The sequence below is a fragment of the Apium graveolens genome, chromosome 9 (assembly GCF_009905375.1).
Source record: "Apium graveolens cultivar Ventura chromosome 9, ASM990537v1, whole genome shotgun sequence".
NCBI lineage: Eukaryota > Viridiplantae > Streptophyta > Magnoliopsida > Apiales > Apiaceae > Apium > Apium graveolens.
The window spans coordinates 225578767-225650855 of NC_133655.1; the positions used below are offsets into that span (position 1 = coordinate 225578767).

Genomic DNA, 72089 nt, shown 5'->3' on the forward strand with positions numbered 1-72089 from the left:
TACAACTCTCATGGTTGTAATCAGCTCATTACTCGCAGAATCATTGCTGCCTTACTATGGTCCACCACTGACCTACTGTCATCATTCACTTTCCATGAAATCTTAATATCTAACCATACGGAGTCCATATATGTCGTATCTAATTCTTCTAAGGAGTTAACATAATCACCATTCTTGATTCATGGAGTACACTCCTGATTCTGACATACATACATGACATGAAGCAGATAAAATTGCAGAAGAGTTTCGCTCAAAGCAACGATAGCTGGTTAATACCATTCTAAATCATATGCCTTAAATAGAAGACTTACTCAAAGGTTCGTCTAGTCCTTTTTGAAACATGGTCCTGGCTTATTCTCAAGATAGTATCTTCTAAGATAGATAGCCCGTTCATGGCGATTACACGAATTATACCTTTACCAACTACTATTACGGTTGGGTATTGCACAGTCATCAGAAGGAATGTCAATCATCCAAACCATAATTCAACCTTCACATTTTTAACCATCAGCACTGTTTTCTTTTGGCACACGCGCCTATAATTATCCACTTACCTTTAGAGTGTCGGCCACCTCTTTGGCCTTTCCTGATAGTAAAATTTCCTTACAGTCAATGTCATTTTAACCACCTCCAAATAAATTTTCTACCATATTTCCGATCACTGCTTGAGTGAAGATGTTTCCCTTAAAATCTGATGAGTAAAAAAAAAATATCACCATTTTTCCGTAAGTTATTGCCTTAGTCTTTAGAGGTTAATCACTGTCACGACTGACTCTCAATCATACTTAGAACATCTTTTATCTTAAGTCCTAATTGCCCTGAACAATTTCGACCATTACTGGTTCGATCCATCCTTTCTCGTGGTTTAACACGTGCCCCACTTGGCATCATTATAATTACGTCATATTTCTTTTATCAACATTTTTATTCCTGAGAATTTTGAATATTACCTTTCTCCTTGGAAACCTCTAAGGTTATCCTTCAATCGTTCCTCCTGTGTTCCCTAAATACAGGGCATATCAAAATACCATTTACTATTACTAGAACCATTGTCTATATATCTCTGAAAATTTCTCCACTAATTCTTAAAGGTTATTGTTACCTTAACCCTTTCCAAATCATACTGTCAAAACTCATACCATCCCTATTAAGGGTGAAATGCAAACCTTTATGCATTCCCCTAGGATTCATTTTAAGTTACCGATGTTCTAGCCTTAATTCCACCTTTAAAAGGTACCTGCATCCATCCATGGATAAATCAAGTCATATATCCTTGACAGATTATCTTATTCATCATTCCCACCTCGATAGTCGATACCTAATTTCATAATAGCATCCTTATTCAAATTGAGGTCAATCCATATGGCCTCCAAAAGATAACAATGGTCATCCGCTTATCTTGCCTAATTTGGTAACGATAACAAGGATGTTCTGGAAGATATTGGTCGTGTTCAACGTGAACTTCTTCTTAATAATTCCTTATTTACTTTTGTTGTTTCTCAACAGTCACCTCAATGTTGGGATATCTCTCATATCTGGCGTCTCCCTTTCTGGGTATCAAGCCACCGATCTTACACTTCACATTCTTGAAGGTTACTTCCTTCATCCAATTTTCCTAATTTCTTACTTCCTTGTCTCCTCTGTCTATCCGCGTCTCATATTTAACCTTCGAACTATCTCAAGTTTTCCTCAAATCCTCCCAACTTACAGGGGATAAAATATATGTATCTCTTATTCCTTCAACCATCAATTTAACTCATGGTGAATCACCCTCATCCTGACGAAGGCATACTTTTCTATTTCTATTGCTACGAGTCTTTAGGGTTTCCTCATATCCAACTCCCTTATCATTCCTCAAACTCTAATGCCTTTATATTCCTTTCCACTTCAATTCCTTTTTATTTTCCTTTCTATTATCATTAATTCATGAACCAACACAACATAAGCATTGATTCCAAACATTCCGTCATTCTGGATTCGTGTCTTCAGAACGAATCTTGACAACTTTTATAACTTAAATTCACAATTCATCATACTCGTCTGCCTTTGTTCTGGCTCTAAAGCTTTTACTCTATCTCTATAACCTTGGGAAGTACTTTCCTGAAAACAATTGACTGAACTTAAATCAGTTTATTATAATCTCTTGCTCCGTGCCTTCCTTGGTCTTTCACCAGCGGGTGGCCTCTCTCTTAGGAGGGTAAGTGATAAAAATAGTCTTTTGTGATTCGTCAATCATTTAGAATCTCAAATGATTCCTCTATTTCCTTTAGCCAGGCTCTTGCCTCGACTGGGTCAACCTGTTCCTTGGAACTCTGAGAGCTTAGCGACTTAAAGGTCATGAAAGAATTTCCTACCGCATTGTTTCCTCAAGGTGGTGGTTGGGGATAATAGTCTAAGTTCTTTTTAGACAGGTCCATGAATTTCCGTATAGGAGTACCGTCTCGGGTCTCCTTATCTCGCTCGACTTTCTGTTTCCTTAGTATGAAATGTTTCATCCTACTCCCCATAATTGGGGTCATCTTTTAATTTAAAATCCTCATTTTCCACTCCATTATGTCATGGGTTCCTTCTATCTTGATGGCGACCTCCCTGACTATCACGTTCAGGGTTTGCTCTAAATCTTATTCCTCAAACTATGGCTCTCATCTAAGTTCTCATCCTTAAGCTCTTGAACTTTCGGAACCCAAATTCTATAGGAATACCTCATTATTCCCTTATTATCTTTCTCGGTATTAATCTCATATTTATTTGTTGGCTCTCTGCCTTCATTCATAACTTTTTCTGGCACAATATGATCTTTTCCAATAATTCGGGCTGTATTGCAATCTCAAACAGCTTTTCGGTACCGGCTCCGGTTACCTTCACTACTATTTCCATTTTCTCAAAATCTCTTATAAACTCTCCAAAAGACATTATCATCTTGAGTCTCTCCTTTTTACTAAGGGCATCAGCCACCATATTGGCTTACCCCGAATGATAAAGAATCTGCCAATCATAATTCTTGATTAGCTCTAACCGCCTCCTCTGGCGTATGTTGAGCACTTTCTACGTAAGAATGTACTAGAGCACTTATGGCTTAGGTAATTCTCGCACTTCTCTCCATACAAGTAGTGCCTCCAATCTTTAGGGTAAAACTATTGCCACGAGCCTAAGCTCATGGGCGGTGATATCAAATTTCATATTACCTTAATTGTCTTGACGCAGACGCGATTATCTTGATGTGCTAAGAAGCACCCTAATTCCTTATGCGAAGCGTCACTTACAAATCACAAAATCTCCTTTTTCCTTCCGGCAATGCCAGCATAGGGGCCATCACCAACCTCTGCTTCAGTTCTTGAAAGCTGTTCTCGCATTTCTCTGTCCATTCGAACTTCTCAGTCTTACGAGTAAGCCGCGTTAAAGGGGCTACTATCTTTACAACTTGAACGAACCTCCGGTAGTGACCGGCCAATCCTACCTCTGGTAGTCGACCAAACCATGGTCATCAATTCATCAGTGGTCCTTTATCCAATCCTGTCAGGATCCTCCATGGGATCCTCCTCAACAACTATCCCTTCTAGGACAACATCCTCAACCGCTACATCCTCAATATCAACATCATCCGGTCCTGCATTAGGACACTCTATCGGATCCACAATCTGATTTCCAATAACTAATAAAACATCATCGCGTTGTTGCTCCTCAACCTCAGGGTTCGGAGTTCCGCTACCATATACGATAACGAACTACGCTCCTATCACGATATTTATAAGGGTTCCCATAAGGGTTTTAACTGTCAGTACTACGTTAGGTAGCCCGACTATGAACTTGGCAAGAGTTCTTATTATCTTAGTGAATCTTATTATCTTAACGTCCCATCATCTCTGAGGTTTATAACGCTTAGCTCTGATACCATTTCTGTAACACCCCCAGATCCGGGGTCGGGGATCCGGGTTGTCACGGTCTTTCTTTCCACAATATCACTTCACTTAATTAATAATAAATAACCTCATACTGTGACCCCACACTAACACACACCACAACCCGTTATAGTCTCAGAGATGAAATTGAAATAAGTACAAGTCTTTGAATCCACAATTTAAAATTATTACAACCCAAAACGATTACTTGATAATTTACAATTAATTGCCATTATCTGCCACAAGTTATAATTATACATAATTTGATTCTCAAAAATAGAATGCCTGATCTACCAATAGATCTACCTCTGCAGCTATAGCAGCCACAACATCATCGGGAAGACGCGGGACGCTTCCCACGCGCTTGCGCTGGGTCTGCTGGAGTCTGGTCATCTTTCCTAACTGTTGTTGTGTGATGAAGAAATAAAGCAAGAGTGAGCCTTACAGCTCGCAAGATAATATATAGTGATAACAATAATATAAGTATCTAAATGGATACTTACTAGAATCTTTTATCGTGTGTAAGATAATTACTAGTATATACTTAATAGTATATGAGCCTTCTCATAGTACTCATGAAAGTCTTGGTCAGAAGAAATGAACCAAGTTTGATATCTTAATGCGATGAAGTCGCAAAATATTCAGTATATATACATATATACTTTTCAAAATATTGGAAGTCCTCTTCCATGCATAATATACACAAAATCCCAGTGTATAACTGTATAAAAATATCATTGCAAGGTGATCTCATATATCTAACCTTGTCTCAACGTTTTTCTGAAAATCTTTGTCATTCATAAGACAATTATTAATTAGATATAAGTTTAAAAGATGAGGTTACCAAATACCCCAATATACTTATATCTTTCCCAATACTACTTGAACTACCACCATTCAAGTTATAATCAGTTTCAAAAGTTCATCCCACTGATGAGACCACAAGATAAGACTTGAATAGATTCAATCTTTGAAAGATTATTGAATGAAAAAGTTATGAGATGCTTTATTTAGTCCCGGTATATATATATCCTCATATATATACCCCTTTAAACATTTCCTGGAACCTCTGTTATGTAAAGTATGAACAGAGTTTGAAACATCCAATGAATTTTGGAAAGGAAAAGAATTTTGGCATAAACCCGATATCTCGCTGATCAGGCAAAGATACCAATAAGTAACCTTTTCTACTAGTAGATGGACGAATTCCCCACTGGTCATCACCCTGGTCATAATTAAGACCTATGCTGGACTGCCACTCAGCCACCTATGCATTTGATGGACTCCCACTGAGCCACTTACACAATAATAGACCGTACCTCGGCCTGTCGCTTATGCCGACTCAATGAGAGGGGCTTACTTCCCGAACTTTGGGCAAGTAATCAATTCATTTACCAAATCTGCAACCTTGTTGCGAATATAAAATACACCACAGAGCCGGATTTCCCAGGTTTTGAGCGGGTATTTAAATCCCCTTTAAAAAGGAAGATCTTAAATATAAAAATGAGTTTTGGGATCCGCTCTGACTTTTAAAAACCATTTTGAAGACTCGAAAACACTTTAAAGAGTGTTTGGAGTAAGGCTGATTTAATGAAGTAAATCAGTCCCCAGAATATTAGAAAATATCTGAATATTATTAATTAAATAATATTCCCATGAAGAATAGTCTTTATAAAAATAATTGAAGTAGAAGTATTAAAATTTATACTTGAAACGAGTATTAAATAACCAAAGATATACTTATATGAAAGTATTATCTTTATTTGAATAATCGAAAATAAGTTTGATTATTAACACCTTATTCTTTAATAAAATAAAGAATATATTTCAGCAAATAATCGGAGTCATAGATCCTCAAATGAATATTCAATTAATATTCAATAAATAATATAAACTGAGTCATAAGCCTTCGAATGAATATTCAAATAATATTCAATAAATAATATAAAAGAGTCATAAGCCCTCGAATGAATATTCAAATAATATTCAAATAAATAAATAAAAGGAGTCATACGCCTTCGAATAATATTCGAAATAATATTCAATAATAAAATAAAGTTAAAGTTATCGAATAAACCTTATTCGATTAATAGTTTGGAAAAACTATAACCATATATATATATAAATATATATATATATATATATCCATATCCATATAAACTCTACTCGGGATCCTCGACTCCCGGTTTTAGAAAATATTTTCACCTTTGGGTCCCTATACTAAGGGTGTATGCAAGATACCGCTATCCTCTAGCATAGGTATTATCAACTGAACCAACAGATATATATTTCAAAAATATGAAACAGGCATGCATATATACCATATCACATGCTACAATATATCGCAAGAATTTGCTAAATAACCAACATGCATCTATCGCAAGATAATGCATATACAAGTGTATTCATCACAACAACAGTATAACGGATAGAATACTTGCCTGAGCGACTTGGGTTACGAATGGCTCGGGACGAGTCTGGTAACCTATAAACAACAAGTAAGTTGGAATTAAACCAAAGTCACTTGTAAATCTATACTTTAACTAACTTAGACTCTAACGCTTGTTTTGCGCTCACTGATTCGCTTAAGTCACTCGGGTACCCTCGGCTCCACCATTTTTAATAATTTAACCTTTACGAGTTTTAAAGCGATTCCTTCGCGAATGACTTACCAACTGCCTAACACACTTACCATAAATGTTTCATACATTAATTCACCCTTTTTGGTCTTTAACCTACATTCCAAAGTAAGGCGAGGGAAAAAGTTTCGTCCGCGAAACGCCGTTACTTGAAACGGTCGTTTCTCCTAAACCGTAAATCGGAATCGGACGAACTACATATCAAAACGAAGCTCGTAACATGAGCTATCTAAACATGGCAGTGGTCACAATCTAGCAGGGGGTTCTCGGGTCCTAATGCTATGCACAAAAACAGTCCAAAGAAAATCGGACGTTACGACGGCTATGTTTACGTGATTTCCAAATTTTAACCCATTCACAAACAACCCAAATCAACCTCAAATCCAACATACAACCATCCTCCATCCTTATCACATCATCACAACCCCAACCAATTCAATTTAACCATTCATACTTATGCTTAAACTTTACTTTAATCATTCTTAAGTTCTTTTAAATCAAAACCACAATAATTACCATTCCATTTCACTACCATACCAAATCTCAAACTCTAAATCATAACAACAAGCTACAATAACATCCTACTCATCAAAATCACCTTATAATATATATGAACCTAGGGTTTGGAAATGGTATACCTTCCTTGAAGTGGTGGGTGGAGCTAGGAAGCCTTAAGAAGCTTGGAGAAGTTTTAAGAAAGCTTGGATCTTCAAGAAAACAAGACAAACTTCAAGTTAAAAATCTTGAAAACACTATTCATTGTCTTCTTCATTGATTAAATGAAGAAGTTAGAGAAAGAATTAATGGCTTAAACTCATGATATAGCCATAACTAAGCATGAAGATGATTAGGGAATTTTCTTACCAATTTAGGAAGCTTTGATCTTTGATTTTGAAAAATCTATGCTTTGAAAATGCTAAAAAGCCGTGAGCAAGATGAACTCATGCCTTGGTTGTTTTGATTTTTTGATGGAAATGATTTTTACTTGGCTTGGTTGACTTGATTTGTATTTGATTTAGCAAATTACTACCTTGCCCTTGAATTTGTGTGGTTCTTATTCAACCACACCTCCTTCCTTCCCATGTCATGCTTACCTCATCCTCATGATGTCATCCTTCCTTCCTTGTCTTCTTTCTATTGGTTGGATGACATCATTCCCATTAATCCCTTTGATTAACTTCCTAATCGTTGCCTAATGACCGCTGATCTGTTATACGGTTCGCTTAACTTTCGCTTTCATTTATCGTTTGAAGGATCATACCCGGGATCTTATTACTTAGGTCCCCTTAACCTTTCTCAATACATTGTATTCCTTTTATGATCCTCTCTTATAATCCTTTAATTTAAATCCTTTTTATCCTGTTACCTTATACTCAATTCTCTCCGTATATTGTGGATTTCCGGGAAAAATCAAAGTGTTCGGAATTGGATTCTGACGATCTTTACATACACTTATATACCACCTAGAGTACTAATAATATCCCATAAGATCAATAACAGAACCCCTACATAGCGTGGCATGAACAGTTTTCTCATTCAGCAAAAACACTATTCATAAGGGTTTCAAAAATTTCCAAAAATTGGGGTTATTACAGGCCTTCCCCTTTTTTGACTGGGTTTTTGTATTAGGCCCCTTACTTTTAACTGGGCTTCTTTGGTCCACCCTAAATTGGTCTTTAATTTGGGGCAACTTAATTTTCAGCTAATTGGGCCCTTTTCTGGGCTTACCTCTTATTGGGTTGATCTTTGCCCTAAACCTGGGCTAGATTTATGAAACCTTGTATTGGGTTTCAACTTGGGCCCTTCTGGGCTTTGATCTTTAATTGGGCACTTAGTATTGACCCTGGGCTTGATTTATTGATCACTATACTGGGTTTTTTTCTAATTCAAGTAGGATTAGGCCTTGTTTTTGGGCCTTCATTTATCCAAATCCTTTTTGGATTTGGGACTTATTTCTGGTTTTTGAAGATAATACTCATATATATTTTCTTCCAGTTTTTGGACCCCGGGTGCTGGGCTTTGAATATTTGGGGCCCTTATCTGGGCTTGACATACTTCCAGGCCCAACAAGATTTAACCTTCTTTTTTTTTGAATTGGGCCTTTTTATAGGGCTTTCATATCATGCATCTAATTTACTTGCCATGCCATAGAGATTCAAACATATTTCGAAAAATTCTCTGAGCTTCAAAAATTGTTTGGGATTCATCCCTTACACAAGTCTTAATAAACTTTATAATAAGACATATAAATCCTAAGCAAGCAAAGCTTCAAGGTGCTTTTCAACCTACTCTCCATCATGACAAGTGAGAATCGTATCCAACTGCCCTACACATAGTAAACCTTCAGGTTTTTGTGCATGCCAAGTTCTCGGGACTTCAAAACCATCCATAGTCTCCAGCTTGTAGGTTCCTCTACCCTGAACACTCTTAACTTTGTATGGCCCTTCCCAATTTGGGGCAGGCTTCCCTTTCTTCCCTACACCAGAAGCTTCCACCTTTCTAAGGACCAAATCTCCTTGCTTGAAGAACCTTTCCTTAACCCTTAGGTTGTAATAGAACGAGGCTTTCTTTTGATAGTCCACTATCTTTGCATGTGCTGCGCCCCGTACCTCATCAATTAAGTCCAAGGCTAATTTTTGCCCTTCCTCATTTTCTTCAGCATTAAAAGTCTGGATTCTTGGAGAGGAATGTGATATTTCCACTGGAACTACTGCTTCTGCCCCATATGCCAACATGAAGGGAGTTGCTCCTGTCGTGACTCTACAGGTGGTCCTATAGGCCCATAATATGGGAAGTATCTCATCCACCCAATTATTTCTTGACTTCTCGATCCTCTTCTTTAGTCCATCCAGGATTATTCGATTTGCTACTTCCGCTTGCCCATTGGCTTGTGGGTGAGCCACAGAGGTGAATCGTAACTCAATTTCATTTTCTTCGCAATACTTCTTGAATTCCTCGTTGTTGAATTGTGTTCCATTGTCAGTGACGAGGATACGGGGAATTCCATATCGGCACATAATGTTTTCCCACAAGAATTGTGCAACCTGCTTAGTTGTGATTTTGGCCAAAGGTTTGGCTTCGATCCACTTGGTGAAATAATCAATGGCTACAATCAGAAACTTCCTTTGTGCCATGGCCATAGGAAAAGGCCCTAGAATATCCATCCCCCACATAGCAAAGGGAATAGGCGAGTTGATAGAGGTCAGCATCTCGGGGGGTTGTCTAACAACTGGTGCATGCTTCTGACAGCGATCACACTTCTTCACATATTCTTTGGCATCAGCCATCATTCCTGGCCAATAGAAGCCTAAACGGGTTATTTTATGAGCCAAGGCCCTGCCCCCCAAGTGTTGTCCACAAATACCTTCATGCACTTCCTCGAGAGCCAAGCATGCCTCATCGGGCCTGAGACACCTTAAGTAAGGAACCATAAAAGATCTTTTATACAGAATCCCATCTATCAAAGAGTATCTTAGTGCTCGAACAGTTAACTTTCGTGCTTCAGTTGCATCGCTTGGCAACCATCCGGTTTGAATGTGAACCTTAATGGGATCGATCCATGACGTCCCCAAGCCTATGGGAGCCACAAGCTTAACATCTATGCTTCGCGTCTTTAAAACACGGAAGTACACACTTCCTGAACTTTCTTCTATCTCAGATGAAGCAAACTTTGATAGCGCATTTGCCTTAACATTTTCTTCCCTTGGAATGTGTTCAACATGGCATTCATTAAATTGGGTCATCACAGCCCTTACTAGGCGGACATACTTAGCCATCGTATCATCCCTTGCCTCAAATTCTCCCTTTACCTGGGATATGATCAGCTTCGAGTCTCCACGGACCTTTAAGTTTTTGACTCTAAGTGTCCCAGCTAGACCAAGGCCAGCTATCAGGGCTTCATACTCTGCCTCATTATTTGTGGTTGGGAAGTCTAGCTTCATAGCATACTCAATCAAGAACCCATCAGGGCTTTGCAAAACCAACCCTGCTCCACTGGAGTTTGTTTTTGATGCTCCATCAAAATAGAGAACCCAATATTCTTTCTAATCCTTCTCTTTACCCCCATTATCGACTCCCTTGTCTTGAGGTATGGCATCTTCCTGCCCCCCGACTTCTTGGTTGGGTATAGTACATTCCACCAGGAAGTCAGCTAGTGCCTGGGCTTTTATTGCCATACGTGGCTTATACTTGAGATAAAACTCTCCCAGCTCTATTGCCCACTTAATCAATCTCCCACTTGCCTTGGGACTGTGAATGATATTTCTCAGTGGCTGATTTGTCAGCACCTCAATCTGATGAGCCTGAAAGTATGGACGCAGTTTTCTCGAAGCCATTACCAAGGCTAGAGCAAACTTCTCAATAGTTGAATAATTCAATTCAGCACCATGCAAAATTTTGCTGACATAGTATACGGGTTTCTGGACTTTCAGTTCCTCCTTAACCAACACCGCGCTCAAGGCGCTTTCTGAAACAGCCAAGTACAAGAATAAAACTTCATTCAGAACTGGCTTGGCCAACAACGGGGCTTGGGCCATGTACTTCTTTAAATCTTCAAATGCCTTCTGATTTTCCTCACCCCATACAAAGTCTTTGATGTTCTTTAGTGACTTGAAGAATGACAAGCACTTGTCTCCTGACTTGGAGATGAATCGTCCTAGCGCAGCAACCCTTCCTATGAGCTTCTGAACATCCTTGACAGATTTTGGGGGTTCCATGTCCAGGATTGCCTTTATTTTATCGGGGTTAGCCTCAATTCCCCTCTTTGAGACCATCAATCCCAAGAATTTTCCAGATCCTATTCCGAAAGCACATTTCGTAGGATTCAACATCATCTTGTGGTACCTCAGGACCTCAAAAACTTCCCTCAAATGGGTTATGTGATCAGTCTTTACTAGACTCTTGACTAACATGTCATCAACATAGACTTCCATAGTCTTACCAATGAGATCCTTAAAAATTTTGTTTACCAGCCTTTGATAGGTGGCTCCTGCATTCTTGAGACCAAACGCCATAACAAGATAACAATAAACACCAAAGTCAGTGATGAATGATACCTTTGGAATGTCATCCTTATGCATTTTGATCTGGTTGTATCCGCTAAATCCATCCATGAAACTCAGCATCTCATGTCCAGCAGTGGCATCAATCAAAGTATCAATTCTTGGCAGTGGAAAACAGTCTTTGGGGCATGCATCATTCAGATCAGTGAAGTCTATACACATCCTCCACTTTCCATTAGCCTTCTTCACCATTACAGGGTTTGCTAACCACTCTGGAAATTGAATCTCCTCAATGAAACCAGCCTCTAAGAGCTTTTCTACTTCCTGTTTTATAGCCTCTTGCCTTTCCGGGGCAAAATTTCTTTTCTTTTGTTTCACTGTCTTCCGGCTTGGATCTACGTTTAGCTTGTGAGTAATTAACTCCGGGTCTATGCCTGGCATATCAGCTGCTGACCATGCAAACACATCACTATTTCCTTGCAAAAATTTCACTAATTTCCCTCTAAGGGGCTCCTCTAATGTGGCTCAAATGAAAGTCATCCTCTCTGGATTCTCGGGGTCTAAAGGAACCGAAACCAATTCTTCTGCTGGCCTTCCTCTATTCTCATCATTTTCTCGAACATCCATATCTTCAATAGGAAGAACCTGCCCCCCGACTCCATCTGCCCTCAAAGAGGCCACATAACAGCTTCTAGCCATTTTTTGATCTCCTCTCTCTTCTCCAATCCCGTTTCGGGTGGGAAACTTCATGACTGAATGGTAGGAAGAGGGGACTGCCTTGAAGACATGTATCCCTGTTCTCCCCATGATAGCATTATAAGTTGAACTAGCCTTTACCACCACGAAATCCAGCATCTACGTTGCTTGCCTTGGTTCCGTACCTATGGTGGTTGGCAACTTGATTATCCCTTCTACAGGACACTCTACTCCAGCAAATCCATATATCGGCATGTCGGTTGGTGTTAACTGGGAATCGTTATACCCCATCCTTAGAAAGGCGTCATGGAGCAGGATATCCACAGAAGCACCATTATCAACAAGGACCCTCTTGACCAGGCTATTTCCTATTATCGGTGTTATGACCAGCGGGTCGTCATGAGGAAACTTGACTCCCTCTAGGTCAGAATCATCAAAAGCCAATGTTACTTCTGTCCTGGCCCTCTTCGGGGCTTCTCCAACAATATGCATAACCTCCCTAGTATATGCCTTTCTGGAATTTTTGGACAATCCAGCAGCAGTTGGACCTCCAAAGATCGTGTTTATCACAGGTCCTCGAGGGCGTCGCGGTCCTCCAAAAATTGCATTTATAACCGGCCCTCTAGGTTGGGGATTCAGCCCCTGATCATCTTGGTCCCTCCTACGATCTTCAAAGTTCTTCCTTCCATTATTATTTCTGTCCCCTCCTTCTCCAGTATACTTGTTCAATCTTCCTTTTCGAATCAAAAACTCAATTTCGTCCTTCAATTGCCTGCACTCATCTGTGTCATGGCCAACATCTTTGTGGAATCTATAATATTTGCTCTTATCTAGCTTGGCTGGATCGGCCTTCAAGGGCTTAGGCCAACGAACATCTCGATCTTTCTCGATCTCCATCAAGATCTGGCTTCTGGGAGCATTCAGTTTAGCGTATTCGGTGAACTTTTGCCCAGGTCCTCCCTTCTTGGGGGTTGAATCAGGGTTTTGTTCGGTTCTAGGATACTTATCCTTAGCGATATACTCCAGATCAGTTTTCCGCTTCTTGCCTCCAGTGGGCTCATTACTTACTACGGTCTTCCTCATGCTTTCTTCAACCTTGATATACTTCCCTGCCCTCTCTTGGAGCTGCAACATATTTTCAGGGGGACGTTTGGCCAAGGACATCTTGAAAAACTCATCCCTAGTTCCTTGTTGCAGTGCTATCATAGCTACCTTATCATCAAGGTCTGGGACTTTTAAAGCCTCCTTTGTAAAACGATTCAGGTAATCTCTCAAGGATTCCTTAGCTTCCTGCACAATACTCATAAGAGATGCTGAACTTTTCTCATGGACTTTTCCACTGATGAACTGCTTAATAAAAGCCTGACTTAACTCTCTGAACGATCCAATAGAGTTTGGGGGCAAGCGACTGTACCATCTTTGAGCCATACCCGACAGGGTTTGAGGGAAGGCCCGACACTTTATAGCATCATTCACGGGTTGTAGCAGCAGTGCATTAGAGAACGTCCTAACATGATTAGCGGGGTCTCCCGTGCCATCATAGGCTTTGATAGTGGGCATCTTGAACTTCCTTGAGATATGGGCATTCATTATCTCTTCTGTGAAGGGTGGAGTTGGATCATCAGGATCTCCAAGGGGAAGGAGATTGCTTGGATCAGTTCTTGGAACAGCAGCCCTTCTTCTTACCGGACCATCCAGGTCTATGACAGGAGGAGGATTTCTCCCCCTAGGAGGTATCTGGGGTCTGGTGGCCTGGTGAGCCTCCAAATCACGCCTCAGCCTTTGGATTTCAGCCTCATGAGCCCTGATCCTTTCCTGCACATCTTGGGGATTCGCCCCTGGGGTGCTTTGGGGGCGTTGCCTTCCGTTGGCTATTGGCTCTTTTCCAGGACGCCTCCTTCTCGGGGCCACTTCATCATCCGAAGATTCGGAGTCTCTCTCAGTATAAGGACCAGAAAATTCCCGATCCTCAGGGATAGGACCCAAACCTCATATATAGGGGGGCGACTGCCCTCGTGCTTCGCTTCGCCCAGCATATCCGCTTCCTCCAACCTCAGGGTGAAGGGGCATCCCATAAGGGGGGTTAGTAGCAACAATAGTTGAATATTCATACCCGATAGGTCGAGAATTCATAGGTATATGTACTTGTTGAACTTGAGGATTCGTACCTTGAATAGTCGGGGGAGTTGTCCCTTGTGGTTGAGGTTGAGTTGCCCCTGTCTGGGCTTCCACTTGAGCAGATGTATAAGTAGAGTGGGGAGGAATCTCCACGGTTGACGAAATCACCTGAGTTGTCCCTGATGGTGTTCCTTCCTCCAGAGCTCTAATTGTTCTCCGTGTTCTCGCCATGGTTGTTGTTGTGCCTTCCCACAGACGGCGCCAAATGTTATGGATTAAAAACTAATATATATAATTGCTGTATTTATTGCTAAGATTCAGGAGCTCAAGGCCTTTAATGGCTGTTCTCGTGTTTCGTAGCTTAATTATGCCTTTACGAGATGCCTACGTATCTCTATGAATTAGAGAATCAAGCCAAAAAACGTAGTTCTGATTTGTGGGGTGAGACCCCTTATATAGATGTTGGGAGTCCTAGAATTAGACTTGGTATAGGAGACCTGGTGGGCAAGTCTCATAATTAGAATGGACTTTGGAGTCCTAGATAGTAGGAAACTGATTCCTTATCCTTTTAGGTCCCCTTGAGGCTAATCTATAAGGATTTATATCCTTATCAGGACTCTTCTCAATAGCTGATTTTTCCCTTATTAATCAATTACGAAATTAATTAATAATCAGGGCTTTTGGGCCTTCATTAGGCCTGATCTAGCCCATCAGGCTTAACCTTTCCGGTCTGAGTATCACATATCTTTTTATTGGGCCTAGCAGCCCATACCTTGCAGTATTTAATTATACTATCACAATTTATTTACCCCTATCACCAGGGTAACGCTGTCGGAACCCTCAACTGACTCTAAAGGTTTGCTCATCTATATGAGTTGCTGACTCACACTTAAAGACTCACGTTATCACCTACTCGACACAATCCCTAACCTGAATCAGGGACTTGAACCTGTAGCTCCGATACCAACTGTGACGGCCTCAACCCTGAGGTCAGGAGTTGACGTCACTAAACACAATTACAAAAAAAATATAAACAACGGAATTATTATTAAAATATACTAACTTGACCCCAAACCAAGATCCGATCCAGGTTCAAGTATAATTCAGGTTCTCAATACTACAAACTCTTTATTCAACATCTAACATATTCTAAATTTATTCAGCAACTCCTCAGACCTCATGGCCTGATAAAACTACCTCAGAGGAGCCGGGTCCAGTAGGGGCAGTAACATAGGTCGGTCTGACTGATCTTCTAGGCATCTGCGAAATATACATAACAGTTTGCAAGGGTGAGCATAATCGCTCAGCAGTACCAAAATATGAATAACAGAATAAAACAGTAATATAACAATAATAGGAACATAACTGTAATCATGATATCAACATTATGCAACAAAATCAGAGAAAAACTGGATATCACTAACTAGCATGCTTCATCAAAACAACATAGTCGTGTGCTGTAAAAACACCAGAGTCCAATTTTAGCATGCTAGTCACACTTGTAAAATTACTGTATCAACTATTCGTACCCTTATGGGAATCACAAAACCAAATCAGATACGTAACGGATATGTGAAGACAGCTGATCAGGCTATCAACACCATACGGCTCCAACTGCCATCTCATTTATGGCTCCAACTGCCATCTCATTTACCTGTTCCAGATTCAGAGACTAGCTAGGTCTCTGACCTGCTGTACTAATCGGTTATACAGTGCGCGCAACCGAATTAGCCTCTTACGCCACCTCAATAGACCAACTCTGGCCCCAACGTATCCCATATCTGATCCTTTTAATCCAATTTTCAAAATCATCGCTTTTACCTATCTCTTTTCAAAATCAATTATGTCACAGCACACTATTCAAATCCTCTTTTCATTTAAATCACATTTAGAGATAGGTGTTTTCAGAAGTTACTTTTCCCCAAAACATAATTTTAAACAACATTTTCAAATACGGGGGATACGTAACTGAAAACATTTATGTTCCATTACGAAAGTACAACATTTAGTTATTCACATATACTGGACCATAAAAGAATGGTCAGGGTACTTGCCTTGCAACGCTTTACAAAACCCTAAGTAGCTTTCACGCTGACTTTAATCCTGGGAAAACTCGATCGGAATCTACAAATACAGAATACCCTAATCAGTTACACCGACATGCTTGATATCCTCAAATTCTATAACTCAATCCGATAACCCGACTCGTATTATTATTATACACATAAACCCGTAATCACATAGTCATGTAGTTGGAAATATTGTTAGGGGTAACACGTATAAATACATATATTTTCGAACATATTTTTAGGAAATTTTGTCAGCATCTTATTTATTTATAAGACAGCCCGTCGATTAAAATCGACGTCATCAATCACACAATCCACAATATTACTTCATCATTTTATACAACTTACATCCCAACACCAATCATAATTAATTATTTAAGTCCGAAAATATTTTACATAATCATTTTATTTATTTAAAAATTTAGGACTCAGAACATCGTCATCACCGTCCACCGTCCGCTCATAACGAGTCATCGTGGTACAGCGGCAAAATTTACTGGTGCCTGAAATATTCGGGTATCCAAATAAATTCTACCTATTATTTGAAAGTATTTCCTCCACGAATTATTAATAATATCACAGATATTAATCAAACAATTCCTGCATAAAAAGGGATTAAAATTAATTAGTAATATAATAACAAAATTTCACAAAGACTGCGCACAAACACACCCAACCGCGCATGTAAACCACGCGCCACCAGAACCACCAGAGCGGAACAGAGCAACACAACAGGAAACAAGGTAACCACTACACACAACTCAAACATACGCATACAACTTGTATGTATATATATAAGCATCCACAGAGATGAAACTAGGAAACTCGCCGGAATAACCGGCTGGAAGCTCACCGGAAAGCGGCGGAAAATGGAAGAACAGGGGCGGCGAAAGAACAGGAGGGAGGAGAGAAGAGAGACTGTGAGTGGAGAAGAGAGGATGAGAGACGAAGATGAGAGATAATGAGAGAGAGAGAGAGAGAGAGAGAGAGAGAGAGAGAGAGAATCGAGATATGGTGGAGTGAAGCCGGGGAGAACAGGGGGTGTTTTGTTTTTATTATTTTTTTTCTCCTTTACTCCAATTGCAACACGTAGCACTAATTTTATTGAATGCTGACACGTAGAGTTTGGGATGAATATGAAGGTTTGATAGTCTATTTCGCCCCAAAACTCGAATTTAAACGAAATAAGGTGCGAATAAAACAACCTCCGAAAATTACGAAAATAGCTTTAAAATATTATAAATATCCCGAAGTAACTAAAAACGTAAATTTTGAAATTTTAAACTAATTTTTAAAATACAATTTATACCCGCTTTTAATAAATAAACGAATCAACGTGCGGGTAAAATAAATCCTAAAAATTCCCGAAATAATTTTAAAATTTTCAGAATAATACGAACTTAATAAAATGTAATTTTCATGATTTTTTAAGATTTCCATAATTAAATATTGATTTTAGCATTAAACACACTCAAAAAATCATTTAAAATTAAATAATTATCAAAATATTGATTTCTCAATTTTATAAAGTCCTAAAAATAATTATTGAAATTATAAAATTAGAAATCCAATTTTAAAGACAACCCAAATATTTATGGAATTAAAACTACAATAAAATCACTTTTACAAACGAAATAAAATCATATAACTCACCAATAAATCACACAATTCCAATCCCACATATCAACAATCATAAATAATTAAATAACATCAATAACCGCTGCCAAACTCAATAGACACATTTTATTTATTTACTTAAACCTTTATTACACTTCCAAATATTAGAAATAAAATGAAAATACACGAGTCGTTATATGCAGGCTATTATTTATAATATTTAAATTCTTATTAACAAAATTATTAAAATTCATCGATAGCGATTTTCTTAACCTCGTTTAAATCATCACTAATCGCATAATTGGCTTTCTCCAACTTATCACCATTTCTTTTTCTCGAGTTCACATGCAGATTTCGTTAGTCTCTGTCTTACATCGGATAATTATATTTGGGAGTTTCCCAGTACTTCACAGCAACTTTTATTCAATCGTAATTCGATAAAGATGTACATTTACGTTCTTCATGGAGTATTATTATAGAAGGTAATATTTCTTTACTCTATCTTGGATCTTCAGTTCTTACAAATGTTCTCTCCACTAATTTACAGTAGCTTCCATGAACTCGTCATTCGATATGGGCATACACCCAAGTCCTTCTTGGAACGTGATTACAGATGATAAAATCTCTTTGCTTTATCTTGAACCTTCAGTTCTTGAAAAATATTCTTCTAACTAGCATGAACCAATAACTTTCTATTTCTTTTGTCTATTGCAAGGGGCCTATTCGTCTAGGTAAAATCTTGCACATGTCTGCAGTAATATCACGCTAATTTTACTAAACTTTCAATTTCTGCTAATGTCGTCACTTCCTCCAAATTGCTAATCGCCTTGATTTCGGATCTGAAAATCATGTCAGAGTTTGACTTAATCTAATTGGAATCGACCTCCATTTAACTAACCATTAGTTGGTACAGTTGATCAATTAACTCCTTTAACTGATCCCTTAAACCATGTGCTGACTAGCTAACTGGAATCAAAGACCAATTATATAAAGTCGGTTTGGTCATAACAACTTTTTCAAGAACCGAGATCGCAATCATTTAGAGTACTGAAGAGAACGACAATATACTTCTTTATCCTTAAATATAGGGTAATTTCTGAAAATTTGGGCAGCACTTCCCCTACATCATTGACTACATGTCGGACTCAAGCCGACACCGTCAATCAACCAAATCATCCACAATCATATCCATCCACTTCCATCAACCAAAATCATCAATTTTCCACACTTCAAATTATATCATTTTGATCAGCGTCTGACTGTGATAGCACATATCTTTTGAATTGGACTTAAGGTTTTAAATCAACAATGATTAATATAACCACACCTTTCCCAGTTCTTTCAAAATATTGCAAAATATTATTGGTGAACTTAAAATTTATCTTGTTGTTCCTCAAAATTTTATTTCGCGAGTATTTTAGCTTATTTCTTGTCATTACTAATTGTGTACAGTTATTTTTTAAAAATTGTACTACATCCTTCCACCATTCTCATTAATTCTCGGTTGTTGACGATACACCCTCACTTTAATTAACTAATTTGTTTATCTTTTAATAACCACACATGGTTTCCGTTATTATCGTCACAATCCAGTGGATACTCAATCGTTAGATCATTTTTCCTTAAAAGGTTCCACAGTCGAGTCACCATTGCTTCATCTCCACCTATGGTCCCGCATCAAACTTTCGTCACTGACCCAGGTATGAGCATTAAATTCACCATCACTTATTTACACAAGTTAGAAAACTTCAAAATTTCATGAAGAACATGTTCGAAGTTCGATTACATTTAAGATTCTTCCATCTTGAATTTTCACGACAAATATCTTCCCGCGACGAAGGGATGTTTCACGTAGTAATTGCGTGTCTGAATCATTATTCAGAATTTCCTTGATCTTTGATCGTCATCCCGATACTCATTTGTTCCGTCTAACGCACACAACTTTACTTCCTTATTTTGTAATTAATCTATTTATTACGGTTCACTAACGATTCATTTCACATCAAAATCCTCTGATTTGAAGTGTATCACGTTAACGTAATCTACCATACTGATGAGATCCTCATAACACGAACAACTGTCATATTTGATGTCTTTGCCACAACCGCGTTGTCGGTGTGTCCATTCTTCCTTGCTTGCAAATGTCCATCAGTTATCGGCTTGCAATCATATCCTCCTTCGACACGTAATTCTACCTGTCGCATGGGACTATTCTATTTCTTTGGTAATCGTCAGAGAACAGACTTGATACAAGAGGAGAGAGTGTGAATAGGATTTTGAATGAAAAGAAGGATAAGGAATAACAATGCAACAAACAGTTGGAAGAATCTATCAGTCAATAAATTGAAGGAAGAAAAATGAGTGATGTTATTCCCAGTGAACTAACAATGAGATTTACAGAAGCGGGGTTGAATGTAAATCTCAAAACTTTTTCAAGTTTTGAGTAGTTTCTAGGCTATGTGTTTTAATGAACAAGTGTGTGTGAATTCCTTTCAGCTAATACAGACAGATATATATTCAAACACAAATGTAAAGAACACAACAGACTTAAAAACTTTTCTGGTGGATTTGTTGTTCCACCAGAGATGTGTTATTTCAGAAAATCTGTGATTCAAAGAATTAAATCACAGCTGCGTCCTAGTACAAACTAGATGATTTTCTCTCTGGATTTTTCTAAACAGCTCTGGAAAATTCACCATCTAATTACTAGCTGCTACTTGGTTTATATATCATTACAAGTGAAGACAAAACTGTAAAATACAATTAAAAGATTCTTCACATGTTTCTTCTTCATTTCTCTATCCAATGCAATTTAGGTTTAGCTGTGAATCTTTGAATACTTCCTTGTTTGCACCAGAATGGAAATGCTGCATTTTCTTGATTCCTCCTAGAGGCTGCCACATTCCAGTTTGTCTCTGTCAACCTATGTGCCTCTGTCAACTTATGAATTGTCACTATCAACTGCTATTTGAACTAAGCATCCGTTGAAGCTTTCATCCGTTGATGCTTTATCCATTGAAGCTTTATCCGATGAAGCTTTATCCGTTGATGAATTAGCAGTTGAAGCTTTATCCGTTGAAGCACTCATCCATTGATGGATGTTATCCGTTGAAGCTTTAGAGACATACGTTGAAGCTTTGTTTCTCATCCGTTGAAGGCCTTTAATATCTGTTGATACTACTTCACTTATACAAAATTACAAGGCATGAAATATTTACAATTAGCCCTCCTATTTGCATATCCACTAGTAGTCAACATGACTGATAATTTCCACAACATCTAAGAATTACAACTTAAATACAGAGAATGAAATGTGCTACAATACTAAACTTATTTCTAAGTAAAGCTACTTCTTCAACGGATAGCCAAAATGGTCTTATCCGTTGAGGCTACAAATACTAGATTTCTACTTAAGTGTTTTGTTTAACTTATCATCAAACTAATACACATATTCCTAACAATCTCCCCCTATTTATGTCTACTAGAACTGTAGGCATAAACTTGGGTTTAACTTGATGATAACAAAACACTTGACAAACATATGAACTGAAATAAAGTAGAAATTCAAAAGTGCTGCAAAAGTGTGTATACTGAGATAGAATTGAAGAATTACATTGTTTCCAAGGGTGCTCCTTTAGCCTGAGCAGATTAATTTCTTTTCCTTTGATCCCTTGTTTTCTTCCCTAGCCTTCTGTCATTCTCCTCTATTTGAAGTTGGAGTTGTCTGTAGAACTCAGCTTCATCTTCTTCATTGATGTCCAACTTAGATTGCATATCCTTGAGAGTTTCATTACTGGCAATCTTGAGTTGATCTTCAAGTATGAAAAATCTTCTGACTCCTTTATTGTCTTTGAACTCCATCAACCAATGAGGTGATTTATGAATTGTAATTCCTCTCTCTTGGATGAGTAATGTTCTAGGAAAGGGCATTGGGCTCCCACCAAGTTTTCCTTATGCTGGTAATCTTGTTGAGAATCTCAGTTTTGGCAGTCCTGGTAAAGCCAGAATCCCTTTTTATGGCTGAGTAGACTCTAACCAAGGTTGAATAGCCTTAATTCAGAATGATGTAGAGAGGCCAAGTCATTTCCCCATTTCCTTTATATTTGAACACTAACCTTTCTGGAAGCTGTCTGTAGGCATATATTCCCTATACTTCCTCCAGCTCATCCAAATAGAGTTCAATGTCTGAAAATTCCTTTATGTCACAAATGTGAACATAATCATCCTTTGAGGCATGTGGCTTAGGCTTAGGCTTCTAAGTGAATTTGATTGAGGTTAGAGGAGGTGTTGATTTGATTTTCCTTTTCTGTTTCTTTGATGGTGGAGAAGAGGTTAAGAAGGTGGCCAATTTGATGGTGTCCCAATCAATTGATTCCTCCTTAGGAGTGATTGTTTCACCATGGATGTTTATGAAGGGGTCAGGCACAATGGGTTCAGGAATAGAAGGTAGTGGTTTGGATTTTGATTGGGTTTCTTCAGTCTCATCTATCATCTTTCTTTTTGCATTGGCCTTCTTTCTGTTCCCTTTCTGCCATTCCTTTCTTTCCTTACTTCTTTCTTCCACATCATCACTAATCATGTCCCCCATACCTACATCTTCACTCTTGTCTTCAATTTCTTTCTTTTCTTCAGCTTGACTTGACTTTAGCTATTTTTCAAGCTTTGCTTGTGCTCTTTTGTCAGCTTTTAGCTTTTTAGCTTCTTCCTTCAACCTTCTGGCTTCGTCCCTCTTGGCTATTGAGAAATTGGGATGTCCTTGTATTACACAAATAATCTTTCCCTCTCTAAAAATAATAGCCATGTTCATCCTTTCAACCACATCCTTGGTCTCCTTGTGCTTCATAATATTACCACCCAAAACCTTATCTTCATCAGGCTTTGGAAGAGGAAAGTCCACTTCTTTCAACTGAGCAAGGCTTAGAGGATTCTTTGTAGAGTCCTTATTGGATCTGTTGTTGGGCTTGAGAACCATAGGTTTCAGATTCTTGGAAGAAGTCTCTCCAACCTTATTCCTCCTTACTGGCTTGAGTTCCATAATGATTGGCTCCGCCTTTGTGCTATGCTTCACAGATTGTGATTTAGAAGTTGTAGAACCAAAGATTTGTTGCATCATTTCATCAATTTTCTTCCTTTGCTCTTTGACTTTCATCTCAGCTGCTGCTATCTGGATTAGATCAATTCCATCAAGATTTCCTTTGATTTGAAGAGTTGGAGAAGTGGTGATGGCAGGAACTAGCACTTTAGATATTTGAACTGTTGTTGATGGCTCTCCTTCCCCTTCCCTTTTATTCTCCCCCTTTTTGTTATCATCAAGGACAGGGGTCAAGCCTTGTGCTTTTTCCAGCTGCAATAGTATATTTGTCTAAGATTGTTGATTTTGAAGAATGGTGACCACAGAGTCTTCAATGATTTGTACTCTGTTTTCCAACTTGGCCAGCCTCTTGTCAGCATCAGATTCTCTCCTCAATCTCAGCAACAAATCTTGCATAGTACCATAAGGCATAACTGAATCCAACTTCTCAGAATTTTAGGATTTCAGATCAGCAATATCCTTTTTGAGTTCATCTACACTTAAATTATGTCTGATATGCTGCAACTGCAAGAGTTGCAGAGAGTCTAGATAGCTTGAAGAATAGCCTTTGTACCAGCATATGTAGTCTCCTGAGGCCTTTTGAATAGCCATTACTTGCTTGACCAAAGCTACACCAAACTGTCCTGGTGTAGATTTCTTTGTCCATGCCCATTCAGGTAAATCTGGAACAGAACTTGGGCCTGCATCTCCCCCTAAGTTCATGCTCCCATCCAAAGAATTAGAGTCATCATCATTAGAATTTACATCAAATTCTTCAGATGGCTCACCAGCTTGAGAAGGCAACTTATTAACAGCAGCTTTATCTCTTTGAAGAGATTCTGAAGTGTGCACTATGTTCAAAGTCTGCTCTGCCTCCACATTGCCCTGAGCAGCCAACAGTTGATAGGCTGAAACAGGATGAGTAAAAGTGTCAGCATCCAAGGAAATGTTATCAATTTCAGCTTTGTAATGTTGCTGAAATTGTCTTCCCTTTTCAGCATCATCCACAATCATTGACTCACTAGCAATGGCTGGATCCACCCTTATAGCTTCTGTACCTGCTTTTCTCTCATTTTCTCTATATTCTTGCATCAGGGGCTCCCCCTGGCTCACACACACCCTCACACCCTCACCCTCACCTACTAAGGTGGCACTCCCCTCACTTACTTTTGCCATGCTGGAAGAAATAGCATGCATATTTTGACTCTCAACCTCTCCTTTTGCCTGGGAGCAACCCAGCCTCTCACTCAAATTATCATTCCCTTCCCTCAATCCTAGAAGTGATTGTACAGTAACCATGTCTTCTACACTTGGAATTGAATCAGTTATATGTGTAGAGACCATCAACGGATAGGGAGTATCCGTTGAAGTGGAAACCCATGATATCAACGGATAACTGCTGTTAAGCTTATCCGTCGAAGAACAACCACTTGTCAACGGATGAGAGATATCCGTTGAAGAAGGAAAAGATGTAGATACTGAAAGTGACATAATTGTTGAATCTGTGTGAATTGATTTTAAGTGAGGTGACACAGATTCTTCAACTAAGTCTGAAAGAATTGGCTGATGATCCAACAAGTCATCTAACATATGATGATCACCAGGATTTGAGTGGGGTTCCTCCCTGAGTTTTAAAGAGGGAGAATCAGGAATTGATGTGAATATCATATCCACATCCAGAGATGGTGATGGAGAATTTGGTGATTGTTGTGTGTCTATTATGAGAGAATGAGGTTGTGACTCCACATTTGCTGGAGCCACATCAAGCTGAATTTGAGAAGGCAAAGATACAGGTGGATGTATATGTGCAGTGTGTGCCCCCTGTCTGGAAATTAGGGTTTTAGCCTTCTTTTTTCTTGAAAAAGCTTTGACAGGTGAATGTGTGGATTCAGTGTCCCTCCCTCTTTTGTTATATGTCCCTGGTTGGGGACTATTTTCAATAGTTGCATCCTTTTGGGAGGATGCAACTAGGGATGTGTTTGACTCCTTTTGAACCACCACAGTCTTTTGAGAAACTGTGGCTTGGCTGGCTAGGGTACCACTCACCTCTCCCACCTTATCCTGGGGGTTTCTTGATGTTCACCCCTCCCCTCACCACTCACACCCTGTTCACTCCCTTCAGGGTTTTTGGTAGTTGTTCCAACTGTTGTCTTTTGAGAAACAACAGAGGTGGTTTTCTTTGACTTGTGTTTTGGAATTTTAGGTTTGGTGGCTTTGGTAGGAATCTGTTGGGACAAAGACACAGATTCCATTGCCACACTAGAAGATAAAGAAACAATGGGGGTGGAAGATGTAGGAGTTGCAGAAGTGTTTACCTCACTTACCTGAGGTGCATTCATTATTGGTAAATATACCAATGGCACCTGGCTGTTGAGGTTAATTCTCAAAAGGTCTGCAAGGACCCTTTTTTCTTGTGCCCAGCATTTGAGTTTATTGCTCTCATTAGTTATGACCAAACCTTCAGCAACATGGTTAGCCCATAACATAAAGAATCTAGCATAGTAGATGTTATGAGGTCTATTAGCTTTGTTACCTAACCTGGAACCTAACTCTAGCATGACATAGTTGCTAAAATTAAAGTGCCTATCAGAAACTAGTATATAGAGCATATTAATAAGAGATGAAGTTATGGCATCAAAATTGTTAATCTTCCCAAAGAAAACCTTGATAAAGGCATCTCCAAGAAAACTCCATTCTTTCCTAAGGCCCTTTCTTCTAATGCTCCCTAAACTAGCAGAATCAAAAGAATAGCCTATGGAATCTAACATAGCAGATACATCATTATCTGTGTGTGGTGTCATGGCATTATTCTCAGGTAACTTAAAACATGACTGTATATCATCACAGTTAATACAGTAATCCTTACCTTTGAGAGAGAAAGCAATGGTCATATCTGTGGAGTTGAACTCTGCAGTTGTCCAAATCTCCTCAATTACCTCATAATAGATAGTTGGGGCTTCCAGCATTGCGTAGCTTAGTTTGCAGTTCTTAATGAAGTCCATCATCTTGTGATAATCTGAATGGGCTTCATTCTTTTCCACTAAGGCTACGAAATTGTTCTTTTCATAAACAAAGCCAGACTGAGACATAATCTTGACTACTGGTGCCATTGTTGTGAGTAGAGGTTGCAGAGAAAAGATTGAGAGTTTTGGGAGAGAAATAGAGTAAAAATTGCAAGAAAGCGTAAAGTGAAAATAGGAATTCAATGGGCTTTTATACTTTCTCGAATTAAAACATAAATAAAATGGTTAAATGATACTTTTAAATAAATTACAACCGTTTGAGAATAAAGAAAACTGTAGAATTCTGAAAACTGCCTTTAATACAAATACATACAACAGTGTATATCTGTATCAACGGTTAAGTAAACAAATCAATGGCTGTGACTCACTTAAAGTAACTGATGTGACACTTCAACGGATGAGGTAAATAGTTATCCGTTGAAGATTAACACAGTTTTTATCCGTTGAAGGATAAAATTACCATAAATATATTTGTCTTTCAACGGATAATGAACATCCGTTGATAGAGCAATTTTGGCTTTCAATGGATAGGGAATATCCATTGATAGAATAGTCTTTACTTAAAGCCAACTTTCTTCTTGCCACAAATTCATTTCAGGCTTCAATGCAGATTATAATGAGGACAATAATTTATGAATAATTAAGCATACCTAGCTCACTTACTAATCTTGTGAATGTTGATTCATCAAGTGGCTTGGTAAATATGTCTGCAATCTGCTTTTCACTTGGAACAAAATGAAGTTCCACTGTACCTTTCATCACATGTTCCCTTATGAAGTGGTACTTGATGTCAATGTGCTTGGTTCTTGAGTGCTGCACTGGATTTTCAGTAATGGCAATGGCACTTGTGTTGTCACAGAATATAGGAATTTTGTCAACAGTTAGTCCATAATCAAATAGTTGATTCCTCATCCACAGTATCTGTGCACAGCAACTACCAGCAGCAATGTACTCAGCTTCAGCTGTTGATGTTGAAACAGAATTTTGCTTCTTGCTGAACCATGACACAATCTTATTCCCTAGAAATTGACAGGCGCCAGTTGTGCTTTTCCTGTCTATTTTGCAACCTGCATAATCTGCATCTGAGTATCCAATTAGATCAAAACCAGACTCTCTAGGGTACCAAATTCCTAGATTTGGAGTCCCTTTGAGATAACTGAAAATCCTTTTAATAGTCACTAAGTGAGACTCTTTAGGGTAAGCTTGAAATCTAGCACAGAGACATGTAGAAAATATTATATCAGGTCTACTAGCAGTTAAATATAAAAGTGAACCAACCATGCCTCTATAACTTGAAATGTCTACAGACTTTTCAGCCTTATTTAATTCAAGCTTGGTGGCAGTGGTCATGGGAGTTTTTGTAGATGAACAATCCATTAAGTCAAACTTCTTTAAAAGATCATAAATATATTTAGTTTGACTAATGAAAATTCCACCACTAACTTGTTTAACTTGTAAATCAAGAAAATAAGTTAGTTCTCCCATCATGCTCATTTCATATTTACTTTGCATTAACTTAGCAAACTTTTTACAAAACTTATCATCTGTAGATCCAAATATAATATCATCTACATAAATTTGAAGAAGTATTGTAGAGCCATTAACATTTCTAAAGAAAAGAGTTTTATCAACAGTACCTCTTGTGAAGTGATTATCTAGAAGAAATTTTGACAAAGTCTCATACCAGGCTCTTGGTGCTTGCTTTATTTCATAGAGTGCTTTCAACAGATAATACACATAGTCTGGAAAATTTGGATCTTCAAATCCTGGAGGTTGGCTTACATAAACTTCTTCCACCAATTCCCCATTCAGAAATGCACTCTTGGCATCCATTTGATAGACCTTGAAATTGGCATGGGCTGCATAGGCTAGAAAGATTCTGATGGCTTCAAGTCTGGCAACTGGAGCAAATGTCTCATCAAAATCTATTCCCTCTTGTTGAGAATAGCCTTTAGCAACCAATCTGGCTTTATTCCTTATGACAATGCCATTTTCATCCATCTTGTTTCTGAATACCCATTTTGTGTCAATAGAACTCTTGTTCTTTGGCTTGGGTACCAGCTTCCATACTTTGTTCCTTTCAAATTGGTTTAGCTCCTCTTGCATTGCTAAAATCCAATCTGGATCCAATAGAGCTTCTTCCACTCTCTTAGGTTCCTCCTGTGATAGAAAGCTACTATACAGACATTCATCTTGAGTAGCCCTTCTAGTTTGCACTTTAGATGTAACATCACCAATGATTAGTTCAAAAGGGTGATTCTTGGTCCATTTCCTTTGAGGTGGTAGATTAGCTCTAGATGAGGTTGCCTCAGTATTGTCATGATGTGAGATAGAATGTTGATTGGTTGAAACTCCCCCTGAGTTGCTGGTCCTTTGAAAGGAATTGGGAGTTCTATCAACTGATGAAGTGAAATGAGTATCCGTTGATAGACTGTGATCAACGGATGCTTCATTATGAACTTCAACGGATGATGCACTTTGTCTTTCAACGGATGCTGCATTGCTTCTATCAACGAAAGCTGAATTATGACTTTCAAACGGATGCAGCATTCTGTGCATTATCCAAAGGCAGATTTTGAATTCTTTTCAAAGTTCCTTCTCCATCATTCTCATCTTCACTATCATCACAATATATCTCAATGTTGTCAAATTTGAGTCCTTCATGATGTCCCTCATCTGTTAGTCCATCAATCTTTTTATCATCAAACACAACATGCACAGATTCCATGACAATGTTGTTTCTTAGATTGTAGACTCTATATGATTTTCCAGCAGAGTAACCAACAAAAATTCCTTCATCATCCTTTGCATCAAACTTCCCTTTGTGATCAGGTTGATTCCTTAGAATGTAACATTTGCAACCAAAGACATGCAGAAAGTTTAGAGTTGGTTTTCTACTCTTGAACAATTGATAGGGAGTCATGCCTTTTGCCTGATTAATTAGAGAAATATTCTGAGTGTAACATGCACAGTTAACAGCCTCAGCCCAAAAGTATGTTGGGAGTTTTGACTCTTCAAGCATTGTTCTTGCAGCTTCAATTAGTGATTTATTCTTCCTTTCCACCACACCATTTTGTTATGGGGTCCTTGGAGCTGAGAACTCATGCATTATCCCATATTCTTCACAGAACAACTTCATGGTTATATTCTTGAACTCAGTTCCATTGTCACTCCTGATATTCCTTACATTGAAATCTGGATGATTGTTGACTTGCTTGATATGGTTGATGATGATTTCACTAGCTTCATCCTTTGATCCAAGGAAATAAACCCATAAAAACTTTGAGAAATCATCTACAATCACTAGGCAGTATCTTTTCCTTGAAATTGACAATACATTGACTGGTCCAAAAAGATCCATGTGTAGCAGTTGTAATGGTTCATCAATTGCAGATTCAAGCTTCTTACTGAATGATGCTTTCTTTTGCTTTCCTTTCTGACAAGAATCACACTGTCCATCCCTTGTGAATTCCACTAGAGTGATTCATCTAACTAAGTCCTTTTTGACTAGATCATTCATTGTCTTGAAATTCAAATGGGACAGCTTGTTGTGCCATAGCCAACTTTCATCTGGACTTGCTTTGCTGAGAAGACAAGTAATTGATTCTGAATCTGTAGAGTTGAAGTCGGCTAGATACACATTCCCTTTTCTAACTCCAGTTAGAACCACTTTTTTGTCCTTCTTACTTGTGACAACACAGGCTTCTGAATTGAAGGAAACAGTATTCCCTCTGTCACATAGTTGACTGATGCTCAATAGATTGTGTTTGAGACCATCAACTAATGCAACTTCATCAGTGATGACATTTTCTTTTGAAATCAAGCCATATCCCATAGTGAACCCTTTGTTGTCTTCTCCAAAGGTTATGCTAGGGCCAGCTCTCTCCTTGAACTCTGTGAGCAGGGTGAAATCTCCTGTCATGTGTCTTGAACAGCCACTGTCCAAGTACCATAGATTCCTTCTTTTTCCCTGCACACAACAAAATCAATTAAGTTGATTTTGGTACCCAAGTTTCCTTGGGTCCATCCTTGTTAGTCTTTTTCCTAGACTTCATTCCTCCTGCATCTTTTGACTTAGGCAACTTTGGGTCAACCTTGGTCTCAGATGTGGTTGGTTGAAGTGTAGGGTTATTCATAGAATCATTTAGCATATTTGATTGAATTTGATAAGGCATGGATTGTGCAAACATATTATTCCACATAGGCATGTTGTATGGCATCTGAGGCATACTGAATGCAGTAAAATAAGGATTATTAACATATGGCATGTTTGCAAAATGTGCATGAGGATTCTGGTGAGACATAACAGGCATAGCATGCAGAGGTGACATAGACATGTTAGGCATGGAGGGAGTTAAAGGCATGGGAGCATTCTTAACAGATTTGCAGTTATCAGATAGATGATTAACACTTTTACAATGCACACAGCTTTTTCTAGGAGCATATTTATCAGGTGTGTAATTGTTGTGTTTATTAATCCCTACCTTCCCATTTCTATTAGATTTTCTTTTAGTTTCCTTTTTATCCTCAACCAATTTAAGCCTATTTTTCAACTGATCTAGAGTCATGTGTCCTATATTCACCTTACTGGCATCTTTGGATGTGCTAGCTCCTTCTTTGACAAAATTTTTGAAAGTTGAACCATCCTTTTTATTGAGATTTTTCTTTTTAGAATCACTAGCCTGTTTTAATTGATGAGCCTTCAACGGATGCTCTTTTTCTTCCTTCAACGGATAACTTTCATCATCCGTTGATTCCACATCCATTGACAATCCATCAATTAATTCTAACTCCTTTTTGTTTTTCTTCCAGGCATTCTCACAGAATGATTCAATTCCCTGAACCTTGACAATCTGAGCACTAACATCCCTAGATGTTTTCCAGGCCTTGATTACCTCTTGCTCACTTTCTAACTGTTTAGAAAGAATTTATACTTTCTTAACAGCTTCTTCTAGTTCACTCTCAACAGTCAAGCATTTAATTTTAATCTTTTCAAGCTCAATAACCTGATTCTCTAACACAGCATTCCTATCACTTAAAAACAAATTATTCTCTTTGATTCTTGTGTTTTCTTTAGCTAGTGATTTAAGGGAAACACGCAAATTATATAATTCATTGGACATATCATTTATGGCTTCATTGTATTCAATCTTAGAAAGCTGAGAGAGATCAGTAGTAATTACCTGGTTGCTCGATGAACTAGTTTCATTTTCATCAGAATTAGCCATCAGGGCTAGGTTGACATATTCCATATCATCATCTTCATTGGCTCCATCTGCTGCCCAATCATCTTGAGTGAGAAAAGCTCTTTCCTTTTATTTGAGCAAATCAAAATACTTATTTTTGTATTCAACTTGCTCAAATTTCTTCTTATCAGAGGTTGGTTTCCTACACTCATTTGCAAAGTGTCCACTAATGCCACAGTTATAACATTTGAACTTGGATTTGTCCACCATGTTTTTGTTTGACTTAGTGAATTTTGTATTTTTCCTGAATTTCATCTTTGCAAACCTCCTGGACAGAAAAGCCAGATGTTCATCAACATCATCAGAGTCATCTTGACTGGAATTGTCTTCATCCTCAGCTACTTGCTCCTTTCCCTTGCTTGATTCTGATTTGCTTGTGCCAATTTTGAGACTTGGCATTGTCTTTTCCTCATTCCTGGATTCAATCTTCTCATTATCAGCTACAAGTGCAACTGATCCTCCTTTTCTCTTTCCCTTTTCCAACAGCTCATCTTGCTCCATCTCAAGTTCATATGTCTTCAAAATTCCATATAATCTTTCAAGTGTGAAGTCCTTATAATCTTGAGAATTTCTTAGAGAAACAGTCATAGGCTTCCATTCCTTTGGTAGAGACCTCAGAAATTTTAAATTGGAGTCCTTAACTTGGTACACTCTGCCATACAGCTTCAATCCATTCAACAGTTTCTGAAATCTGTTGAAGGTGTCATTCAATGATTCTCCTTCTTCAAAATGAAAATATTCATACTGTTGAATGAGAAGCTGCATTTTGTTTTCTCTAACTTGCTCAGTACCTTCACAGATAAGTTGCACAATATCCCAAATTTCCTTAGCAGTTTGGCTGTTAATGACATTGTCAAACATATCTTGATCTAGGCCATTAAACAGAATGTTCATGGCTTTCTTGTCCTTGTGCACCTCTTCAATATCTTCAACAGTCCATTCTGCTTTTGGCTTGGGAATAGACTGTCCAACAGCAACTATTGCAATAGCAGCTGTGGCCACCTTGTGAGGGATGTGAGCACCATTTTCAATGCAGTTGATGTAGCTTTCATCTTGAGAGAGAAGATGTAAATGCATCTTCACTTTCCAGTGATGATAGTTATCTCTTTCCAGGATTGGAATCTTTACACCAATATCTTTCTTACTCATGATGTTAGCAGAATAGATCTTTAAACTCTTTGTATGTTAAGAGCTTGCTCTGATACCAATTGTTATTCCCAGTGAACTAACAATGAGATTTACAGAAGGGGGGTTGAATGTAAATCTCAAAACTTTTTCAAGTTTTGAGCAGTTTCTAGGCTATGTATTTTAATGAACAAGTGTGTGTGAATTGCTTTCAGCTAATGCAGACAGATATATATATTCAAACACAAATGTAAAGAACACAACAGACTTAAAAACTTTTCTGGTGGATTTGTTGTTCCACTAGAGATGTGTTATTTCAGAATATCTGTGATTCAAATAATTAAATCACAGTTGCGTCCTAGTACAAACTAGATGATTTTCTCTCTGGATTTTTCTAAACTGCTCTGGAAAATTCACCATCTAATTACTAGCTGCTATTTGGTTTATATATCACCAAGTTTACAAGTGAAGACAAAACTGCAAAATACAATTAAAAGATTCTTCACATGTTTCTTCTTCATTTCTCTGTCCAATGCAATTTAGGTTTAGCTGTGAATCTTTGAATACTTCCTTGTTTGCACCAGAATGGAAATGTTATATTTTTTTGATTCCTCCTAGAGGCTGCCACATTCCAGTTTGTCTCTATCAACCCATGTGCCTCTGTAACCTTATGAATTGTCACTATCAACTGCTATTTGAACTAAGCATCCGTTGAAGCTTTCATCCGTTGATGCTTTATCCGTTGAAGCTTTATCCGTTGAAGCTTTATCCGTTGATACATTAGCAGTTGAAGCTTTATCCGTTGAAGCACTCATCCGTTGATGGATGTTATCCGTTGAAGCTTTAGAGACATCCGTTGAAGCTTTGTTTCTCATCCGTTGAAGGCCTTTAATATCAGTTGATACTACTTCACTTATACAAAATTACAAGGCATGAAATATTTACAATTAGCCCTCCTATTTGCATATTCACTAGTAGTCAACATGACTGATAATTTCCCACAACATCTAAGAATTACAACTTAAATACAGAGAATGAAATGTGCTACAATACTAAACTTATTTCTAAGTAAAGCTACTCCTTCAACGGATAGCCAAAATGGTCTTATCCGTTGAGGCTACAAACACTAGATTTCTACTTAAGTGTTTTGTTTAACTTATCATCAAACTAATACACATATTCCTAACAAGTGAAGATTTAAATATGAATGAGACAACCATATTCGTACTTAAGATGGCCAGTCTTTCATACTATATGGCATACAGCACATGATTAGGTGGCGTCCCACCCGACTCTTTGTCACTTCTACAAAGTGTCATATCACAACACTGTTGTCTCAATCAGGAATTAAGAATTTGAGAAAATAAATAGTTCAGAAGAAATACAATAAATTTTCTTTCGTTTCCGCCTCATATGATTTATTAACAGAAGAAGCTCATACGTATTCAAGAATCAAGAAAAATGTATATTATCGTATTAGAAGAAAGGATGTCAGTGTTGATCACCTTCCATGCTTCGCCTACATCTGCCTTCAGAATCGTGCGAATACAGGTTCACGATTCAAGTCACATCATTGCTTCGAAATGCTGTCTGGAAATGTCTTCACATCAAATACTTCAATAATTTGGTCTTAATCGCGTCCTTCCAAAATTTATAATCACTGCTTCAGATTTCATCTATGTCGCGTAGAGTAACCATCGATCACGCAATGCCTCAATTTCGTCGATAAAAATACAATTCTTCTCCAACCATCTAGACGATTCTTTCATTTTCTTCAATCACCCTCTAACCGCTCGAATCAAGAATTTCATTAAATTTTTAATAATTTCTATGAATTGAGTAAATAATATTTTAACATGTTGATTCAATTATTGATATTATTCAACAAAGTTCACTTTCATTTTTCACGGAAAACTTTAAACCTTCTCCCTGCTGGTGGGTCTACTTGGCCCTTCGAAGTAACAACACTGAGTCTAATTCCATTCTTCTTTTTAGGTCATTTTCTATTTATAATAACAAGAACATAAATAGTAATTCGACAACCAATTGTAAAACTCATTTCATGCCAAAAATCTTCTGAAAGTTGATTAAGAAAATCTCTTCCGAAATCTCATTTTAAAATTTTGGAAATCAAATATTTGGTCGTCATTACTATATAAGTAACTTGCTATTTTCCTGATTTACCAATGAAATGTCTAATTAAAAGAATGCCCATATAAGGGTCTCTCCACTTTGGTACCTCTTTCATATTTCCTAGGATTCAGCTCGCACTTATTAGTCGACGAAACTTCATTTATCGTTGTATATCATTTTATTCTCAATTCCACCGCAACGCTGACATCTAGTATTGTCTTTGACATTCTTGTCGTCGTCCTTGACGTTATGCTTGCAATCACGCATGCGATTCGACGTTCGGTCTATAGATAGGGTCGCATCTTCTTGCTAGTCTTACCTACACCTATTAAGGTAGATATCATTCCTCGCGCAGCTCCCAATAAGTGATAAGAATCTTCTCGCAACGGTGGTGCCTTCAAAATGTGCAACGTTGGTTCTTTATCAGCTTCCATCAATTAGTTGCCTCCGGCGTGGAACTCGTCCTAATATCTAAGTTAAATTGTACTAATATTCACCTAGCTTCCCTTATAGAAGTCATCACTAGAATCAATCGCATTTTCTTCAAAACCACATGAAAAGTGGGGTATCATATCCAGTCTCCATTGATCTATCAATTCCGCATTACTGAAGGATCTGAGAACTCAATATACCTATAGCGTTGCGACATTCGCCTTACACTTTCTCAGCAATCCTATCTTACCAACTTCATATCGGATCTGCTAACCCTAATTCGCACTCAACTCAACTTAACCTGAGTATGCCTAGGGTCTTTCCTATCATGTACGACCTACCATTCCTATCTTACTCTCACCTATTCTTATTTCAGTGACCAATAACCTGCAGCTCTGATGCCAACTTGTAACAACCCAAATCCGGGGTCAAGATTTGGTGTCACTAAACAATCATTACATAAAATAAAGAAATAAATAAATAACCCCTTGAATCCGTATCGTTTACAGGTTATGGTATGAAACAAGAATCTAACCTTCTACAACTCGCCACAACTAGAATACAAGTATAAATACCTTTGTACTAATGCTCTTGTCATATTCTTCTAACTTCTTCAACCTCTCGCAACGGAGATTTCTCTAACTTCTGCTGTCTATCAAAGCTATTCACTTTTATCCTTATCTGTTTCTGGCAGAAATAAGAATTTACAAAGCAAGAGTGAGCCAAAAATTCCCAACAAGTATATAATTTGAGTTTCAAGCATTAATACCAAAGGAAAAACTTCTGGACAAAATCTTAAAACAATTTTAAACTATTGTATTTATTTGGGTGAGTTGAGCGAATAAACGTTGGCTGTCACCAGCCTTCAACTATAAGTCCAAAAGTGACAAGCGATTCCCAAATTCTTTTCCAGAATCAGGGTTTTGTCGGTTTTGGAATCATAAAACTTTTTGAGAGAGAATGCCGTTAATGGAGGTCAACAATAAATTAGACTGGACATTAGTTCGCATCTATATCCTGCTGATCAGTCAGGATACAATGCAGATCTATACCTACCTGTATAGATCCAGTCAGGTCCCCAGGCACTACGGCCCATCTCAAGGCACCGGTCATGTCCCGGTCCTTAGGATTAAGTAAAACTCAATCCCCAAAATATCACTATCCAGCCCGTGGAGTATTTTGATATCAAATCATTTTGAATTCAAAACATCCCAATTCAGGGTTCGCAAATGACCCGAAAGAATGGGTATTTGCTCAAGAGAGCAATCGATAATATAGGAACAATAATGAAAGGAACATGCATAATAAGAGTAATTGCAACGAAATGTAAAACATTTAACTACTCTGAACTAAGAATAGGAACGAAGAAATATTAGCAGTATTTTAGAAGAAAGTTCAGGAATACTTGCCTCAATAAGCTTTAACCGCTATTACTGATTGACTTTGGTTCGACTTGAACGTTCGGCTTTACCGTCAAACTACTATCCCATTTTGGATATGATCCAAACACTCAGGCCCTTCAATTTGGAACTTCGTTGACCTCGACGTCTAATCACTAGATCGTTACTAGTCCAATGTCGATACTCGGGTTTTCCGTCTAGGACCTACAGGGTTGAAATACCCTAATTCAGATAATCGCTTAAGCTTAACATCAAATCGCTATCTTATTCTACCCATACGATTTCATAACCGAACTCATATTTATATGTATTATTGAAATACACATAGCAATTATGGTTCACATCTTCGAAACTCGGTTCGGTATTTATTTTCGGAAAATACATATATTCATCGTCTTGAAAAACAGGGCAATCGATTATTTGTAAATTATTTTGTCTCAGTTCACACTTAAGTTCATATAATATAACTATATATATGGTTATTCGACGTCTCCGATAATTATAGGTTACGTTCCCGTAATTTCGGAATTAATTTCCCGAAAATCGGGCAGCGTCTCCCTTGTTTATCGGCCTACCTGTCGAAATCAAATCGACGTCAAATCACAACAACCACCAGAACACAATCCAATCCACAATCTGATTACCAATCCCAACCACCGACATGAATTCAATTATTAATTACTGTTATTCTTATCTTATTTTTCATTTCATTTCGAAATTAATTTCTCAGCTAATTTTATTTATTTATAATTTAGGACTCAGAATTAATTCATCACGGTTCACTGTTGACTCGTTAAAAGTCATCATCAACAGCGGTAAAATTTATTAGTGCCCGATAAAATTCGGGTTTCTAAATAAATTTCACCGATTAATTACAATCATTTCCCACACGATTTTTATTTATTTCACGAAAATCAATCAAATAATCTGCAAAAATCAAAAATTCAGTAAATAATTAAATTAAGCAGTTAAACAACCACAGCACACGCGCCTACGCGCAACCGGAGCAAGAACAGGGCACGACTCGGGAAAACAACAGAAAGAAAATCCAGGCGGCAAGAACACATACACAACTGCACATACACACATGATAACACACACATATATATACAGGTTCGTATGTATATATTACCAAGAACCAAAACGAAGTTGGAGAAATCACCGGAAACTGACCGGAAAAAGGGACAGAACCACGGAGATGGAATTAACAGGAGGCAAGAGAGAATAGAGCAGAGGAATCGTGAGAGACGAAGTTGGAGAAATCACCGGAAACTGACCGGAAAAAGGGACAGAACCACGGAGATGGAATTAACAGGAGGCAAGAGAGAATAGAGCAGAAGAATCGTGAGAGAGGAGATACAACAGAGCGATCGAGAGAAAGGAATTGGGGGCGCGTGAGAGGAACAGGAGGGGGGTTTTAAGGGTGAACGCGTGTATTTGTGTGTTTTTATTTTTTTTCCTTTTTATTGTTTTCTTGCTATTCTGTAACTACCGCGTATCGATTAGTTTCGCGTTTGAACGAGTGACTTGCGAGTAACAATAACTCGAAATATCGTTTAAAACAATTTTTAAATTTTACAAATATTTCGAATCATATAAAACATCAATTTCATAATTTTTTTTTAAAATGTTTTTGGGGTACGTAATATGTTCGCAATTACGGATTTAACAAATTAGCGAATAAATGCGCGGGTAAATAAAAGCCAGAAAATTTCCAAAACAATTTTAAAAATTCTCGAAGTATTTAAAAGTTAATAAAATAAAATTTTCATGATTTTTGAAACATCTTGAAATTAAATATTGACTTTACACTTAAATGGAGTCAGAAAATTATTTAAAGATAATTAATAAATAAAATATTGATTTCTAAATTTTATAAACTCCTAAAAATAATAAATAAAAATATAAAACAACCAAAATAATTTTAGGAGCAATTTTAGCATTTATGAGAATAAATATTCCTTAAAATCATTTTAAAATAAATTAAATTCATACAACTCAATAATTAATAATAAAATTAATCTTCGCGACCAACAATTCACAAACAATTGATAATACAGCAACACATAGCCGACAGATCCATCACATATTTTATTTATTGAATAATTAAATAATTGCACTTACATACCGGATCCGAAAATAGGTTACTTAGCCGCTAAGTAACTAAAAAGACGATACGATTTTAATACCAAATTTGGATGATTATCAAAACAGAGCTTCTTATAAAATATTTTTTACGAAATTAAGGTAATAATATCTCGCCTTCTTGATAATATGGATTTTTATCGATATATAAAATGATTTGCGTATCGAAAATTTTACACCGGGACTCATACAGGTCAAACCGTACCCCGGATCGAGAAAGTCAAAACATGAAAAGTGTTCAGAATTATCAGATTAGGTTAGGAAAGCGTTTTCGGAGGAGTTTCGGGTTGTAAAAACGCAAAAATGATTGAAGTGGGACGATTTCTGATTCTAAAAAGTAATTTTATAATTATGTAAAAATAATCATTAATAATTCTATAAATTCTTATAAGATCATATAATAATCCAAAAATTACCAGAAAAATACCAAAATTATCTATATTTAATTCTGGATAATTAAAAATTAAAATGTCCTAAATTTATCAGAAATAAACATCGAAATATTAATATCAACCATCAAATAATTCACCAAAATTCACGTAAAATCATATAATAATTATTTATTTATAAAAATAATTACATAATATTTTCCAGACGTTATAAACAATATTAATAATTAATTGTTATTATTGATACCAATTCTTGTATCCGTGTTGACATTCCCTTTTCAGCATAGCTTTGTCCCGCAATAAAAACCTTTGTTGTCATCTCAAAAGATTATCAACAGAACAACTTTGTCAACCACATTTGATAGTGAGGCTCCTTCTTCAATCATATGTCCTGAATAATAATTACCAAGAACACATATGAATCGATTAACTTGTTATATTTGCACTCACAAATGGATTAAAAGTTATTAGAACCTAAATTAATTGTTTAGGTCCTGATGGATTATAGATTTTACTTTTAACAGTGATAAAAACAGCTTCAACCTTAACATGCTTCTTCTTATCTTTGATTGACCATTTATCCATTTTAATACCCTTGATAAATTTGTCTCCAGGCTTGGAGAAAATGGTTCTTACCTTACATAAGGAGGATTAGCAGTCTTTGCCCTATTCTAATTCTTTAACATGTTTTTTACAATTATTGCAAGTACTAAGATATGCATTCATGGCATTGAAATTAGCAAGCATTGAATTAAGAATACATGACATTCAATCAGAAATATTACACATAAGAATTAAGTAAGACATGCATGATATAGAACAAAAATAATTAACAAATAAATCACTAATTCTATATAATCCAATCCTGTTATTATATGTCATCTAACTGTCTTTATTACCTAAGTCAATTATAAATACAACTTAGTATAGTATAACTCTATTGACAGAAAAGGTAATGAATCCATCAATTAAACTTATATACCTTAACAAATAATTTAGATAAAGTGAGTAAATAGAATTGTAATAGGGATACAGAAAATAAGCTTAAACAAAGTAGTTGTATGCCAGAAATATAACCCCTAAAAATTAAGAGATATTTCCTTGGAAAGCGTCTATCTCACTAATGTAATAAATCATGTCCAACAAATCTTCAAATATATATTTAAGAACATCTAAAGTAGCATGCACAAGTTAATCATGTTTCCTAGTTACTGGAAAATCATTCTAGAGAACTAGTTCAACATTATCTATATGTGATGCTATCATGCTTGTAAGTGTGTAAATATTTAAACACTAAGATCTTAACATGGATTAAATATTGAAAATTTTATACTGTAATGGTTCAAAAAATTAAAACCTGATATATGTGAGTTGGATCCATTTCAGAGATTGCTATGAAAGCAAGATATTCACGATATTTCTTTTCATTGTCTGATCCATCCCAACTCTTTATATAAGCACTATAAGTTATGTCTGAATATCTCCTTGAGAAAATATTCCACCTTTATTTCAGCTCATCAACTGAGTCCCCACTCATCCTTGTTTGTCAATCTTTAAGTTCTATTATAATTTGACACATATTTCTTGTCACAACTGTAGCTATTAAATCTTGTTTATGTCACCTTCTCAGTCTTGTAACCACCTCTTGAACTAAATCATGAAGAATCTCTGCTTGGAAGTAGATAGACCCGATCCTTGGATATAGCTTATGTACTCCTTCTAAATCTGATATGACTAAAACTTCCCTTACATGTAAAACACTGCCCTATAGTTCAGTCCCTCAAGGTTTTCTGAAGTGTACAAATCACTTTCATCTACCCAAGCTTCCTCTGATTCAGCAATCAATAACTCTTCTATTTTGTAATGAGGTTCCAACTTTAATGCCTGCAACTGGGATGTTAAAATGTCCGGTCTATTCTCTTTATCCTCCTCAATTCCTTCCTTTATGATCTCTTTTGATTTCCGGACTAATGTAACATTTGTACAAACTATTATGTGATTGTATAATCTGGAATCAGTAAAATTGAATTAAAATCTTCAAAAAAATTGTATTCTTAGAAAATTCTTCCTTTTCCACATCTGAAAATCCATTGATATCCCATGGAGTGAGCCTTTGAGGAAATTCTATAATTTTCTACAATAGGTCTTAAAATAAGCTTCATTGGAATAAAAAACTATTATCTTCAATTTATGTGTTTAAGAAATTTATGTCCGAGTAGCACATGGTCTTCGTTTTATTTAAAAGATTAAGAACATCTTAAACGTCCAGATGAATCTTAAATCTACCAATTCTTTGAGAACTTTTAGCTTGGGTCAGTTCAAATTATTTAAAATTCAAAAATCTCAAGGACTAATAATTTTTGAAAATTAAAAAATCTTAAAATAAATTTAAATCATTTAAAGTTTAAAATTTTCAAAAATTAAAAATTTTGAAAATTAAAAAATATGAGAACTTGACTGTTTGGTCTAAAACATTGGTTCCGGTCTGTATATCGATCAACAAGTTCTGATACCAACTGTTATGTCCCGAAGTATCGTAGAAGGGGGGTTGAATACGATACTCACTAAATTAAAAAAAATGAATCTTTTACGGATAAATAATTTAGTATTCGGTTAGTGGTTCCGTGTTCTTGAGGTGAATAATGTTTAGGACATTAAAATGAAGAACACGAGATTTTGTGGAAATATATACAGTAAAACCTCTATATAGTAATATCATTGGGACTGAGAAAAAATATTATTATACAGAGGTTATTCTTTAGTAGAGGCTGACATAGAAATTTTGAATTTTAAAAATTAATTAAAAAATATTTTATATATATCTTGAGTATATGAATTTAAAAGATCATAACTTTTTAAAATAAATTATGTAACATAATATCAAATGCATGAATTTTAAACAAATTAATAAGAAAGTGATCAAGTTGATTAGTGATTATGGACGCGCAAACTAAATAATGTAAGGACATTATATATTATTGGATATATATTTATCGTATATACAAATATCTGTGTGTGTATAAATATGTACATACCTATATATATTATATAATTTATGCATTTTTATAATTATATAGAGGAAAATTAATAAAGGATGGACTTGAAAAAAGTGTAGAATATTACAATATAGAGGTTATTCTTAATTATAACTAGCCCAAGTTGGGACCGTAATATTTTATTACGATAGGGAGGTTATTACTATATAGAGTATTACTATACAGAGGTTCTACTGTATTCATATACAAATCCTCGAAGGGTTGCTACACTCCGGTAAATAAATTAATCGGCTACAATATATGAACAAAAATGTTCTTACTTATATAAAAATTAATAAATTAAATCCTATAAAACATCGATAATTATTTGTCCAAAAATTAATTATTGGATAACAATTATACTACCCCTTATGAATATACAAGAATTAAACTAGGCATTATAACATTTCTCCGATGAGAAGTTAAACGGGTATATATGTGTGTATCTTCTTCTTTGTCTCTCTATGTATTTTTCTTCAGCTCCAGTGGAGAATATGAAGAACAGAATCACTGAATTGTTTTAACGGATATATATATATATATATATGTATGTATCTTCTTCTCTATCTCTCTCTGTATTTTTCTTCAGCTCCGTTGGAGAAGATGAACAACTGAATCACTGAACTGAATCTGCTTCGTGTAGACTTAGTACATAAAAATAATTTACGTGGGTGATTGTAAGCCTTATAAATTAATTTATGTTTCCTATAAAGTTTGTTGCTCATTGCGTGGTGTTGTTGGCCCCCAGAATGATATCTTGGCACTTAAAATCTTCACAAAAGTCCCTTGGTGGCATCTACTAGGTATAAGGAAAGTTTGGTGGCACCTATAGCCTTCTTAGGTGATTTTATAGTTGGTTTCTTGCACCAACACACTAAGTGGTGCCCATAGTCTATTTTGGACTTAGTTTCTTCACCAAACCATCTTGGTGACTCCTACAAGGTATAAAGAACATCAAGTGGCCTAGAAGCTTCCTTGTGGAGTTTTTGACTTAGTTTCTAGAGCCAACAAGTCATGTGGCGCTCAAAGGGTGTTCTCGACTTAGTTTCTTCACTAGAAACATCTAGGTGGCTTCCTCAAGGTAAGGGGAACCAAGGTTGCACCTAGAGTACACTTGGAGGAGCCATTACCTTATTATTTCTTGTTGTGGCGCCTACTGGGAGCTAAGAAAGGAGTGGTGGCGCCTAGAGTATTGATAATACTTGGATTCTTTTCACGAGCCTCTAACGCCTAGTGCAACTGATCTGGTTCACAGACGACTAAATTCGATTCAAGTTTTCTTATTATAGCTTTAATTACATTATTAAGCTTGTAGCAACTTCACTGCTTCGAATATTGACTGTCAATAAACATTGTACTTTCACCGAAATCTCTTCTGGTACTTAAACAATATCTTCATTGCTACTGCAATCTTGAATACTTCATTCAACGTTCTTCACTGATACCTGAACGTACAAATGAACTCCTTTCAGTATATAACTTTAAAACCGCAATTGTCATCTTTAACCTTTTTCTATACCTTGTCTTCAATTCTTCAGATTCCTCTACTTCGAACACTGTCTATCTTTAATCAGTGGTGTAATATACTGAAATCTTCTTGTAGCACTTTTACGCTGAATCTTCAATACTTTAAAAACCTTGAAAGTCTTCAAACGTTATTCTTCACTGAGGCATGAACATGTTATTGAACTTCTTTCAGTGACATGCAAGCATACTTCAAAATTTCTTCTAATGTTTTGATCTTTGTATTTGCCTTATCTTCATTTTTTCATGATTTTTTGTATAGACGTAGTATTATTTACCCGTCCTGCCCTAGTGTTCAGTTATCACGTATACTATTCATAAAACTTCGCAGTCTCACCAACAGCCCCTTTTCAATAGTGTCTCGCGGCCTCACAAGCTCGAAAAAAGGTCAACATTGGCTCTCACGAATGGTCTCCACGATTATTGTGCATGGACCTTAATGCACATATTCTCTCAAGGCACTCTACGAATTGTCAAATAAGATCAGTCACAACATCCATCAAAATTCATCTTATTTTCTTCGCGTTCTTTGTTAAAATAGCTTTATATATATATATATATATATATATATATATATATATATATTGCTCCATGATTACAGCAAACCTTCAAAAATGTTGTTATACCAGATTCTCCCTATAACATTTATTATATTTATTCAAAATTTCAGAATGATCAATAAATTAAAGAAAAATTATAATGAAAGAAAAAAAAATCTTTTAGAAGGCTGTTTCAAAACACGCCTTATAAGTAAACTAGTTACATAAAAGTGACGAGATAGTCTTTTTCCCATCATTATGGATATTCTCACTTATTTGGATTTTTTTTAATATAAGTTATATACCCTTCACTGAATACTTTTTTTAAAAAATTAATAAGAAAACTTACCTCCTTATGTTATTATATGGGTTCATGTAAGCCATTAATTAACCGTGTAAGTTGGTAATCTTATTGAGTCTCGAGACTAAGCCACTAATATGAAATAAAATATAACTCTCTCACTCTGTATTTTCGCAAAGTGTTTTTTTTCTAAAGTATTTTCACAGAAAAGTTGCATAGGAGAATTATACATTTTTGGGGGATGTTGTTTGCATTATGTTAATATATATATAATATTCTTATTATTTATAATTTCATTATTGTAATAGTTTGCTTGTTAGGATATTTTTCTTCATTATTGTTTGGTAGTAATTGAGAACAAGTTATATTCTAATAAAATCTTACATTTCTCTCTTCTCTCCATACTTTATCATGGTATCAGAGCTATGATTCGATCTGGGATAGGTTGACATAAAGTCTATCATGGTTACCACGTGTTGGGTTTAAAACATGTGTTTCATTTTTTTTCTTCTCATCTTCTCCTCCAAATCGGTTCTGTTTTTGTTCTTGGATGATTTCAAGTTCTAATATACACTCTCGATCTCTCTTTGATGATATTCGCTCCTTGATAATATTGTTTTTTCTTTCTTTATCTCTCATCTTCCTTTCTTTTTTCTCGTGTTGATGATGAAGGTAGTCATATGCATATCTAAATACTTCTCCACCTTTTGTTTTTTATTTGGTGCACTAGGCACACTTACCCTTCTAGGGATTGGTTTTAGTTTATTTAGTGCTTTAGGCACATTAGCCTTTTGTGGGATTGGTTTAGTTTATTTGAAGCTCTAGGAACATTGGTCATTCACGGGATTGGTTTAGTTTATTTGTTACTTTGGGCACATTGATTTAGTTTATCTGGTACTCTATGCACACTGGCCCTTCGCGAGATTTGATTAGATTTGGATACATTTTTATTTGGTTTAGGATTAGATACAGTTTGTTGACTTGGATTCATTTATTTGAAATTTGTTTGAATTGGTTATTGGGATTGATTTTATGTTTGGATTTGGTTTCGATGGTTGCAGATTTGTTTTTTGGATCTAGTTTTGATGGTTACAGATTTCTATTAGTTACAAAGTTGTTTTGGTTATTGGATAACGTGGATAGTTCTTCTCTTGATGATTGGATTTCTTATTAACTCTGATTTTGAATTGGATACACTTGAATTGCACCGTTTTCTCCTTTGTTACTGCATAGTTGGACGATTTCTCTTATTGGATTGCTCTATTTTCTCTTTTGTTGCTGCGTGTTTGGAAAATTTCGCTTATGTTGTCGCACTATGGATTTTGTTGGAAGTTTTAGTTTGTTTTGGATTTTTGACTATATCTGGATTCAGTTGGTTACTCGTGTTTTCTCGGTTGCAGTTTTGGATCGTTTGGTTATATGTCTCCGTTTCTCATTTGGCAAACTCACGATTCACCATCGTGAATTTGGCAGGAATGTTAACATATATAATATTTTTATTATTAGATAATTTCATTATTGTAATAATTTGCTTGTTAAAATGTTTTTCTTATTTATTATTTGATTGTTGATTATATAAACTCCTTTTCTGTTATAATTGAGAACACGTTATATTTTTTTTATTATTTGATTGTTGATTACATAAATTCTTTTTCTATTATAATTGAAAACACGTTATATTATAATAAAATCTTACTTTTTTTTTCTTATGTTCATGCTTCATCACATTCAAGCGGACTTTAAAAGGCCTTTCCTTTATTTGATATAGAGCCTGGGTTCAAATTTGGAGGACCAGCCGACCAGGTGAGGGCCAGAAATGGGCCTGAATTTTTTTCATGAGAAACTGAACGTAGAAAAGTACAAATAAAGGTCAATAATTGAATATAGTAAAGGATTTTAACATTTTGTGGAGTAAAGCTTGTCCAACAATGTGTGATTGTAAGATTATTTACAAGAATTTTACCTCTAAAAAGGATGGATAAAATAAGAGTGAATGAGTTCCTTTTCTTTACAAGAAATGGCCTTACATGAACTGCAAATTCGTATATATATTTTTATAAATTTCGAGTTGAGATAAAATCGAGAATAATACGATATAAATTTACCAATAAAAAGATTGGTATAATGATTGAGAGTAGGGTGTAATCTAGCTGAGTTAAGTCGAAGTTGAACCCTATTTGGCTCGGCTGGAACTTAATTAAAAAGTTCGGATTCGAATTCGAAAGCTTAAATCGGTTTTACCAAATATTGAAAAACTTGAATTATGATCAGTTCGGCTCGAGTTCAACTCGATTAAATATATAAAATTAAATAAAATAGTAGTATTTATATAAAAAAATATATTTAGGTTAAAAATATTAAAAATAGTAGAGAATAAGGCTCGCGAAATTTACGAGCAGAGTAATTTAAAGTTCGGACTTAACTCGGTAAAAAATCGAATAATTCGAGTTCGGCTTTTTTGACACTCTAAGTTTTTTTATCTACAAATTTAAGTATGTTCCGAACCCTTAAACACGGATCTCACACACTAGCTTTTTCTAATTTTCTTAAAATTGTGGACCGTAAAAATTTAAATACTCGTGCATGTACGCTTGAACTTCTTTGACCATGAAAACAATCAAGCGAAAGCGCACACTGACCAAGTGGGATAGATAATGTTGGAGTACAGCCGACTGACTGGTTTGGTCATAGGATATTCTATCCCTTTCATTTTGAATACCATGTCCTCAGCCTGGTCCCCTGGACTCCTGGACAAAACTTGATGATGATGACCAGAGAATTGCTGGTTTGTGCATCAACTCACATCTTCAAATAATTGTGAGCAAGTTTGCTACTTCATGACTTCAACATTCTTTTTAATTTTTTTTATTAAAGTTGTCTAGTAATAGAGATTCATATACTCCACACTCTCCATGTCCATATTTTGACATAGACTTGATCTTAGAAAGTCTATTACCACTGTTCATGAGTAAACTGTCGCCTATCGGGAACTCGTAAAGAGAGGAGTGTTAGGTGGGATGAAATAAGTATCTGCTAGGATAAACCAATGTTTCTTTAACTTTGATCTAAGAAAAATGTTGTCTGCAATATTTGCATATCATTGCATGAATATGAGCATGAGAAGTTGATCTTTATAAGAGCTGTTACTTTAACAGCCTTTCTTTAAAATTCTTTAGCTCTTAAATAACAGAGTAAATTCATATACTTGGAACAATAAATGGATCTATAGAAGTTCAAGAAATGTGCACAAGTGGCCTCTTATTGGGAGATGAGAATATACAAGTAAAAATTATGTATTCGACAATGAAACAGAAAGCACGCACACCAAGTAAGTTGATAACTTGATTGGTTGGATTGTAGCAGCCAACTGACTGGTTTGGTCATTGTGCTCTTACAGGATATACCAGTAGTCCAGTACCACCCCATTCTTTTCATTCATACCTCAATCCCTGGAATACTATTATCTCTTAGCTTGGTCCCTTCCCTTGGACAAAACTTAATCATAGTAAACATACTACTCAGTTCTGCAGATCAATAATGAACTAGTACTTAGATGCTAACCATCAACATTTCATGATGGTAACTGATAAGGTCACTGGGAATAATGTAATTCATAATTGTGATTTGACTCGTAATTCGCCTGTCAGTACTTAACACGATAAGATATGGCTCATGTGACCACATGCTTAAGACATTAATCCCATGTTATTATGATAAGAGTCTTGTATGTGATAAAAGAAGTAGAACACACTAAATTATCATCAATTTTTACAAATTTAATGTAAACATTGTCAATTTTAGAAATTTGAAGAGGTATCTACCTGGATAAAGAGTAAGGATTGTAATCTTAAATAGTGTGCCTGAAAAGTTAGCAGTCATTGTCTTCCACTAAGCTGCTCCTTTGACAGTTTCCATAACATTCTTTAGTTCTTGAGAAAAAAATACTATGAAGAATAAATTCAAAATTACTTGGAAATAGAAATGCATGGAAGTCAGCTGATCTATTCAAGTAACATTTCACTCTACTATTTATATTTCAAGACATTCACCACTGTTAATACCACAACTCACCAACACAGAGACTTTTCAAAAGACCTGCACATAACTTGGTTGAGAAAACTAAATTATACTGTACATAAACTATTCAAATTTAATTTCCAGTTCCATTATAGAAACACAAACAATCTTGTCAAACATCATTAAGCTTGCCAGGAATCTTGTCCATGGTTCTCAAGGTGTCCATGTGCTATTCCTGGTATGTAAACAGAACCTTAACTCACTAGTTTTGTCTTCTCAGGACCACTTGGTTTAATATTCAAACTGTCCAATTACATTAACATTTATTAACAATTAACTTATGGACAGATAAAAGTGACAAGACATTAAGTCAATAATACTAATGCACTACCTTCTCTTCCTTATAATGTGCTACATTAACTTATGCACCATCTTCAAACTTAAAACACAGCTTACAATCTTGTTCTTTCCTTTGTAACAAAATGGTTTCAAGTGAAACTATGCAGACAAATGCTAAAACCATTGAGCCAAATTCAAGTCCTCGTATATCTTTTTCATCGGATTTTCTTGATAACACTTTCATCTCTAGTATTAAAATTTCTCCGGTTGAAAAAGAGAACGCAAACAAACGAGAGAAAACATTTGAGTTTCTCTCTACTGATAGCCAAACAATGCTATCTGCTGATGAGCTTTTTTCTGAAGGGAAGTTACTTCCTTATCGGCCAATGCATCATGAGATAAAAAAGATAACTCTCAAATCCAATGATGGACCGAAAGCAAAACCAGAAGTGGAAGATTCAAACAAAGAGAGTAGAGGGAGTTGGTTTGTTGACGATGATCCCTCCCCTAGGCCACCTACATGTACAGTTTTATGGAAAGAATTACTACGGCTCAAAAAACCACGGCCATCTAAGTTGTCACCCTCATCATCGTCGTCATCATCATCATCTTCGGGCTCACTTGTGGATTCACAAGGCACTGATAAAGAGGAACGATCGGGAAGTAAAGAGAAGAATGTGAAAAAGACAAAGAAAGGATTGGAGAGAACTAGATCAGCAACTATGAGGATAAGACCAATGATTAATGTACCAATTTGCACACAAAGAAGCAACAGTGCCCTTCCTCCCCTCTTTTCTTTCAAGAAAGGAAAACCAGAGAAGCTAAAGTGAGACGTGAAGTGTGTTAATGAGTAGGATTGTGCAGTATGTTCATTTGTTCTTCCCTTTTCATGTCAAATTCTTCCTTGGAATTCTTATTTTTAATGTATAATTATGTCACTTCACTTGTAGCGGATCTCATCAATCACAAAGTAAACTATAGCTTACCTTGTTTTCTTTTTCTGAATGGTACATTTTCCCCGTAAATCGTTTCGCCTAAATCGCCATATCTTAACATATTTGTAGCAGGGAACTGAGATTAACCACTTCTAACATATAATTACTCCTACATATAAATTTTTAGTGATCTACTCAAACTTATCTTTGAATTTCGAGTGAGAAAGAGGCTTATAGAGAAAGTAATTATTTCATAGACTTATGGTCGCACCTAAGGTCTTGGGAATGGTCATCAAACAAGTAGCTTTGTAAAGCCTATTGAATCATCTTTTTCAACAAGATTAGATTGATGTTTAAGACTCCGCGGAGGCAAGAAGATGTACGTATTTAAATTTCTGCAATTGCCATTACGAAAAATACAGAAGGCTGCAGGTTCTGTCGCTGAATACACATAATGCATTCTAGGTTCTGCGCTGAATACACATAATGCATTCTAGCATTCACCTTTAATATTGGAGCACATAATGCATTCTAGCACTCAGCTTTAATGCAGGAGCACATAATGCATTCTTGCATTCAGCTTTAATGCTTAATAACTCCGAATTCTGGTCCATGGTTGACCCAAGATCTAGAATGAGCCTGTCATGATAATGATATTATTATTATTTGTATAAATAATTGTGGAAATGCATGTACGTATCCGTTGGAACAGAAACCGGCAGATGGTTACAAGATCAAGAGTCAAGACTGACTATTGAATAAATTTAATTTGGCAGAAGTTGAACTGGAAATCACAAGTTATTGCTATTCAATAAATAATCCCCAGAGTAAAAATTGTCAAAAGTAATCACATTGGTACTTCAACTGGTATAATACTATATAGTAGTAATACTTCAGAGATTCTCAATGTAACTGGTAAGATATTAACAAAACAATTCTGCAGTACTAACTAAAGACTGATGCATACAAGACTTGCTTCTGGTATAATCAATAGGGTTCACCTCACTATTCTTCGCAATTACTATGTTTTAAAATAATTGTTTTCGACATCAATGAGCCTACGCCCCTCTGTTTAAGTAGTAACTAGGAGTAAACTATATCATCTTATATTCTTCAACATAATTAATTAGCTGGTACTAGATTATGAATGTGCATCCGCTGAGACCCCTAACCTTTCTACCCTCAAAGTAAAGACTCTCTGTTCTGTTCACAAATATGGAAAAGAAGCTAAACAATTATACTGGATCATTTTCTTCACTCTTTGGATTGCAGACCACTTTTGGCTTAACATATTTGGTTAGATTGACGAAATTTTGAACTAAATATGAATTTTCTTGTTTTTTCTCAGGGATCTTTCTATATCTATATATAAAACACTAATTTAATCAATTATTCAATGAGTAAACTACTTAACTTGTTACTCGTTGCTAAAATAAATAAATATATGATCCTATTAAGTCCTTGTTTCGGACATGAATGTAAATATGATCCAATTCCTTCTCCGAGTAACTTAACACTCATTAGTCATTACTCTACCATCTTGCGAAATTAAAATTATATAAATTTTCTTCTTATTGTCACTACATAGTACCTAATAATAGTAAAGTTGTGATCAACCAAATTTTAGGCATTTGAGAGACGATCATGCTCAACCAAATATTAGGCATCAACCAAAATCTAGGCATTTGAAACACATATCAAGTGCATATGTTATTTATGCCGACAAATAAAATAGGACATGACTAATTGGTGAAACAAGCATACAAACAGAAGACCTGTACTTGAGTAGTGAAATCAATCACGAGTCACACTTGTATTGTTGTATATCACAAGCCTTATTCATTCCCCATTTACAGTGTGAGATAGGCTGGCTCGATATGACTACATATACAGCCATAGAACTGGACCCCTCCAGTGTATACGAAGCGGAGGAACCGGGATTCCGAGATAGTCGGGGCTAAAATAATATATAGCTAAATTTTACTAGGACTTGAAATCAATTTTTTTCTAATTTTCAGCTAATATAAGAGCTTGCCGAGACACAAACGGGTGATGCACTGAACTGGGCACCATGAAATATAGAGATCAGCGGCACAGACTTATTTATTTAGGGGAACTGAGATTTTTTGAAACATAAAGTTTTATTAATATTGATGGAGAAATTTTGTTTTGGGGTGTTGGCCCTAAATGTCACTTTCTTGAGTAAAAAGGCCCTCAATATCATTTTTTGAATTTTTGGCCCCAAATGTCACTTGAAGACGGCGTTTCGGGTGAAGTTTTTAAAAATAGACGAAAAATGCAGTCTCGTGTTGAGTGTTTCTATAACAATTTTTTTTATTTTTTTCAAATAAAAGGAAAACGCAGTTTCGTTTCGTATTTTTCTTGAAAAACATTGGTTTCAAACCGAGTTTTTGCTGAAAACGCAATTTCAGAATTTTTTTCGGTAAAAAACGTAGTCTCGTCTTAAGTTTATGGATATAAAAACGGCGTTTCAAAATGAGTTTTTCGTATAAAAGCAGTTTCAAACCGAGTTTTTCTCAGGATGCAAAAAAAAAATCAAAACGCAGATCCAAAATGAGTTTTTCAAAATTTTTTTGAAAAAAATTAAAAACAGAACACAAATCGCGTTTTTCAATAATAACAAAACTTCACCCGAAACTCCGTTTTCGAGTGACATTTGGGGCCAATTATTCAGAAAGTGACAATGAGGGCCATTTACCCTCCAAAAGTGACATTTTGGGCCTTTATTCTTTTGTTTTTTAAGTTGAGAATTCTTTGACAGTGTTATCAATTAAAGTTAAAAATCTATTCATAAACAAAATTAGGTGAAAGTGATGCATGGAAAAATGATATTCGACATCACAATTGCTTGTAAAGTGGCTTCTGCGTAAATACAATTTTAAGTTAAAGTTGATTGTTATAAACCTTGACTGAAAATATTAGTTATGTTTAATGTAGAGGAAGTATAGGAGAATAGAAGATGGAGAGAAAGTTGTGTTGTATTTCATTAGCTAAATGAGTTATTTATAATAGTTGGTTTACAAGGCTTACTAAGTAAGCTATTCAAATCTTCTTCATTAAGTATTACAAAACTTCCTCGATAAGCTTTACAAATCTTCCTCGATAAGCTTTACAAGTCTTTCTTTGTAAGATTTGAGAAACTTTCTCGATACGCTTTGACAATCACTTTATTTTTTATTCAAATATTTTAACACTCCCCCTTGATTGTCAAATGCGAGTTATTGCAAAGATTGACTGCCTCGTTAAAACCTTGCAAAGAAAAATCCAGTGGGATAAAAACCTTAACGAAGGAAAAAGAGTACAGCCCCCCCTGAATAAAATGTCTCACATTTTGACATTTTGATGTAGCAAAATTTTTAACCTCCGCATACCCATATTATTTCTTAGCTTCTAAAATGTTGATGTAGGTAGTGACTTTGTAAGTATATCCGCCAGATTATCGCATGAGCGAACTTGTTAAATATCAATATCACCATTTTCTTGAAGTTCATGAGTGTAGAAGAATTTTGGCAATATGTGTTTTGTTTGATCCCCTTTAATATATCCTTCCTTAAGTTGTTTGATGCAGGCCGAGTTATCCTCGAATAAAACTGTAGGACTGTCTGAAATACTTGATAATCCACATGATTCTCGAATATGTTGAATGACCGACCTTAGCCAAATACATTCTCTGCTTGCTTCATGAATTGCTAGTAACTCTGTGTGGTTTGATGAAGTTGCGGCCATAGTCTGTTTTGTATACTTCCAAGAGATAGCAGTATCACAATATGTAAATAGGTAACCTGTTTGTGATCGCCCAAAATGAGGATCTGACATGTATCCAGCATCTGCATATCCAACTAGCCGTGATCTTGAATTGTTTGGGAAGAATAGTCCAAGATCGATTGTCCCTCGAAGATATCTGAATATATGTTTTATTCCATCCCAATGCCTTTTAGTAGGGTCAGAACTAAATCTTGCCAACAAGTTCACTGCAAATGCAATATCAGGCCATGTGTTGTTTGCAAGATACATGAGAGCGCCAATTGCACTGAGATATGGAACTTCAGGTGCAAGAGTCTCTTCATCTTGTTTTCTAGGACGGAAAGGATCTTTTTCAACCTCGAGTGATCGAACAACCATTGGTGTGGTTAGTGGATGAGCTTTGTCCATGTAGAACCGATCAAGAATCTTTTCAGTGTAGTTTGATTGATGAACAAATATTCCTGAAGATAAGTGCTCCACCTGTATACCTAAACAAAATCTTGTCCTTCCAAGATCTTTCATTTCAAACTCATTTTTTAAATAGTTAGCAACATTAGTAATATCTTCAGTAGTACCGATAATATTCAAATCATCCACATATACAGCAATAATAACAAAACCAGTTGATGATTGTTTAATAAAAATGCAAGGACACACTTAATTATTAACATATCCATCATTCAATAAGTACTCACTAAGCCTGTTGTACCACATACGACCAGATTGTTTCAAACCATACAATGATCGTTGTAATTTAACAGAATATAAATGTCGAGGCTTAGTGTCCTCAATATTTAACCCTTCAGGAATTTTCATATAAATATCACTATCAAGTGATCCATATAGGTATGCTGTCACAACGTCCATCAAACGTGTTTCCAGTTTTTCCATACAAGCCACACCCATTAGAAAACGAAAAGTAACTTCATCCATCACAGGAGAGTATGTTTCCTGGTAATCAAAACCAGGTCTTTGAGAGAATCCCTGGGCTACTAGCCAGGCCTTATATCTCACAATTTCATTCCTTTCATTTCGTTTTCGTATAAACACCCATCTATTCCCGACAGGGACTACACCAGCTGGTGTTTGGACTACAGGTCCAAATACATTTCTCTTGCCTAATGATTGCAATTCTTCTTGAATCGCAATTTTCCATTTTGGCCAATCATCTCGGTGTCGACACTCTTCCACACTTTGTGGTTCAGGATCGGAGTTCATAATAATATCAGATGTCACGGAAAAAGCATATACATCATCAACCTCAATACTCCCACGATCCAGTAATTTCGCGTTATGGACATAATTCATTGAGATCTCATAATTTTCAGGTACCTTTGCTTCCGTGGAAGCATTTGCCACTTCTGGGGCATGTGCCACTTCTGGGGCAACATTCTCTTCTGGAGGCAATCCCACGTCTGGGAGTTTTGTTACAGCCACTTCAGGGGCTTGAACCTCTTCAGGAGGAAATACCACTTTTGTGGTATTTTCTGAAACTTTTACCACTTCTGGGGCAATTCCAATCAATTTCCGTTTTCGTGGTACAATATCTTTTGCACCAATAGGTCTACCACGCTTCTGGCGTGGCTTTGAATCACTAATCAAACCTCCAGGAATTGATTTCTTAGTAGGGATTTCAACTCGTGCCGGAGCATTAACAGCAGGTATATGTGACCTTATAATATGTCTAGAGTCACTAAAGGCATCCGGCATTTGATTAGCAATATTTTGCATATGAATAATTCTTTGAACTTCAGATTCACATTGATTAGTACGTGAATCAATAGAATTTAATCCTGATGCATTCCATGATATTTCGGAATTTAATTTATACAAATCATTATCTCCCCCTAATTTAGGGAACATGGTTTCATCAAAATGACAATCAGCATAGCGAGCAGTAAAAACATCACCAGTTAATGGTTCCAGATATCTTATAATAGATGTAGAATCAAAACCAACATATATACCAATTCTTCTTTGAGGTCCCATTTTATTTCTTTGTGGTGGTGATATAGGAACATACACAGCACAACCAAATACTTTTAAATGAGATATATTAGGTACTTGACCAAGAACTAATTCTTGAGGGGATTGTTTGTGGTAAGCAGAAGGCCTTATTCTAATTATATTTGCAGCATGAAGTATTGCATGACCCCAAACAGATATAGGTAACTTTGCCCTTAGGATTAAGGGACGGGCAATAAGTTGAAGTCTTTTAATTAAGGATTCTGCTAAACCATTTTGTGTATGTACGTGAGCCACCGGGTGTTCGACTGAGATTCCTACTGACATACAATATTCATTAAAAGTTGCAGGTGTAAATTCAGCAGCATTATCTAGTCGGATTGATTTAATGGGATGGTCAGGAAATTGAGCTCGGAGTTTAATTATTTGGGCAAGTAATTTGGCAAAGGCTGTATTTCGGGTTGTAAGTAGACATACATGAGACCATCGAGTTGACGCATCAATTAAAACCATAAAGTACCTAAATGGGCCAGAAGATGGATGTATAGGACCACAAATGTCACCTTGAATTCTTTCTAAGAATTTCGGGGACTCGGTTTGAAGCTTAACTGGGGATGGTCGGACAATAAGTTTTCCTAAGGAACATGCTGAACAATGAAGTTCATCTTGGGATATTATCTTTTGAGTTTTAAGAGGATGTCCCACAGAATTTTCAATGATACGACGCATCATAGATACTCCTGGATGACCGAGTCTTTCGTGCCAAAGGGAAAATAGTTTTGGGTCTATGACTTTGGGGATGTTGACACTATGAGATTCAAGAACTCGTATACTTGTAACATATAATCCTGAAGAAACTGAGTGGAATTTTTCTAGGACCCTTTTATTGTCAATGGTGTTTGAGGTGATGAGAAGGTATTCTTTTTCATTCTCATTAATAGTTTCAACGTGAAACCCGTTAAGACGGATATCTTTAAAACTCAGTAGGTTTCTAGTTGACTTGCTAGAGTATAGAGCCTCTTGTATGTGTATGTGTATGTGTGTCTTATTTGGTAGAAGAAAACTAGCTTTCCCAAAACCTTCTATTATATTTGATGTACCCGATACCGTCCAGACATGTGAGTTGGTTTTAGTCAACTGTAAGAAGTATTTCTGACTCTGTAAAATAGTGTGTGTGGTTGCGCAGTCAACAATGCATATATCTTCCATCTCTATACATATATAAACGAAAAACATCTTTATTAAAAACAAATCGAGTACATAGAACAACAACATGAAACAAGTACATAAAATGAGTACATAAGTAAAACACAAAGAAAATAAGTAAAGCATGACAATACATATGAAGTCTAGTCGTCTAAACCATAATAAAGATTAGCACCAGTGTCTATTTCATTTGAGGCCTTATTGACTGGTTCATTAACTAGATTATAATTAGCGAAATTGGTTTCTACTCTCTTTCCATTATTCCTTTTGGATGACTCGTAGAGATCGACAAGATGTTTGGGTGTGCGACAAGTACGTTGCCAGTGCCCCTCAGATCCGCACCTATGACAGATGCCTCGGTTCTCTCCTTCTTGGGGCGCCTTTCTTTTATTTGGCACTTCACGTTGCCATTTCTGGTGGCCAGAGTTGTAACCATCACGTTGCCACTTCAGGTGGCCAGAATGATATTGATTGTGAAACCGACCATGAATATTTCCATGTCCACGGTTTCGTCCATAACCCCGTCCTCCTCTATGCCCTTTCTCACGTTCATTCTTCAGGAATGACGTGTTATGTACTTCAGGTAACTGGGCAGAGCCTGTGGGACGTATCTGATGATTTTTCAGTAGCAACTAATTATTCTTTTCAGCTACAAGAAGGAGAGATATCAGCTCGCCATATTTCTGAAAATTACGCTCCCTATATTGTTGAGTCAGGATCATAGTGTTGGGGTGAAAGGTTGAGAGGGTCTTTTCAATCATTTCAGTATCAGTAATATTTTCACCACATAAAATTAATTTTGAGCTTATTTTGAAAAGAGCAGAATTATATTCAGCTACATATTTGAAATCTTGTAACCTCAAATTAATCCAGTCATATCGGGCAGATGGCAAGTGAACAAGTTTTTGGTGATCAAATCTATCCTTGAGATTATTCCAAAGGGTGAATGGATTTTTGATAGTGAGGTATTCAGATTTTAGATCTTCGTGGATGTGATGCCTAAGAAAGATAATCGTTTTTGTATTTTGTTAAACAGTTGGGATCTTTTCCGGGTCAATAGTATCTTTTAGGCCATTAGCACTAAGGTGTAATTCCACATCAAGGACCCATGATAAATAATTATTTCCGGAAACATCCAAGGCAACAAACTCTAATTTTGCAAGATTCGCCATTCTTAATAGATTTTAAATAAGATATAATATGTCACATAATATTTAAACAGGCAAGTTGAAATAATAACTTTATACAAAAGTTACGACGGCATAGCCGGCCAGAAAACTTTTGATTATTACTTGACGGCAGCGCCATCTTTATAGTAGTATTACTTGACGGCATAACCATCTTTATAGATTTCAATCAGTAACATAAATATGTAATAATATTTAGAAGATAATGAGGAAAAGAAAACGTACCTCTTTTATAAAATAGTTTTAGTTGATAGGGACTCGTGGGTCAGAATAAGTGGTAGCTATTTCGAGAATAAAGCTTCAGTTGACAGAGACTCGTGCTGATAACGTGTGATAAACCTTGACTGAAAATATTAGTTATGTTTAATGTAGAGGAAGTATAGGAGAATAGAATATGGAGAGAAAGTTGTGTTGTACTTCATTAGCTAAATGAGTTATTTATAGTAGTTGGTTTACAAGACTTACTAAGTAAGCTATTCAAATCTTTTTCATTAAGTATTACAAAACTTCCTCGATAAGCTTTATAAGTTTTCCTCGATAAACTTTACAAGTCTTCCTTACTCGATACGCTTTGACAATCACTTTATTTTTTATTCAAATATTTTAACATTGATCAAGTTTTATCACGATTCTATGATTGATATTATTGATAGGCACCAAAAACTTTCGCTTGGGCTTCAAAATATTCAGGGCGGGCCCGACTAATATCCAGGGTTTGTGGTTTAATTTTCTGCTGATTTATGAAGGCAATTATCCATTAATTTTTAAGGGTCTGCAGCAGACTAGGTTAGTCCCCTGTTGGTTCCGTACGTGTGTATAAGCAAGCTGCTTGTATTTAAGCAAGCTGCTTGTATTTAAGCAAGCTCATCTACCCTCACTTGAGTAAGCTTCGACACTGAAATTTACTTGAGCAAAAGCATTTGGCAATTGGCATGGAAAACAACGCCAAGGAAATAGAGAGGGAGTGCCTACCACTGATCAAACTCTACAAAGACAAAACCGCAGAGAGGCTCTACATCTCATCACCGATCGTTCCCCCATCCACTGAAATCATTCCCGGAGTTTTATGCAAAGACGTTACCATTTCTACCAATGTCTCAGCACGTCTTTACCTCCCGGACAATAACAATAAAAAGCTTCCAATATTCATTTACTTTCATGGAGGCTACTTCTGCTTCGAGTCCGCATTCTCAACTCTGTTTCATACTTTCACTTCCTCTCTAGCTTCCGAAGCTAATGCTATTGTCATTTCTGTAGAGTACAGATTAGCTCCCGAGCATGTTTTACCAGCAGCTTACGAAGATTCTTGGGAAGCTCTCCAGTGGGTTGCTTCTCATTCCACACGCGAAAAAACAGACGATGCATGGCTCGTGAGTTACGGAGATTTCGATAAGGTTTACATAGGTGGAGATAGTTGTGGTGCAAATATTGCACACAACATTCTAGTACGTGCTAGTGTTGAAAATATAGTTAATGATGTGAAAATATTTGGTGCACTTCTGTCACATCCTTATTTTTGGGGTTCAAAAACTATAGGATCCGAATCAAGTGACGATCACGAAGAGAGAATACCTTATAAAATATGGTACTTTGCGTACCCGAATGTGTCGGGCGGGATTGATAGTCCGATGATCAATCCATGGATAGAAGGAGCTCTGAGTTTGTCATTGCTAGCTTGTTCCAAGTTGCTGGTGTGTGTTTCGGAGAAAGATGAGTTGAGAGATAGAGGTTTGAAGTATGTTGAGTGTGTGCAAGAGAGCAAATGGAAAGGTGAGATTGAGGTTATTCAAGTTGAAGAAGAGGATCATTGTTTTTTTCTTTTTAATCCGGGGACAGACAAGGCTAAGAGTTTGGTTAAGCGATTTGCTGCTTTTATCAACTGATCATACATTTTTGTTATTTTCTGAAAAATAATATAAGTTGTTTTTTGTTGCATTTGATTTAACTATTACTTCTTAAATAACAAATTATGCTATATATATATTTACTAAATTTTATAATTACATGTGTAGCTGATTCTCGTGAACCTTTACATAGATCCCACAGGCTATTGCAAAATTGATCAAAGAATTACCAATAGTCATTGTGATTTACAGAGATAATTCTCAATAACGTACTTACGCCTATTTTTTCGCTTTTTAATTATATTATAATTGACTCCACACCAAGTGTTTGAAACAAATTATCTTTGTAGTATGTAATTTTTTTTGCAGAGATATTCTTCTGTTAGTTTGTTTGTTGAAATAAGACGTTGCAATTAAAACATAAAATACTTTTAACCAAAACAAAGTGGATGCAGTTTTCAACCCTTAATTCAGGACATGGTTTTTGTCTTGTTTTTTATCAACGTGATACTGTTAAACCTCTTGGTAATATGATTATGAATTTATGACTGCGCCAAAGAAAAATTTTGCGTGACTCATATGAAAGTGAAGTTTTTCCCTGTGTAACCTTGTTTTCTGTTCACTTTCCCAAACTAACCTACTTTGTTCAATTCTTCCCAAAATGACCTGCTTTTTTCAACTCTTCCCAAACTAACCTACTTTTTATATTTTCTAACTTTTAGTTATAATTATAAATTATACATTATTATTAAATTATATATATGCTGAATTAAACAACTTAATAAACTAAAACACATAGACAGAACATTTTTATTTAAACCGAAAACATTACAACTTAATAAACTAACAATCCTCCAATCCTCATTTAATTTTAAGTTGTTAGTTTATTAAGTTGTAATGTTTTCGGTTTAAATAAAAATGTTCTGTCTATGTGTTTTAGTTTATTAAGTTGTTTAATTCAGCATATATATAATTTAATAATAATGTATAATTTATAATTATAACTAGAAGTTAGAAAATATAAAAAGTAGGTTAGTTTGGGAAGAGTTGAAAAAAGTAGGTCATTTTGGGAAGAATTGAACAAAGTAGGTTAGTTTGGGAAAGTGAACAGAAAATAAGGTTACACAGGGAAAGGCTTCTATGAAAGTGACGGTGGGACCGAAGAGAATATTATTTTGACGTCGGTTCAAATGTATTTGTTTGTTATGGACCAAAATGTCAGTTTTGAGTGTTAAATGGTCCAAAATGTCACTTTTGAAAATAATGACCCAAAATGTCACTTTTGAAAATAATGGCCCAAAATGTCACTTCATAACGGCACTTCGTCTTACATTTTGTTTTTTTTAATGAAAAACGGTACATGATGTTCCGTTTTGGTACTTTATTTTTTTTTTTATTTTTTTTTTAATTTTTTTTATAATGTGCAAAACGTTAGTTGAAGTAACGTTTTGGCTCAAAACAGTACATCATATAGCGTTTTGTGTCAAAAAGTTACTTTATCTACCGTTTTGCGCATAAAAAAATTCAAAATGTCAAAACGTTACACGAAGTTCCATTTCAGGTATTTTGCATAAACGGTACACGATGTATCGTTTTGAAATGACATTTAGGATCATTTTTAACCATCAAGTGACATTTAGGACCACCACCCAAATATCTACGGGGTTTTTAATGGACCAGGTGGAGTGGGTTGCTCTGTTTGCTGCCTTAAAAATTAATATCAACTTATACTGATGTTGTAAAAATCGGGAATTGAGAAAAATTCTCTCGGTTGAACACCCAATTTAAGATTAATTAAAAATCGTAATTAATCGAAAAAAATAATCGGAGTAAAATCGGATGTATTATATATTAAATTATATTTAATATATTATTTATTTATTAAAAAATATATATTTATTACATTATAATTTCTATAATTATTCATATTTAAATGAATATAATATTTCAATTTTAATAAATAATATATGCACTCCAATAAAGAAAAAATTATAAGAATTAACCGAATTTTAATAATCGAATTGTTGCAATGGATTAATCGGGATTGAATCGGGAATTTTTAGAACGCCGACTTATACATATTTTTTTCTCTAAATTGTATTCCCCGGGAGATGCACAAGAACCAGATCAGGCCGGACTCGGACCGTGCTTTCAAAAAATCCGGATTTTTTGAAATCGGGTTGGGTCAGACTTTTTTAAAAATGGTGTCCGACCGTATTTCATTCAAAATAAGTAGTTCCGTTTAGGCCCCCGAATCGGGCCGGGCCGGATTACCAGATTTTTGTAAATAATTTTATAATTAATAATTTTAAATTTTTTGGTAACGATAAATGATTTTCGCATTTTTTTAGAATGTATTTGCAATGTAAGGTTAGGCTTTTATTGTACACACTCTTTATTAAAATTTGGAACAATTTCCTCATTTTATACCTCTCACTAGTTTAGAATTTAAAATTTATATCTCGGTATTCAATTTAGGACTTTAAAATCCAAATTATATTAGAAATTTTGAACTTTTGTTCAAAATTTTATTCAATTATAAAATAAATTTGGATAAAAAATAATTTATTTAAAGTTTTATTCGAATTTTTATTAAAAATATAATAAAAATCTGGATTTTTATAGAGCCGGGCTTTTATCCGAATCTCGTCGGGTTTTTGACCGGGTCGGGCCTAAATCCGGGCTATTATCAGATCGGGTCGGGTCAAATATATGTGAAAAATATGTGGTCTGTTAAGGCCCGCGGGCCGGGCTTGGACGGACTTTTTTCAGAACAAATTTTTACCGATTTTTTTTTCTAGAATTGAATGGAATGGGCTTTTCGAATTTTTGATTTTTTTTGAATGTCTACTCACTCCGTCCCAATGTACACTTTTGAAATTTTTTTTTGCCACGAATCACATGTCTTCAACTATATATTGTTACCAAGAATTGACTTTTAAAACTTAGCTCAATATGCATTAAATAAGGATATTTGATGAAAAATCTTATCTAACTAGAGATGCACAAATAGCCGGGCACGAAAATTTGGCCCGACCCGATACCGGCCGGAAAGAATCTATCCTATATATAATAATATATATAATAGGAGAACAAGGGTATAATTTCATGAGATTAAATTACCCCTGTTTTTTAATATTTATATAAAAGATGTGGTTCGTGGGAATCAAACTCAGGTTATTTCATTCAACTATACAACTTCTTACCACTACACCATATTGTCACATGTGCTTTTTATCATACACATAATATGTAAGTGTGCTAAATGATATTTTATTTAACTTTAAAGATATTTACTTGAATTCCTCGAAAAAAGGATAGTTAGTTGAATATTTGTACAGTTTATTTTAAAAAATTGAATTCCAGATATAAAATTAGGCATAATACATAAATGAATTATTATCTTATTTATTAATCATTTTTTAGTTTGAAAATATATCTCATATAGTTTATTTAAATAAAATTCAATATTTTGGTCAACTATGTATTCAAAATATATGTTAATTTGTAGCTTTTTATTTGTCAAATACTAACGGCATTCTACAGATTAAGTTTAATCGTTTCGTTTTAAATGTACACTTACTACCATGTTTATATTCATTCATTAAATATAAAATAACGGGTAAGAAAAATATAATATAATAATAGTTGAGGGGATATTCACTCATAAATGCGAGGAAGCATTCGAAACTCCTAATGTTATAGAGGGGGACATGGAGCTTGTTGGAGAGAAATTTTATCTCTATTTCTTCAAAATTTGACTCAAGAGCCTATATAAGGATATTCGTGGGTTTAATCATGGTTGGAAACTCTACGGGTGAACGGTTGACAAGGCTGGAGGAATTTATTGGAGTTCATATGTCAACAGATGATATATCTTTGGCGAATCATGTTCATAACCTTCATGAAGGTCTGAACGAAGTGAAGGCGATGGTTGAGACTCTCAATAGAGTTTGTGATGGCAAGTTTGCTGACTTGTTCGCAACAACCGTTGCGTCTACTGAATTGGCTAGAGATCAAATGCAGAAGATGAGTGATGAGATCACTATCTTGAAGAGGGCTGTGGCTGGCGGCGCCTCGAGTGGTTCAAGTGATGGCCACTCTAAGTTTAAAGTTCCAGAACCAAAGGCGTTTGGTGGTAGTCGGAATGCTAAGGAACTTGAAAACTTCTTGTGGGATATGGAACAGTACTTTAAGGTTGCCCACATTGGAGAAAATGAGAAGGTAACAGTTACAAGTATGTACTTGATTGGGGATGCAAATTTATGGTGGCGTACACGGACGGATGATGATGAGGATTCGGCGAGGCCCAGAATTGATAATTGGGAAACGCTGAAGAAAGAGTTGAAGGATCAATTCTTTCCCAATAATGATGCATGGTTGGCTAAAGAAAGCATGAAAAATCTAAGGCAAACGGGTATTATTCGTGACTACGTGAAGGAGTTCAGTTCACTGTTGTTGGATATTAAGAATATGTCAGATGAGGACAAGTTGTTCAACTTTGTGTCAGGACTAAAGCCATGGGCACAATCAGAATTGAGGAGGCAGAATGTAAAAGATCTGAATAATGCAATTGTTGTCGCTGATGGGCTGGTTGATTACAAAATTGAGAATTCTGCTGGTGATGCTGGGAAAAATAAAGGTGTCGCTGGAAAAGGCAAAGGGCCGAAAGACAAGAAGAAGTTCAAAAAGAAAGATGGTGACGCCCAAGCCAACCCCAAGAATGATGGTCAGTCTAAAGCAAAGAGCAAGGGCTGTTATATTTGTGGGGGTCCTCATATGATGAAGGAATGTCCTAGAAAAGGGAAGTTGAATGCCATAATTGAAACCGAAGAGAGTGAGGCGTAGCATGAGGCACCTAGGCGTGTTAATCCAATCAGGATGGTGAATGCCCTACGAACTGAGGAAATGGTGAAAACTCATGGACTGTTGTATGTGAACGTTATCATTAATGGTCAGAGTGTGATGGCCATGGTAGACTGATAAATGGCATTTTATACCACTTAGAACGTCTTGTAATGGCTTGAATTGGTGTCTTGAAATCAAGTATTTTGTGTACTTGATGCGTTTTTCCAGTGTTTTTGCATTTCAGGGTATAAATTGTGTAATTAGGGGGATTTCATCATAATAAGACTAGGGAAGTACTTGCAATCAGTTGCGGGGAGTTGTGCGAAGAAATCAGCAAAATCAGAAGCAAGAAGTGGAATTTTCCAGAAGGTGTGCAGGCGCCCGCCTGGAGACTGCAGGAGACCTCCTGGAGAGCAGGCGCCCGCGTGGGATTGGAGGCGGCCGCCTGGGGTCGGATTTTCAGATTCTGGATTTTCTAATTTGAGTTCTATTGGGATTCTGCAATTGATGTTTCTTGTGGACTCTTATATAAGTAATCTTGGGAGACGTTGTCACAACAACAAGTAACAAGCAAGGAGCAAGTAACAAGGCGAGAAGATTAAGAAGACCATTTTAGCACGCAACAACGAAGAAGAGGAAGCATACGTTTATCTTATGATTCTTTTAATTCGTTGTAACAGTGGATGCTAGTTTTCTTTACTTTTAACCTTAATACTCTTGTGACGTACTCTGTTTTTATTAAGTATTTTTTAGTTTATGTCATTGTATTATTATTATATTTGCATATGAACCCATGGTGACGATGAGTTCTATCATGGGCTAATCGTGATCATGGGATCGTAGCGGATTTACTATGGATTTCTTTAGTTAATTGTTTAATACCTTAGTATGTGATGATTGTATGATATCTAGCATAGGTTGTGCTTATTCGTCTTATGTGCGTCGCGAACATATAAGATAGTGTGTTAATCTCTTGTGAAGTGATAGTGAATCTTGAGATTTAGAACTTGCCATGCTAGCATAGGTTCATGTATTTTATGCATGATTAGTGGGTAACTCTAACCGTTTTACTTGCCCTGTATAATCATAATGAATAACTTGCGCTTAAATCGTTATATTTTCAAATTCTGTAGACATATAGGGTCTCAACATAATTGATGCCTATTCAACTTCTATCTTAATTGTGGATGCTTGGTAGAATGGTACTTGTGCAACGAAAGTTGGCTTTTATCAGTTTCGTGTTATTCGATTAATATCATCACCGTTACATGCTAAGGGTAATAACAATAACTATTGAATGAAGTAGTAATGAAGTTATGATCTCATGTGTGTTTAATATTATTAATTCAAGTGTTAATTTAAGTGTTTAATTCTCATAGTTAATAATTATTTTAATCAACCTTAAGTGGTATTGTCTTGACATTGAAGAGTAATCATACATTGGTGAGTAAATGTTAATTAAATATAATTAATCAGAGTCTCTGTGGGAACGAACTAAAAATTATTCTATATTACTTGCGAACGCGTATACTTGCGTGAATTATTAGCGCATGCTTTATGCCTAACAAGTTTTTGGCGCCGCTGCCGGGGACTTGGTGTTAATTTGTTTAGTTTATGTACTTGCCGTTAGTGGTCATTAGGACTCATTGATTAAGACTTGTTACTTACTGTTTCCGGTTGTGTTTCAGGAACTCTAGCGAACGTTTATGCAAACACGTTCTCGCACTCGCAAGAGGACTCTAGATACGGCTGAGGAGACAGATTCAGCTCTTGACATTCCGGAGAAGTTAGATTTTGAAGATTCGGATAAAGAGAGTGAAAAGAAAGAACCTGTAACAATGGGTGATCGTATGGTTCCAGCAGATCCAGCTCTTATGGACTTTTCTTGGCCTAAAATTGATGACATTCAGTCAAGCATCATTCATCTGGCTATTCAGGCCAATACTTTCGAAATTAAGCCGGGCACTATTCAGATGGTGCAGAATTCTGTTTCTTCTGGAGGTGCTGCGACTGAAGATCCCAACATGCACATTAGGAATTTTGTCGAGATCTGCAGTACTTTCAAATATAATGGTGTTACTGATGAGGCTATCAAGCTGAGGCTTTTCCCATTCTCTCTGAGGGATAAAGCTAAGGATTGGTTACATTCTTTATCAGCTGGGTCCATCACTACTTGGGAAGATCTTGCGTAAAAGTTTCTGGTGAAGTTCTATCCAATGGCCAAGACTGCAGCTATGAGGAGTGCTCTTACTGAGTTTGCGCAGTAACCAACAGAATCTATGTGTGAAGCTAGGGAGTGCTATAAGGAGATGTTGAGAAAGTGTCCACATCATGGAATTCCTGACTGGATGGTGATCACTGGGTTCTACAATGGTTTGGGGGGCCAATCTCGACCCATGCTCGATGCAGCTTCTGGAGGCGCCTTGTGGGCCAAAAGCTAACTGAGGCTTATAATCTCATTGAAACTATGGCTGCAAACGAGTATCAAAACCCAACTCAAAGGATGATGCATGGGATTGTAGCAGGTATTCTGGAAGTTGATGCAGCTACAACTATCGTAGCGCAGCTCCAAGCGCTGTCTATGAAGGTCGATTCTTTAGCCAACTATGGAGTCAATCAAATAGCTATTTTCTGTGAGCTTTGTGCTGGATCTCATGCTACAGATCAGTGTTCTCTTGTTAATGAATCTGTTCAGTATGTGAATAATTATCAGCGACCGCAGCAGCCTGTGCCAACTACTTATCATCCTAAAAACAGAAATTATCCTAATTTCAGCTGGAGCAACAATCAGAATGTTGTTCAGCAACCATATCAGCAAGCTGTAAGTAAACAGTTTAATCCACCTGGATTCCAGAAACCTCAACAGTATGCTCAAAGGCAATCATATCCTCAACAAGGAGGTGCTGCTCCACCTTCTAGTGCTGATTTCGAGGAGCTAAATTTGTTGTGCAAAAGTCAGGCTGTTTCCATCAAGACATTGGAGAATCAAATCGGTCAAATATCCAATGCCTTGCTCAATCGTCAACCTAGCACACTTCTCAGCGATACTCAAGTGCCAGGCAGGAAGGAAGCTAAGGAGCAAGTCAAAGTTGTCACTTTAAGGTCTGAAAAAGTTGCTGAAGCTGAAAAAGCAAAGGATGGAGAAGCTGAAGTTGTAGATGAAGAAGAAAAGCAAAAGGAGGAAGAGGGGGAACCAAGGAAGACTACTGTTGAACACACTCTGCCTGAGGGTAATACAGGGGAAAAACAACTATATCCTCCACCATCTTTTTCTAAACGATTACAAAAACAAAAGATGGATAAGCAATTCGGTAAGTTTCTGGAGGTGTTCAAGAAACTTCACATCAACATACCTTTCACTGAGGCTCTGGAGCAAATGCCTAGTTATGCGAAATTCATGAAAGGTATTCTTTTAAGGAAGGTGAAACTAGATGATCTTGATACCGTTGCTCTAAAGGAAGAATGCAGTGTTGTGCTACAACAAAAGTTACCTCCAAAGCTTAAGGATCCAGGTAGCTTCACCAATACTTGCACCATTGGCAAGTTGTCATTCGACAAGTGCCTTTGCAATTTGGGAGCAAGCATCAATCTGATGCCGTTGTCTATCTTCAAAAGTTGAATTTGCCTGATCCGATGCCCACCTACATGTCTCTACAATTGGCTGATCGTTCGATTACATACCCACGAGGTATCGTGGAGGACGTGTTAGTAAAGGTGGACAAGCTCATCTTTCCTGCAGACTTTGTCATTCTGGATTTCGAGGAAGATAAGAAGATTTCCATAATCTTGGGCATACCTTTCTTGGCTACAGGCCGTACCTTGATAGATGTGCAAAAAGGTGAACTCACTATGAGCGTGCAAGATCAGGATGTAACATTCAATGTATTCAATGCGATGAAATTCCCTACAGAAGATGAGGAGTGCTTCAAGTTGGATTTGATTAATTCTGCAATTACTTCAGAACTTGATCATGTGCTAAGGTCTGATGTATTAGAAAAAGCCTTATTGGGGGAATTTGACAGTGATGATGAGGAAGGCAATGAGCAGTTACAATATCTAAATGCTTCTCCTTGGAAGCGAAAGCTAGACATGCCATTTGAATCTCTTGGTAATATTGATCTCAAGAATGCTGAGGGAAAGCTTAAACTATCTATTAAGGAAGCACCTACTTTGGAGTTTAAACCATTGCCTGAACACTTGAGGTATATTTTTTTAGGTGATGCATCTACTTTTCCTGTTATTATTGCATCTGGCCTTTCAGGTAGTGATGAGTACAAGCTCTTGAGGATCTTGAGAGAATTCAAATCGGCCATCGAACGGACTATAGTAGATATAAAAAGGATGAGCTCTTCATACCGCATGCATAAAATTCTGCTAGAGGAAGGTAGCAAGCCGACTGTTGAGCAACAGCGAAGACTTAATCCTATCATAAAATAAGTGGAGAAGAAAGAAATTCTAAAGTGGCTGGATGCAGAAATCATATATCATATTTCTTATAGTTCTTAGGTGAGCCCCGTGCAATGTGTACCTAAGAAAAGAGGTATTAATGTGGTAGCAAATGAGAAGAACGAGCTCATCCCCACTCGAACAGTCACAGGATGGAGCGTATGCATGGACTACAGGAAGTTGAATAAAGCCACGAGGAAGGATCACTTCCCTCTTCCATTTGTTGATCAGATGCTTGACAGGTTGGCTGGTCATGAGTATTATTATCTTCTGGATGGCTATTCGGGCTACAATCAGATTTGTATTACACCGGAAGATCAAGAAAAGACTACTTTCACTTGTCCATTTGGCATGTTTGCTTTTCACAGAGTTTCTTTTGGCTTATGTGGTGCACCTGCCACTTTTCAGAGATGCATGATGGCCATATTCTCTGATATGATTGGAAATAATGTCAAAGTGTTCATGGACGACTTCTCCGTCTTTGGACATTCGTTTGATGAATGTTTGAATGATCTCTATTTGGTGCTAAAAAGGTGTGTGGAAACCAATTTAGTGCTCAATGGGGAAAAATGTCACTTCATGGTACAACAAGGCATCATTCTTGGGCATAAGGTCTTTAGCAAGGGCCTTGAGGTGGATAAAGCCAAGGTGGGAGTCATTAAAAATCTTCCGCCACCCATTTCTGTTAAGGAAATCCGTAGTTTTCTTGGTCATGCGGGTTTTTATCGGCATTTCATCAAAGACTTATCTAAGATATTTAAGTCATTGTGCAACTTGCTCGAGAAAGATGTGCCTTTCAAATTTGATGATGAATGCTTGGCAGCATTCGAGACTCTCAAGAAGAGTTTAATAACTGCACCAGTTATTACGGCACCTGATTGGAGAGAACCTTTTGAGATAATATGTGATACAAGTGATTATGTAGTGAGAGCAGTTCTAGGGCAGCGTAAGAATAATATCTTTCATGTGGTCTACTATGCTAGTAAGACGCTAAATGGATCTCAAATGAACTACACCACTATTGAGAAGGAGCTCTTGGCTATAGTTTTTGGTTTCGAAAAATTTTGATCTTATCTACTTGGGACAAAGGTGACAGTGTTAACTAACCATGCTGTCATTCGCTATCTAGTCTCAAAGAAGGATTCGAAGCCTAGACTTATTTGTTGGCTGCTCTTGCTACAAGAATTTGAGTTGGAGATCAAGGATCGAAAAGGTACTGAAAATCAAGTAGCTGACCATCTCTCTAGATTGGAGAATCCCGATTCTACTTCACATGATAAGATATTGATCAACGAATCTTTTCCGGATGAGCAGTTATTCGCAGTTCAAGAGGAAGAGCCATGGTTCGCAGACATTATGAACTATCTTGTCAGCAATATAATGCCTCATAATATGAATGCGGCTCAAAAAAAGAAGTTTCTGCATGAGGTGAAGTGGTACATGTGGGATGAACCATATTTGTTTAGACAAGAAGCTGACCAGATCATCAGGAGATGTATCCCATTCTGTGAGACAGAGGGGATATTACGATACTGTCATTCCACAGTTTATGGTGGACATTATGGTGGTGAAAAGACATCAGCTCGTATTCTTCAAGCAAGTTTTTTCTAGCCCACGTTGTTTAAGGATGCACATCAGTTCATTTTAAGGTGTGATCGTTGCCAAAGAATTGGGAATCTTACTAGAAAAGATGAGATGCCTTTAAATGTGATACTTGAAGTTGAGGTCTTCGATGTTTAGGGAATCGATTTCATGGGACCATTTATCTCGTCCTGCAATAATCAGTACATCTTGTTAGCAGTCGATTATGTCTCGAAATGGGTAGAAATCAAGGCTCTACCGATGAATGATGCAAAGGTAGTGTTGAGTTTTCTTCATAAGCAGATATTCACAAGGTTTGGAACACCACGAGTTATCATAAGTGATGAGGGGTCGCATTTCTGTAATCGTAAGTTCACTTCTATGATGCAACGCTACAATGTGAATCATCGCATTGCTACTGCCTATCATCCGCAAACTAATGGTCAAGCTGAAGTGTCTAATATAGAGATCAAGCGCATTCTAGAGAAAGTTGTTTGTCCGTCTAGGAAAGATTGGTCTTTAAAGCTCGATGAAGCTGTTTGGGCTTATAGAACAGCATACAAGACTCCACTTGGGATGTCCCTGTTTCAACTTGTCTATGGTAAGGGATGTCATTTACCTGCGGAGCTTGAGCATAAGGCTTATTGGGCATTGAAGAAGTTAAACCTTGATCTAGATGCAGCTGGGAAGAAGCGAATGTTTCAGTTAAATGAACTTGATGAATTTCGACTTCAAGCGTATGAAAACAACAAGATGCACAAGGAAAAAGTAAAAAGGTGGCACGACAGGAAGCTATCTCCTAAGTCATTTGTGCCGGGGCAACAAGTTCTTCTATTCAACTCTCGTCTCCGACTTTTTCCTGGAAAGTTGAAATCAAGGTGGTATGGACCATTTATCGTCAAAACTGTGTTTCCACATGGAGCGGTGGAGATTTTTGAGAACGATCTGGGCCAAGCATTCAAAGTAAATGGTCAGAGATTGAAGCACTATTATGGGGATACGGCAAACCAAGAAGTGGTTAGTGCCGTTTTATTGTCAACTTGATCGAACTACTCTACGTCAAGCTAATGACGTAAAAGAAGCGCTTCTTGGGAGGCAACCCAAGATATGAGACCATAGGAACCCTTAGAATTTAGTACTCTATCCAAAAACCCAAAAAAATCAAAAAAAGCTGGCTGCAAAAATATTTTTTCCAGGGACCTTGCAGGCGCCCGCCTGCAGGTTTCAGGCGGCCGCTTGCTGGCAGGCGCCCGCCTGCGGACCTGAGTTTTAAAAATTCGGTTTTTCAGCTTATAAAAAAACAGAAAAAAAACACAAAAACACAACCACAACCACAACACTACAAACCCCATTACCCACGATTTTCTTCCTACAAATTAGCCACAACCCCACTCTTAATCTAATTTTAACCTTAATCCTACCCTATATATACACACAACCTCTCCATACACATCCATTATACTTTCAACTTACGAACTCTCTCCTACACATAAAACACAACTTTACAACTCTTATTCTCAGTTTCAATGGCCCCAAAGAGATCTCGAACTGTAGA

General features: G+C 36.5%; 2 protein-coding genes across 2 annotated transcripts; both read left to right on the forward strand.

Moving 5' to 3' along the window:
• The first annotated feature begins 48784 nt into the window (after positions 1 to 48784).
• LOC141684395 (uncharacterized) lies at positions 48785 to 49748 on the forward strand. The gene has a single exon (XM_074489328.1). The coding sequence runs from the start codon at positions 48901 to 48903 to the stop codon at positions 49585 to 49587; it is 687 nt and encodes a 228-aa protein (XP_074345429.1). The 5' UTR covers positions 48785 to 48900; the 3' UTR covers positions 49588 to 49748.
• Positions 49749 to 58391: 8643 nt separating this feature from the next.
• On the forward strand, positions 58392 to 59894 carry LOC141687101 (2-hydroxyisoflavanone dehydratase-like). The gene has a single exon (XM_074492260.1). It carries the CDS (start codon positions 58748 to 58750, stop codon positions 59696 to 59698), a length of 951 nt encoding a protein of 316 aa, XP_074348361.1. The 5' UTR covers positions 58392 to 58747; the 3' UTR covers positions 59699 to 59894.
• The last annotated feature ends 12195 nt before the right edge of the window (positions 59895 to 72089 follow it).

Excerpts from the sequence above, each read along its gene's own strand:
- LOC141684395 (XM_074489328.1), top strand. The coding sequence starts at position 48,901 with ATGGTTTCAAGTGAAACTATGCAGACAAATGCTAAAACCATTGAGCCA.
- LOC141687101 (XM_074492260.1), top strand. The coding sequence starts at position 58,748 with ATGGAAAACAACGCCAAGGAAATAGAGAGGGAGTGCCTACCACTGATC.